We start from the raw sequence: 72,089 nt of genomic DNA, 5'->3' as shown, positions 1-72,089 counted from the left end.
AGGTGCAGAGTCCCAAAGACTTGAGTGCATGTTGTCTTAGTCTGTTTTCTCTCAGAAGCTGAAAACTGCAACAAGGATTCCAGGGCAGCAAGTTTATTTGGAAGTTGATCCTAAGAAGCCCTGGTAGGGGACTGGGGATGTGAGAAAGTGAAGGAAAGGAAAGAAATAAAGTTTGAGTTGTTGACCACCGGCCACCCTCTGGAGTGTCATGGGCAAGTGTAGACCTTGTTTCTGTGTTCCCCATGAAGGGAGGGCCAAGGGTCACTCCTGTCAACCATTGGTTGAGGGCTGCTCCTGGAGGGTGTGGCCTGCCTTGTGTCTGTGGCCTAGCCCTCACTCAGGCAGTGCAGGCTCAGAACACCCTTAGGCCAAGCATCTCCCATGCCTGCCTATGTGTTCGTTAGGAGTGCCTGGAGTGGGGACCTTGGGCAGGCAGTGACAGGGGCTGCCACACAGGCCTCCTGGCTCCGTTTGGGAAAATTAATGATATGCACAGAATTTTTTTATAATTCCAGGCAGAGACTATCAAAATTTCAAAATAAATTGCCATGTTAAAAAATTTCCTGTGCAATTCAGGGACATAGAGTCAGGTTTCGGTTTTTGTCCCCAAGCACTTTAATTCTCTGGGAAAGAAAACCACGAGACTCTTCCCTGAGACACTAGCCACCATGGAAACAGAATACCTGTTTCCAAAATTAGGCCAGAAACTGTGGAGCCCTCCCCGCCCCAGCACCACGCACATCACCGCCTCCACAGTCATAACCCCCCAACAACCAGTGCGCTTGTGCACACAGGCAGACATGCACACACATGCACAATGCATACATGCACACACACATGCACACACATGCACAATGCATGCATGCACACACACATGCGCAATGCATGCATGAATGCACACATACACATGGCCATTGAGCTTGTTGAGCTAATTTCTTTTCTCCTTCTCCAGTCCCAGGCTCTGTGGCTACATCTGATTTCTCCAGCCCCTGCCATACCCATCCCCAGGCAACTGGTCTCTGCACAACCCCAGTTGGCTCCTCTTTTCTGTCGCTGATGGCGACACGAACTTGGTCTGTGAGATCGGGGTTGAGGGGGTGAAGAGCTCAGATGCTGGTGTTAGACTGAACTCGGTTTTAGTCAGGCTTCTACAGGTCACAGCTGTGTGACCTTCAGTCAAGTTGCATGGCCTTTTAAACCTCAAATTTCTCATCAGCTAAGGGGACAGGATAATTGTTCCCTCTTCATGAAATTGTTGCAAGGATTAAATGTCTGGGACTTCTTAAGTGTTCACTAAATATTAGCCCCTAAAATAAAGAGCCCAATTGCACAGAGCTGTTGTAAGGATTAAATAATACAATGCCTGTAAAGTGACCAATGCATTTCCCGAGTCACAGTAGTCACTCAGAAATAGTAGATGTCATTAATAATCATTACTTTCTGAGAGCAATCGTGAGGTAGGTATTTGTACCCAAGTTATGCTAAATTCAATGCAGGATGATTTTGATCCTAAAAGCTTACCCAGGTCCTCCAAGTCAATACTCACCTCTGCTCTGAGGCCCAGAGCATGTGGGCAGCATTTGATGGCCCCGTTTTTGGAGGTCAGGGTAACCATCACCCTCTCCACTACCAGCATTCTACTTACAGATAGCAATTCCTCATTCATAATAAGTATGTTTTTGCTTTAAGAACATACACAATAGCATGTCTTGCTGACTCAAGTAAACATTTCACTGTCTTTGTAGACCATGAAATTACTCAAATTTTAATCTACTGGTTCTACTAAGAGAAAAAACTTCGAATTTAATAGGTTCCACAAAAGTAAGTAATTCATGAGTACGTTTTAAAACTCTCTGAAGCCAGAAGAAAAAGTGAAATGGTGTGTTAGGAAAACCATCCAAGTCCCAGATGGAGGATCCGGGATGTGAGGACTCCCAGCCATCCCCGGTGGATTGGGTCTGCAATTGGACTGCCTTATGAAGAAAGGTCCCCTCTGGTGAGTCTCTGGCTCCTGCTCCCCTGATTTATATATGTCAAATTCCCCATGTTCTTAGGCAAAATACCAGCTGGAACAAAATACGCACCTGCAAATATATATCCTCTAATCTCTTTCCCAGCATCAAGTCAGAAACCTTGTGTAATCACATCGGAAAATCCAGAAGGAAGTGACACTATTGTATTCCTTGTGTGTCCCATTATAGTGCCTAGCACCCTGCTGGGACGGGACAGAAATATGATCATAGCTGCTGAATTTCTGGATATATCTGATATCAGAGAGACATGAAATGCTTAACTTCGAATGAAGACTCCAAAGGGAATCTTAAGTTTGTGTTTAAGGTGTAATTGACAAGTATGAAGTTGACTTACCAACTGACAGCTTGATGAGTTTGTAGCTCTCTGTGCAGCATCACCCAGATCAACGTTTAGGATATACCCATCACCCCACAAACTTCTTTCAGCCCCCTTTCCTCTCAATGCCTCCTCTCCATCCTCCCAGAACCACTATTTTGCCATGTAGCACCGACGGTCTTGAACGTTGGGGTTATATCGTATGAATGCTTTTGTTTCTGGCTCCTGTTGTTTGACATAATGTTTTTGAGATTCACTCACGTTGCTGCAAGTTTCAGTCGTTCCTTCTTCTTTACAGCTGAGTCATATTCCTTTGTGTGGATATGTGTGGATATGGCATAATTTGTCTATCCATTCACCAGTCGATGGACATTTGGTCTGGTTTTAATTTTTAGCTATTATAAATAAAGCATACATGAATATTCTTGCACATGTCTTTTTTGAGGACATACACACTCATTTCTCTTGGGTAAATGTCTAGGAGTACTATTGCTGGATCAGAGAGTAAGAGCATAGTCAACTTTGTTAGAAACTGCCACAGAGTTTTCCAAAATGCCGATCCCATTTTACACCCCACCAGCAGTGCACGAGAATTCCAGTTGCTCCACATTCTCTCAAATTCAAGCACAGGTTTTTAAAGGTCAACTGATTGTTTGTTTCCTGTGTCTACTCCCTGTGCCTGCAGAAAATGCTTGCCATTTCTCAATGGCCTCCTATATGCTTATTAAGCAAACATTTACTTTAAATGTCACAACCCTGCAAAGCAGGTATTTTTATTTTCTTTTTAGAGATCAAGAAAGTTAAGTAATGCTCTCTTCTCACCGTTAATAACCCTCCTCAGTAGGATTCAGTGTCTGTGCTCTTAGCTTTGGGTGATGGCCAAGGTGAGAGGCAGGAGGAGCCTCAGAGAACCTTTCTATCTTCCATCTAAACTTGCTGTTGCAGGACAGGGGCTGAGGCATGAAGACCTGTGCACTTGTATGAGGCTACCAATTTAAAGCCCATTTATCAAACAAGATTTGGTCTCATTTCTCTCTGCAGTCAGATATAAATATAAGCCCTGTAATAAAAGGGCTTGTCTCAAAGACCTGCAAGAAAAATGTCATCATTTACATTGCTTATTTTTTCTAATGTACGTGAACACAAATTTCAGTTTCTAACATCACACTGAAATTGGTTTTGCCACTGTGGATGATAACATAAAAACAGTGAGATGACATTTGGGTAAAAATGCCTTGAAAACTCACATGGTGGTGGTTCTGGAACAGCAGTCTGCAAGGTTGTTGAAAAGAATCAGGTGAGGGGTGTGAGCGGGTATCTTGGGAAGGCCACACATCTTCTAAACCAATGGTGCTAATCCAGGTGGGTTAGTAGAGACTGCTCCCTAAAATGGAGCCTGCAGCAGGGATGGCCTGAGCAGACACCGTCACAATTCTGAAACAAATAGAGTGTTTAGTTTTAGTCAATACAATACATGATGCGATTTATTTTTAAGTCATGGGGGAAGACCTGACTCTTCTTCATCAAGTGCTAGACACACTACTAGGCACTTACACATACTCTGATTTAATCTCCACTCTGGCTCCATGAGGGAGGGATTTTTATTTTCCTTTTCAGATGGGGAAGTCAAGGTTTAGAGAGGTTAACTAATTTTCTCATGGCCACACAGCAGTGGCAGATCTGCAGTTTCACTCAGCTCTGTCTAACTCCAAAGCCAAAACCCAATCTATTATACTACACTATCTCCAAAACAGAAGTTTTTGTTATACGTTTTGATAAATTAAGGTTATTGGAGTTAAAAAAATCGTAAGTGTTTAAAGAGCCAATGTTTCTCCTACATGTATAACGTGACCCAAATTTATATTGAACACAAATTATATCAAACACTGTTTGGAGAATGTTCATTATTTGTGTGAGGTCTTCTTGTCTACAGAAGAACATGACTCTATAGACACAAGAACCTGAAAAACAATCCTAGTAAATCAGAAAGTAAAGCAAACAGCTGTTCACTAAGGGTCCACATGAAAACTAAAACTTTAATACCTAGGATCTAACTAATCAAGACCATCAATTAACCAGATTCCTCTTCATACCATCGATGGCAAATAATAAAAAGGAAATGGAAAGATCTATTTCTAAATCTTAATCCTAGAGTCTATGGGGGTTTTATTCATACCTAGCCCAGCTTCTACATCTACTAAATCTACGTGAATAATCTGATAATCGACAGTCAGAAATGATGGTTGAGAATTACAGCTGAACTTCCAACATCAAAGGAAGATTCCACTGCATTCGCCCCTCTGTGCTTATGAAGATAGGAGAATGGAGCAGTACATTTTGAAAATATTTTCAATCACAAGGATTGAAGTGGAAAGGATCTGTTACTTAACTCTCAGTTACCTAGAACATGGAATTAATCAAAATATTCCATTGCCCACACATTTCTCTCAATCAAGGCTTTACGGCACTCACAGATTTGCTTTTTTTTTTTTTAATTGATGCATCATTCTGATGACACTGACAAATACAGAAGAAAATGCCAAGAGGAGGCTGGTGAACCCAGCGGACCTGGGCACATAACCCAGTCGCTCTGCAGGACAGGGCACTGAAGAGGTGGGGAGGAAGCCAGCCGCAGCACTAATTAGCCTCCCAGAATATTTACCTGGCATTGGCACTAATTATTTTTAAGCTGGGGAAATATGCGTCTTCACATTTAATTGTGGTGAGCCATAAAAATGCTTCTCCTTCTCCCAGAGGAGAGTGGGCAGGCCTGGTTGACCACTCATACTACTGGTGGCTTATCCCCCCGGGGAGCCCAGAGCCTGATAGCTTGTTCCTCTCAGATTGGTTTTGTGGATTTTGCTGCTGCAGTTTGTTTCATAATCTAAACTTCTAAAAGTGCTCACTTCTCATTTATAAAGTAAAGGAGGGATTATGATTCAAATCCTGTTGAGAAAAAGAGGAGAGAAGAAAATGGGACGTGAGTGACCCTCACCATCAAAATCAGACATGATCACATAAATCCAGGCTTGGGGCACATGCTTTGGGTAGAGAGCCCCTGACCAGGCAGAATGTCCTTGGAATAATTCAAATGTATAGCTTCCCATTGCAGACGTCACCCAGGGACTTAGGCATCTGGGGAAATTCCATCCTGTCTCTCAAGCCGCATTGTACAATTTAGTAGCGTCCTGAAATGGTAAATTACTAAATCTCTTGTGATAAATTCATCAAAGCCATAAATATTCCTGAGGGCCTACTATACTCCAGACCAGGCACTGCGCTTCAATGACAAGTAGCACAGTCCTCAACCCTGGGCGACTCTTCTACAGTGCAGAGATACCCGCTGGGCTGAGCCTACCAGTCCGGGAGAGGTGCCTTGCAGAGGCCTTGTGCCCAAGACATGACATCAGGGCAGGTCAGCACTGCACAAAGTCAGCTCACAGGCTTCTCATCAGGGCTATCTCCAAGGAAGTGACAGGCAAAGACTAGGGCACAATTACTTTACAATTGTGGATAAAATCAGGCACTGATTATCATGGAGGGAACTGGTATTCTTGGTACACTTTGTACAGTCATTTTGAAATATGTGACAATCTGGTAGCATTTAGCAGAATTACGTATGCCCATACTTATGACCCAATGACTTCGCTTATGCCTACATATACCAGAGCAATTCTTGCAAAATTTTGTAAGGGGTGTATCTGTTGGATTTCATTCTGGCATTGTGTAGGAAAGGAGAGAGGATGACAACCTTGTGCCCATCATTAGGGCCATGGCCAGGTGACAGGTGGCAGATGACCCAGCATGGGACATAATGAAGCCATGAGAAGCAACACACCAAATGTGACAGCAGCTACATGGAGAGACCCATGTGGAGCAAAAACCATAATAAAATGACTTAAGGAATACAACAAGAATTACAGTACAAATCCAATTATCTAAATTAAAAACATGTACTCATAAAAATATTTTACAGGGCCACATGCATCTTTAAGGATAAATGTATTCTGGGATCAAGATGAGGAGAAAAATAATTAAGAACCTTGCATTGGTCAGTCTTGATGATTCCAAGGAGAATTATAATGATCAAGCAGTGAGGTTTATTCAACCTTCTATGCTTAAGCTCCAAAAAGAAGGGTGGCATGTAAAGGTACAGAAATAAAAGGATGTGGCAAAATTTCCAGAATGTTTCTATGAGCATGTAAACACTTTTGTGGTGCTGTTCTTTCAGGGCAATTACAGAGACCCTACCCTTGTCTACAGAGCACTGTGGGGATTCTCCTTGGATAAAGCAAAGTAGGCTAGATCATGGTGTATTTAAAAAAAGAACCAACAACAGTCAAACCTCCATGGTTTAAAGCAACCCATACCATAGGTCTGTCACAGGTCTTTACTTTGCATGAAATACTCCAGGACCTTGGCTCCAGAACAGCCACACGGGATGTTATTGGTGTCTGTGGCAGAAGAAGGGAAACCTCAGGTGAATTGCACACTGGTTCTCCAAGCTTCCACCTAGAAGGGACACCTACGACTCTCCCTGACATCCCACTGGGCATCACAAGTCACATGGCTAAGCCTACTTGGAGGATGCCTGGAAAGATGGCAGCCAGAAATATCTGGTGGAAAGCACTAATGAATATCATACTATCCTTCAAACGAGACTCTTCCCAGATTTCTCCCAGTTTTCTTGTTCTAGTGGTGTGACTATGACCAAGTTACTTAGCCTCTTAGTGCTTCAATATTATTTTCTGTGGAATGGGAACTCTATTAGCTCCCCCATGAACTTGCTGCAAGGACAGGTGATATAGCATAATGAACATGCCTAGAAATGGGCCTGGCATCCAATGATCCCTCAGTAAATTGTGGCTTCCGTTGTTATTATTATTACCATTAGTCTCACTTCCTCTTATTCCTCCCACAGATCCATCCTACACACTATCTTTACTTTAATCTTCCTTAAGCATAGCTCTGATCACGTTGCTACTGCAGTCAAAAGCATGCATGGGTTCACTGTTACATGCTTTGCCTAGGCTCCTGCCTATGTGTTTCATGTATGTTTCATGTGCCACACTCAACCTGCCAGCTGAACCTTGCTTCCAAGTTCACTCATCCACATTTAAAATGTGGCCAAAATCAGGTCTCAATCTAACTTTCCAACCTCAGCTGCCAAGCCTTTTTTGTATCCAAACTAAATTGTATGCAAAGTGAACTACCCCAATCCTCATTAGTCCTTGCCTTTTTCTCCTTTCACTAATTCATTCAATCAATGAACACTTACTCTACTCTACAACAGAGGTTGTTCTAGGTATTGAAGATAGAGATATGAACAGGCAGACAATGCTCAGTCCTCATGGAGCTGAGGACTCCATGAGGAATGTGCAATAAAATAGCTAAGATTGTTTTTAGTCAGTGATGTGTGCTATAGAGGACACTTCATAAGGCAAAAGAACAAGGGTGCCCAGACAGAGTTTGCTAGGGTGGCCAGGGAAGGCAGAATGATGACCTGAATGAAGAGGAGACAGCCATATCAAGACCCGGGAGAAGAGGATTCCATAAAGATGGTCAAAAATTTCATGTCAAAGAACTGAAGGAAAGGCTAGAATAAACTAAGCATCATAGACAAGTAGAAAGGGATAAGAGGAGAAGCAGCAAAGGAGAAAGTGGGGGCAGGCCATTGAGAAGAATGGTGGACAATTAGAAGCCCTTTGCGGGTCCTGTGCTCTGCTGTAGTGTGCAAGCTCATGCCTTCAACATTCACATAACCAGACCTCATCAACCTTCCAGGTCCACTTCGAATACAGTGTCGCTATGAGACCTTCCTTGGTCTTTGTTTCTCCTCTCCACCATCTCTTGTTAAAAGCAGTATTTTTTTCTACTGCTAAACTCAACGGGTAATTTATTTAGCCCAGAAGTTTGCATCCTTTTACCTGGAGAAACACTTCCCCAGTGGATCATTGATTTCAATTCTATAAAACAAAATGTGTGTTATTAAAAGATATCCAAGTATTAGGCATTTCTTTAATAGTAGGCATAAAAGCAGTAATGATATCTAAATACAACTTTAAAGTCATATAGGAAAATCTTCAGAAAAACAGACAAAAATATTTCTAGAACAAACCATTCACTGTTTTTGGTACAAACAGCTGGGACAATAAAAGTGTTTGGTCTGGATAATTCTTTTAAAAAATGTTTCAGCCAGACCCCTTGCCATAATCTTTATAACCCTTTATCCTTTTGCGTATTTCTAGAGTAGTCAGCTGAGTAATAAAGTCTAGCTAAGGAAATAACAGCTGTGTGTGTTTTAGTTGTTGTTTCTAATGACTTTCCATTATGGCTGCCTGAGTTAGGGTTCTTCTTCAAAACACAAATAAAATAAAATCAAACATAGAGAACCCAGTAAAAGTAAATAATTTTAGGCATTTCTAGGCCTGCATATAAAATCATACTTTTTATAGAGCTAGTTAGCTTTCAAATCTTAATTAATGGCCATAGAACACATCAGAATGTGTTGTTCAGTTTTTCTGGTCTCACTGTGCCAGGGGCTTGAGTCGCTTACTCACGCACAGTTGTTATTATTTATTAATATTAATTGAACATCAGCAATGCACTTAGACGCCACTGGGAAACCAGAATTCGCTGTCATCACTCTCCAGCGAAGTCAGACTCTGAATGTGGCAGGATTCAAACCAAAGGAGGCTGCCTATTTGCAGAAAGCAAGGATGGCATCGTGGGAGGGGGTTCAGATGGCACCATGTGCCAGGCTGGCTCTGATATTTGTGGGTCTCATGACATCTCCAGATAAGCAATTTGGTTACCCTTGGTTTCAGCGGGGAGATGTGAGACAGTGAGTTGAACAGTAGGGTCAGGGGTATGTGAACAACTGGGACATGTTCTCCCAGGTCTCAGGCTACAGAAGAAATGTTCTCCAGCCTTGCTGGAAAATCAGTCTTGAATTTATATATCTAGTTGTACTGTATCTTAAGAGTGGATATGCTGGGAATGAATGAGTAAATGAGAGAATGCAAAGGGGAAAGAAGAAAGGAATGAGGGCCAGCCCTTTGGCAGCCCATGGAATGAGTGGTTGGGAGCAGAAAGAGGAGTTCACAAAATCAAGGTTACAGGGTTAGAATGTCTGGGAGAGGAAGTTTTGCTTTTTAGGAAAATCACTTTTATTGAATTATAATTTTCAGTGAAATTCATAGATCTTAAGGGGATGGCTCAAAGCGTTTTGACAGATGCATACACTCAAATGCAACCCACTTTCTTACCAATATATAGAACACTTCCATCACTCCAGAAAGTTCTCTTGTGCTCCTAAGTAGTCAGTCCCTGCACCCCACTCCTACACCACCTCAGAGGACACCATTGTTCTGATTTCTATCAGCACAGCTTAGTTTGGCGTGTTTTGGCCGCGTCATGAATGGAATCACATAGCAGATCCTCTCTGATGTCTGCCTCCTTACACTCAGCGTGCTGTTGAGGATCATCTTTGTCATTACATGTACTATTCCTTTTCATTCTGAGTAGTGTTCCATTGTACTGCTGTACTGCACTTGTAAAACTCATCCTCCTTTTAATCATCATTTGTTTCCATTCATGTTTTTTCCACCCAGTTTTGGCTACTGTTAATAAAGCAGTCACAAGCATTCTTGTACAAGTCTTTATTTGATATATACTTTAACTTTTTTGGTGGCAATACCAAGAAGCAGAATTGCTGGGAATAATATTGTTATATGTTTAGTGTTATGAGAACCTGCCAGAGAGTTGTCAAAAGTGGTTGCACCATTTTTACATTCCTGCCAGCAATATATGAGTTACAATTGTTCTGCCTCTCGCCAACTTTGGTATTGTCAGTCTTTTAAATTTTCCTTTCCCTAATGGCTGACGGCAATATTGAATACTTTTTCATGTATTTATTTGCTGTTTCTCAGCCTGTTAAAGGCCATGTTTCTTTGGCCATGTTTATTGCTGTTTTTGCTCTTGACTATTAGGTTGTAAGGGTTCTATATGTATTTTAGACGCAGAATCAACCTGATACCTCTCAAATGATGAATGGATAAAGAAAATGTGATATATAAACACACACACTCATATATATATATACACACACACACACATATATATATATTCATGGAATACTATTAAGCCATAAAAAGAATGAAATAATGTCATTTGCAGCAACTTGGATGGAGCTGGAGGCCATTATTCTAAGTGAAGTAACTCAGGAATGGAAAACACAATACTGCATGTTCTCACTTGTAAGTGAGAGCTAAGCTATGCGTATGAAAAGACGTACAGATTGGTATAATGGACATTTGAAACTCAGAAAAGGGAAGAGTTGGCAGGGGATGAGGAATGGAAAACTACATACTGAGTGCAAGATATGCTGTCCTGGTGAAGGTGCACTACAACCCCAGGCTTCACTGCTAGACAATTCAGCCATGTAACCAAAAACCACTTGTACCTCTAAAGCTATTGAAATAAAAATTTTTTAAGAGTTATGTATTCCAAATATGAGTTCTTTGTCAGATATATTTATTGGAAATATTTTCTGACAGTTTCTGACTTGCCATTTCATGTTCATCATTATGTTTTCTTGTTCAGAAGAAGCTTACAATTTCGATGAAGTCCAATTTGTTAATCTTTTTCTGTGATAGTAATGTGTTTTGTTTCCTGTCTAAGAAATCTTTGCTTATTTTAAGGTGACAAAGATTCTCTTCTGTGTTTCCTCCTAGAAATTTATAGATTTAGACTTTACGTCCTGGTCTGATTACCTTTTTGGTATAGAAGTTAAAATTGTGAAGGAGGGTTAATGTTTACTTTTTACTGTGTTGACTTCCAGTTGTTCTGGAACTACTCGTGAAAAGATTTTCCCCATTTGGATTTATCTGGAGCCTAGCAAGACCAGCATTTGACCAGGAAGAAGTCACTGGTGACCTCAAAGGAAAAACAAAACAAAACAAAACAAAACCACAGGGAGTCTGGAGAGATGCTCAAAAAAGGAAGAACCTATAAAACAAGATGAGCAAGCACTTCGAGAGAAAGAGCTAGAAGCTTTAGAGTTTAATGTATAGGAAGCAGATAAAATGGAAGGAATAGTTATAGATCACACAGCTAAGGAATTTGGCTAGGAAGAGAAGGGTAACAATAGGACACTAATTGGAAGAATCATGTCTAGGTCAGGAGATCAGAAGGATATTTATTATCAGTTAATGGGTTAGGGAAACAATAATGCTAAATTGGGAATTTATAGAGCTTGGGTTGGAAAATAGCTCAGATTATTCTCTTTTTTAGAGACCTTGCCACTTGCATAGTATCTTCTCTGCTGTTGCAGTGAACCCAGAGGGACTTATTGGGAAATATATATTTATTGTATACATGTTTATCAATATACAAGACTTTTTGGCAAAAGCGTACTGTGTGGAAGTTCGCTGTCAGATTTCAACAGCTAGGTTGTCAGATAGCAGGAGAGCAGAGCACCTAGGAGTGCTGTGGCTGCACCGTTGTGAAGGGGTTTCCCTTGGGCTAAAGGAAGGGTGGAAGGAGTCAGTGACCCCCACCATTCCTCATGCTGGACAGAGCAGTGGACTTCCAGAAGATATCAACAGAACTCCTAGCTCCCTGCTTTTCCACATGACAGTTTTTCTTAAACATTCACGTGGATGAGCAGAATAGCGCAGCTATATTCCTTCAAACCTTCACTTTAACCATGTGCCATTGACTCTAGCTGCTCCCCGGACCCCACATGGGATACTTTAAAGGCCTATTGCAATTTGTTACCCAAAACAGCTACTAGCAGAAAGGCAATGAAATGATTTGCTGATTATTGACTGTATCTCAGGCAAGGTTGCTATGTACAGTTGTACAGACTGTGCACTGCACAACCCTTCATCACCATGAAGGGTACTCTTCTCATTCTAGCCTGATACAGTGCAATGTGGTAGTCTTTGTATCAAGTGTTATTCTGTGTTCTTTGCAAAAGGAAGCCCAGAGTCCTTGCAACCAGCCTATGAGAGGGTCATTATGATGTCCCTTCTATAGAGGAGATAAAGCCACTTGCCCAAGGTTGCTCAGTTGTTAAGTAGCAGAACCATAATTTTTAGGTCCTTTGGCTCCAAAACACAACGTGTCAGTGGCCTTAAAAGGTTGGACTGACAAGAATCATCTTTAGAAGCCAAACAAGTAGACAATCTGGGAGGGAACCAGCGGCCTTCAGGAGGAAGACTGAATGAAGAAAGCCATTGGATTAGGAGACAGAGGGGAAGGAGTTGTAGAAACTGCCAGGGTGGCTAGAGGGAGTTGGAGAGAAATCCTGGATTGGCAGTGGCTGGAAGAGCAGATGGTCCAGCAACCCAAGCACACCCATCCATATGGGACAGAAAAGAGCCAACTGCAAATACCAGGGCTGCCCAGCCTGACTGGCTTGGGGAAACTCCAGATGGGGGGATCCACTGAATTAGAGCATTAAAGATGGGGGCTCTCAGGAGTCATCCAATTGCTCAAAAACTTGAGCAGAAATACTCAGTGCTTGCTAGGAGCCTATTGTGTCCTCTCAGGAAGGCAACCTGGCTCAGTGGAAAAAAGATTTACAACTTAGGGATCAAATCTTGATTCTCATATTTAGTAGGTGAGAGATTTTAGGAAAGTTATTGAATCGGTTTCTTACCTGTAAAGTGGGATTATAGTATCACCTTACAATATTGTATTGAAGATTAAATGAGAAATGTACATTAGGTACATAGTCATCATTGAATTACATCCGTCACCCTGTGGCTTGGGGTCCAGTACTGCTGACTTCTGTCACCCTTTGGGTCCAGCACCAGGAAGGTGTTGGAGCTTGGGTGCTGCATTAGCTACTCCACAGCAGGTTATTTCTGCCTCTTTGTAAAAGTTTCTTTATCTGTTCCCACTTGATCCCTCTTTTTATGACACCGTGCACCCCAGAACAGCATCCTAAAGTGGCATCCACGACAAGCAGAACTGTGTAATCTGAACTTCCGGTCAGAGAGATTGCAACTCTAAACTCCAAGAAGGGTAGATTTGAATCTTGTTCATTTGTGCATTCTCAGAACTTAGAGCCCAGGAGCCCTTCTGTAAATGTCAGCCGGGTGACCGGCCAGTTAATGTACCCACTCCTGGCCACTGCGCCTCAGACCTGGCATGTAGTGAGGGCTGGTGAGTTTTGGTGGATGAGCACGAGAAAGTCTTGCTGGCCAGAGTGCTGGCCAGCACGGGCGGTGGGAAACCTGGATTTAGCTGTGGGGCTTCAAGACCAGATTCTCATTGCAAGCCATCCCTGGTCCGGGCTTTAATGCATGCACCGAAACCACAAACTGGATAAGCAGACACCTGGCTGTAGCAGGTTGCCGGTTTTCAGATAGCAGCCGTGCCCAGTGGGCACCTGAAGCACACGGCCCCATTGCACATGAGCTGTTTTGTCAGCACAGAAATAAACCTTCCCTTTCCCTGGGCGTTGAAAGAATGGAGCTTCTGAAAAGCGATGGAAAAACAAATCAACCAGTGCTGCCCTGTGGAAAATCCTCTCTCTCCTCCATCCTCGTAAAACAAAATGAGATTGGCTCCGCTATTCCATCTGAATTTGTCACTGGTCAGTGCCAAGGTGACTAGTTAAACACTTGAGGAAAGAGGTCAGATTTACAAGGTTATGCTGTAAAACTTTGGGATTGATATCTTCTAATCAGAAATGAGGTTGGAAATGAATGCTATCAAATTTCCAGTAAATGTAATGCTAAAATATTCAGCCATTTGGATATTGCCATGTTATCAATCCAATTAACCTCACTTCATGCTATCGACTGCATTCAGTGATACCGACGTGCTACAAAGCAATATGAAATATGCTACTGACAATTATGATCCAAGATAACAGAGAAAATACAGCTCTTGCGTTTCAGGGTTTTGAAAAGAAGTAAAATTCAACTCGTATGTTATGAAGGCAGTAATAACCTATAATTTGGTTGCAAACAAATATGATTTTCATTTTCTTAGCCACATAAATTTGTCAAAATCATCAGCATGTGGGACTCCACATTCCGATTAATGGTGATAATGGGAAATTAATCTTAATATTCCACAGTTGAAATGACCCTGTTAGTAATGAAATAAAATTGATAAACTGAAATGTTTTCTTCAAGAAGGTTATTTTTTGAGTAACACCCACTGAATTTTATAGTTTTTTTTTTTATTGCTTTATAAATAGAGAAACAGATGTTTCTCTTATAGCAACTCTACTTCTTTAAAATTCCATTTTCGGCTCAAGGTAAGAAGTGTAAAAAGTATAAGTTGTAGCTATCATCAGTCCTACCTTTTCTGTGTTTGCAAATGTCCTGAAGTTGATTTTATAAATATTTTATTACCAGAAAAAGACATATGGGAAGGAAATTGCCAAAATATTCTGGTAACTATTAGTTCTCCGGTTCTATTTAAACTTGATTTATCTATCTATCTATTCATCTATTTATCTTTATACATAACAAATATTTCTCATAACCCATGGCATTGGTAACTCATCTACAAATGTGACTGTGGCTGAAATTATTATTAATGTATCCACTCTCAAGTTTCCACAAGTAAGGCTCATTAAAATTTTGGTGAGAAGGGAAAGAATCCAGAAGAAATTTGATTTGGTATTTCTGTTTCAATTAAATTTAAACATCAGCTCATCTGCAACCCTCAACCAAAAACAAGGTGGAACTTTCAAAAATGTTTCCTAAATTCTATGGAATTTAAAGTTCTGCTTTGAAAGGAAGAGGAAACAGTTCCCATTGAAATGTTTTCCAACATTGCTGGAAAATAAAAAAACCTATTATATTTGTGTTACTTATTTCAGGCGTAGGGAGGAAATGACAAAGTTCAACAACCTTTTCTCTATAAGATATTATCCTGGACCCTTTAAACCTGACTATTACTACTTATGGAAAATGAGATATTTTCCTGACATGGTTTATAATTTAAGTATATGTGAGAGTCAAAATGATTTGAGAGCCTGAGATAAATTACTGCAGCTCTGGCTTAGTAATAAAAGGAATTTATTGAATTAGATGGTGACTTGCGCCAGTGAGTCCAGCTTTGAACAACAGAAATGCCAGGGTGCATTGACGATGAGAGAATGAGCCTGGAGAAGGAAAAGACTTTTCTCCATGAACAGCTGGTGATGAAGACACAGAGGCGGCACAGGGGAGGAAGTGAGAGAGCCGCACACCAAGGCTGCACACTACTGTGGCCACTGACGTCTCTGCTCACGCACTCATAACAATAAATGCTGTCCACGCCAGGGCACTGCACGGTTAGCGTTTTCTCCAAGTACCCTCTCCACACATGCGATCCATTTCCTAGTTAGCTGGGGGACCCTAGAGGCTTAGCTGGGGGATGCTAGAGGCCAAGAACCTTAATTGTGAATGCCTGGCACACTGCAGGTGCCCCAAAATGTTCTAGGATAAATATGTACTGGGCACTTTGCTAGGCATCATGGGGAATACAATAAAAGGAGAGGTTCCTGGCCAATAGGTGCTTACCATTGAGTTAGAGAAAGAAGATGCAAATAAAGAAAATCAATAACACATGGCGGTAAAGACATCAATTAGAACAGGAATTAAGAAGAATGTAAACGGGGAGGAAGAGAAGAGAAGGAGGAGAAAGCAGAAGCTAACTAATGAACGAGAATCAGGTGGATGATATAAACTAACTTGTTACATGCCATAGATATATTTAGGATAAGATTTTTATTTATTTATTTATTTTTAGAGACAAGGTCTTTCTCTGTCACCCAGGCTGGAATGTAGTGGCATGATCATAGCTCACTGTAGCCTTGAACTCCTGGACTCAAGCCACCCTCCTGCCTCAGTCTTCCCAGTAGTTGGGACAACAGACATGCAATACCATGCCCAGCTAACTTTTTGATTTTTTTGTAGAGATAGTGGATCTCACTATATTTCCCAGGCTGGTCTCAAACTCCTGGCCTCTAGCCATCCTCCCACCTTGGCCTCCCAAAGCTCTAGGAGAGGTGTGAGCCTCCGTGCCCAGCCATGTGCCATATAAATGACAACATTCGTGTGTGGGAATTGCTGATTAGAATAATAGATCATGGATTCCTTAGGGTAGGGACTAAGGAATTTCCCCCCATGTGTCCGTTCAGCTGTAGCTCAGTACCTGACAAAGCAGCAGCCTGTAAAAACGTGCCGAGTCACTGTAAAATGAATGAATGAATGAGGGAGGGAGGAAGCAAGGGTTGATTATGGCTTGCACAACGGGGGTTAGATCTGAAAGGAGGGAGTAGAAACGAAGTGGCCACCACGGAACGAGGATTTCTAAGCAGTGGGAGCTTTACCGTGTAGGCAGAAACAATGTCCCTCTGGCTATGGAACAGTGGCAGAATGGTGCTAGAGGGGAAGAGAGGTTGGGAGAACCTCAGAACAGACTGTGGGGACTACGAGCCCCTCCGCCACCTGGCTGAATCCCATTCCTCCTTCAGGCCTTGCTTTGGTCTGATGTCCCAGCCGCTGAGCCTCTGCTGACTCCCAGCCTGAGTTTGGAGTTCCCTCAGCAGCCCTGGCTGCCTCCATCCGGGACCTATTCCACAGCAATGACACGGCTGAGGCAAGGGCATTCCCACCCTGTGGGTTAGACGCTGGGCCTCCATGGAGAAGGACGGAGGTGCTATTCATCTCTGCGTCTCAGCAGCCACTAGGAGCAAATGGGCATGGCTCTACTGCAATGTTTTCAAGAGGGAAGGGGTATGATCAGAGCGGCACTGCAGAGGCTTTACTGAAGGAAGGACAGGGACAGGGCTTGTCTGGTGTGATTAGGGACTAGGACGGTGTACATGGAACAATTCGTGGTAAGACCAGAGTTGAAGTGAGAAGTGGGATTGACGCAGAGAGCAGGGGCCCGCCCTATCCAAGAGGCAGCAGAACGCGGGGACTGAGAGCAAATGAGAACACGTCAGTGGGTAAGGCCCATGGGGACACCCTGCCCGCAGCCATGATGGGGATGGAAAAGACCAAAAATAACACTGTGAGATCCAGCTTGGGAGTCTCCGAGGTGCTGTAACAGGCGGGCGATGGCCAGGACCCTGGGTGAACCAGGGAGCTCCGGAAGAAGCTGGGAGGAGCAGGGCTTAAAGGCTCGAGGCATCAGGAGGGATCTGAGTGGAGCCTGGCAGAACACAAGGAACACTGCCAGATGCTCAGGGTGCCCAGGGACAGGGACCCCAGACTCGGGTGGACAGGACTGCAAGAGCCTGGAGCGGGAGTGCAGGATACTCCAGCCCTGCTCAGGGACACAGTCCTGGCTATCCCCAGCTTCAGACGTCTTCTCACCCTGAAATGATAGCCGTCTTCTCAGTCATTAGAGAATGAAATTCTTATAATGGTATCTGCGTCTTAACAGGGAATGAGAAATAGCCATAATTTCCGAACACTTGTTTTTCATAAGGGAAAGCGTTTCTGAGCAGATGTATCCTTGATGGGTTTTGAGTTTCTGCTGGGGAATGGAACAGAGAAAACCCAGTGGGTTTATTTTTAGTTCTTGTAGGGATGAATGACCATCTCCTGTGGTTTAACGATTATTTGAGTATCCCTTTTGGCAGTAACCTGCAAAATCAATCTGTGGCTGGCACAGCTTAGCCTGTTCAAAAGTGATCGTTGCAACTTACATTTTGAGAGAGGGGAGGCAATGGTCTGGTGCTGGGGAAGGGAGGCTTGCCTAGAAGTCCAAGGTGGAAAGGTCTCAGCCCTGCTGGCCCATGGGTGTCATCTGGGCTCTGAGAGGGGCAAGCATCCTCCCTGCATCTCCATTTATCCACCTGTGAAATGGGGCACTGCCTACCCCATGCTCCCCTCACAAAGAAATTACAACGATGCATAGATCCTAAAGGAAAGTTCTTCAGGATCTTCCTTTAGGGGGACAACATTGGGTCCATGAGGAGACAAAGGCTCAAAAATGTAAAGTGACTCGCCACACTTCACATGGCCAGTTACTCACAAGCCAGGAACAGAAGTCCCCTTTGACCTCTCAGAGCTCTTTCCACCATGCTGAGAGTCTCGTTTAAAAGAAGGGCATAGAACTGTGTAGACAATCATAGAAAAATGTCCAAGATAGCTGGGCAGAAAGGCAAGTTGTAAAACATTATGTATATATACACATATATACGTGTATATGTGTGTGCATATATACTATGTATGTATAAAAACTCAAGGAAGTCTACATGAAATGTGACTATTTCTGGAGTGTGTGATTATACAGAACGTTTCATTTCATTTCTTTTATTTTTTACCATTTGCATTGTTACAAGCTTGCATTGATTTCATAATCAGAAATTTTGAGGCAAATATAAACAGGTAAATGAAGAAGCTTCCCTGCCCATGCATGCCCATTATGCTCCATCAATCAAGAGCTACTGCTGTCTGTCTCTGGAAAAAGTCGGGTGCAGCAGGGCTGTAAGACCTCAAATGGCCTCTACTCCTGACAATTTCCTTTTAATGTTTCCACCTCTTGTCCTGGGGCTCTAATGCCAACTGGCTATCACAGCCATGCTGATGTCAGTTCATGCAAGATGCCCATGCACAAATTTAGTGTGTTAAAATTTTAAAGCCTACTAAAATGTTCCCTGACAGAAAAACGCCTCCTCACCAGGAATAAGCAAGTATTTAGAAAAACACATTTCTTTGCCTTAAAATGGTTGGAGAACAAGCTTTGGCGGGGGCTGGAGGGGGCTCTTTTTTATTGGTATTATTATTTCAGGAGATTTAAAAAATGAGATTTGCAACATTTTTGTTTCTCTAAACAGGAGTGAGGAACGAAGGCAATGGCACAGACACGGTAGGAGGCCCCATGGGACCAAGCGCTAAAGGGCACTGGAGGGCACGGGGCTGCCCAGCCTGTTTTTATGCATCGCCTGGTCTATCGTGAGTTGGGGTACAGTTATGACGAACAGGATGAAATTAGCACAGCTCTGTTCTCCAATTACTGCTGACCAAAATGAATTCTGGTCTGCGATAACTAGGCTGTAACTTTTAAGATACTTCAGAGAATGATGAAAATGCACATCCATATACTTCGGGCATCTGGAGGATGTGATGTGAGGGCGTGACAGGAAACAGACTTGCTAAAATCCATGCCCATTTTACGCGATTAAAATCTTTTAATCTAACTAGCTGTTAACTTTGGTGTGTGATATTAAGAATTCTGGGCCTTTCTCATACGCTTCTGTTTAATGTGCCTCCCAAAGGAACGCTGCATCTTACAATTTCCATGTTGTCCTTAGACTCCTTGATGTTGATCATCGCGTGACATCTTTCTTTGGGAATCTTGAGAACCTTTTTAAAGTATTAGTAAGAGCTGTTGATCATCACAAAAACCCCTGACAGAAAAGGACCACTTCATCCAGGCTTACTGTGAATTATTTACAGAAAATAACACTATAAAAATAAATGGACATCCATTTCTGTCACCATATCTGGTCTCCCCATGCCAAGCAAAGCAAACAAAATTGTCAAAGCATTGGACTCTCTAGCATAGAGCAACCAGCAAATGTGATGTCCTAGTCCAGACTGGAAGGGCTACTTGATGTAGAGGCGATTTGCAGCATGTCAGATGGAAACGAAAGGGGATGACATCGGGTCCAAGAGGAGACAAAGACTCAAAAATGTAGAGTGACTCGCCACACGGCACACAACCAGTCATTCACGAGCCAGGAACAGAACCCCACTTTGACCTCTCAGAGCTCTTTTTCCACTATGCTGAGCCACTGGCTTACCGGGGCTCGACTTGCACACACATTTTTAAAGGGCCTTTCTGAGACACAGTGATTTAACCTAAATGAAGGATGCCAACCATGGGAATTTCAGACATGGCAAAATTGTACCAGGAGATATTCGGAGCCATCAGAACTTTCGGCACTCTTCCAAATCACTGCCCGGGGCTGATTATTTTCCTAGTGTTGCCTTCCCCTTGGAAAACCATTACTTGCTTTTCAGTTCCATTAGACTTGGAAAGATGCCATATATGTGGGCTTTCAGAGTCCTACAATGCACACTCAGTTTTCCTTGATTAATTGATAAGTTCTAATACTGTTTATGTTGCCTTTCTTCTGTTTCAAGTGCAAATTTTTCCATCACTAAAAATGTTCGTTTAAAGCTGTAGTGTGTTGGAGATGGCTCCTACCAGCTCACAAGGGCCGAATCGAATCTGTACATCTCATCCCAACCCTGGTTTGGTGACTTTACACAGGTGTCTTGAAATCAGCCATTGGGAACATATTTACATCACAGAACTTGGCAAACAGTAAAAGTAGAGATTTTTTCCCTCCAGAGAGCCTATTTATCAGCACACCATCGGTTCCAAGTATGCATTTTTTTTTAACTATAGTAGGAAACTTAATTCATTTGGTAAACTATTACTAATAGTGCTTAACGCATGGTGAGTACATACACAATAGATCTTTGTAAAGGAAGGATTGAATGAATGAGTGAATGAATGGGCCGCTTCCAGATATATACAATGCTCCATCTTAGTTTCTGAGACTGAACTGGGCATTGAAACTATGCTAATTTTGGATTCTCCATCCCTTTTCAGTTTTATCTTATGTTCGTATGGATCTCTTAAACACCAATTCAGAGTGTGGGAGTTTTTCTACAGATCTCTTTCTAGTGTTCCTTTTTCAGGCAAGAGAAAAACATATCTACAAAAATGAAGAAATACAGTTTTCATTGTCATAAAAGAGTAATTTTGACTTTTATGGTACAATATGAAGGAAAACATTTTTATACAGGTTATTTTTATTTTTAAAAGCAGAAGCAAATTTCAACTACAAGAGCTACACTATCTGACGTCGTCTCATTAATATTCTGCCTCTCTGATTACTAGCTCCAGAAATTATGAAGAGTTGCTTTTAAAATTGATGTTCAAATTCAATATGATTGTGCTTTGCATCTTGTTCCAGTAAAGTCTCTTGTCGGTTTGCTTGTCGGTAGCCAAGAAAAGCAGCAATTTCTGCCTTGGAAAATCCTGTGAATATTTATGTAGTAGCTCTAAGCTGCAGGGAATTTAAGAAGCCTAGAAAAATTTTGCAAAGTTTTTAAAGCAGGGAGTCACTGTCATACCATCGATAGAAATCCATAAATGTCAAACTTGAAATTATGTCAGTAGTTACCATTATTTTATTGGACCGGGACCCACACAACTATTTGAGTGTTTATGAAGTAATGTGAGTTGGCAGTTTCTACTTACTCAAAGTATTCTGTTCAAGATTATCTGTACCAGTTTGGTATGTCTGCTAAACTCCTCTTAATAAAGGTTCAGGCTTTCGGTCTTTGCTTTTCATAAACACCTGTCAAAATCAGGCCCCCAAAATTATAGACCAGATATGATCACTCATGTAACTTAACCTCACAATTCTGTTCTTGGTTGAATCTTACAAAGAAAATATTGAGTGAAGAGAGCTAGAAGCAAAAATTTATTTATTGTATTATTCCATTTATATAAAGTGAAAAAGCAGGCAAAACTAACCTATGGTGTTAGGCATCTAGATTGTGGTTGCCCTTTGCGGGGACCATAGCAGGAAGTGATGGGACACTTTCTGAGGTTCTGACAGTGCTCTGTTTCTTAATCTGTGTTCTGGTTACACGATGGGTGTGTCACTTTGTAAAATACATAAAACAGTTCACTTACAATTTGGGCAGGTTCTTGTACGTAACTTATATTTCAATAGAGAATTTACTTTGAAAACACTGGGCTGCTCTCCGATTCTCTTCGAGATTCTAAAGTGTTTCAAAAATATCCAAGAGGATGTTACTCACATGAGGTTGATGACAAAAAGGGAAATGAAATCCCCGCATAGAGAAAGACTTGGTCTTACCGTATGAATTCCACCATTTCAATGGACAAAAGGAAGAGTGTTCATTTCAGGTGGCTCAGCCATTTGTTTCCAGGAACACTTTCACATTCCTTCTTGCAACTGGCTGTTTATATATAAGAACCAAGCCTTGCCTTGCGGTTACTTAAAATGTGAAGAAAGACTTTAAGGGGTCACATAGATATCTCTGTGACAGCTTCAGAGAATCTGGTTCTGTTGTTTTTTTCACCCCATCCTAAAATCTGCTAGGGAACGCTGAGCTAATTAGAAGTGGCCAGCCAGCAGTTAGTCAATAAATAGCTTGGCTCAGCAGATAGGTAATGCAATGCCAGATCAATAGGAGCTCTGAAAATTATTTCTTCATTTCCTTCTATGGTGAGTAAGTTATCCATGAAGGACAGAATGTCAGCCTTCAGTCAAAGAGGATGGAGCTTTTCATTATTCTGACATGAGAAGTTGAGAGGGGGCAGAGGTAAATAGTTCCACGTTCCTTATTGATGTGATGTCAGATTTTCATTTCGAAATGCACTAGGCTCTAAGAAGCTTTTGCAAGAAAGGTCCACTCTTCTCAACCAAAAGTGCTGTCTCATTTCCTGGAGATATCCATTAGAAATGGGAACCCCTCTGTCACTTAGAATGATGACTTGCTGTGATTTCAGTGTTTAGATGATAGGTGGTTACCTGTCACAGTCTTACAAAATGAAGAAAAATTAAAAGAATATTGAAAGATCAGCAGAAACCTTTTGGAGGAAGAATGTTAAAAATTTTTCTTCAGGTGACCTTCTAATAATTCATATGGAATGCCACTTGGCTTCCAATTTTGTGGCTATATCAGAGTGAAAATGGAGCTCATTTTCAATACTGTGTGATCTAAAAGAAGCCTTAAAGTGCCAGTGTTCACCGTGACCCGGTTGCAAGGTTATGGCTTTGAGCCTTAGGAAAGCAATGACTCAGATACTAAATGGGGACTAATATATTCCCTAAAACTAATAACCCCTCTAGCCAGTTAAGCAGTCCAGATGGTAAGAGGATGGCTGCCTTGATTTTTGGGAAGTGAGGAAAATGTAGAGTAAAATTACAAAGTATCAGAGAGAGTTCTTTCATTTCTGTGCACTTCAAACTGATAACTGAATCCTATTTTTACTCCCACACACAATTTGAGAGCTCCTTTTCTGAATCTCGGATGTAGAAAGACATCCATACTTCAGGGGCAGTTTACGCTCTACTTATTTCCTTGGAACCTCCTACCTCCTGGCAGTTCAGTAATATTTCCCTAAGGCCGAGCAATCTGGAACCCTAGAGTGGGTTTTTCTTTCTTTTTAAGAAAAAGAAAAAGATGACAGAATTCCTTCATCTCTGAAGACAAAATGAAATTTAGTTGCAATGTCATCAATTCACGGGAAATAATAGGACAGATCTGTCATTTCATCCCAATTTCCTGTGCATGCTTGTTTATATTTTTTCCCGCAGAATTTTTTGTTCTCCTGTTCTCTCTATACAATCGTAATGAAATATTGATTGGCCCACTAAGAATTAAGTCTCAGCATTTCCCACTTGTTTGTTTTTCCAAATTACTTAAGACAGTGTTAAGGAATATTTCACCATGGGGAGTGGTCTTTTGTGTTAACTGATGAGTTTTCAGATGCGTGCAGTCATGTAAACAACAGACTCCACACTCTTATCAGAGTCGAAGATCCCCTTGGCAGCAAGCCCGCCAGGGAGAAGGCCAACTCTTCACACTTACCAGTTGGCTTTCATCTTTCATGGTTTTGATGGTTTTCTTCCTCCGACCTCCTTCTGTACCTCCTGCCTCTCCCAAGCTCAGCCACCATGGCATTGCTTTACACAAGCTTTTTCTCTGATCAGACCACATTTTCTCCCACTGCCCCAAGCTAGTTCTTTTTTCAGCCCCGTTCTCAGCTTAAACACCACTTCCTTTTGAAGCCTTTCTTGACCTCACCATGTGAAATTGGTGTCGACGCGTCCTGTTACCTTGTTAAACTGTCCCTTAGCTTTTCTTTCCCGGTGCTGGCGATTCTACGTCACCTTTTTATTTAATTGAGTTATTCAACTTCCCTGACTGGAGTTTGAGAGCCAGGAGGTTTCAGGCTATCCCTCTCTTGCTCGGCGCCCCATCCTCCGGACCTGCCACGGTGCCTGCTGCGTGGTACACACTTAGTAAAATTCGCAGACTCTTACTTTTCCTCTGCCATGTTAAGGCTGTACTTCCTGTACAAACCAAAACCTTCAGAAGCCGACACCAGAAACAGTTATAGGCTGCCTGATGATTGCTTGACAGACTTCAACTGCCCTTCAACTAACTGTATGAGTAAATTCAACTTTAATAATCTCTTGAGGTGACTATACTAAACCAAAGTGCAAAAACTTCCTTCAAATTTTATCTTTCACGTAGGACTAATTCTGCTGTAAATATGTTTTTAAATATATGTTATTATTTGTGTATTTCAACTTTTATTTAAATTCAGGTGGTACATGTGCAGCTTTGTTACCCAAGTGTATTGCATGATGTGGCGGTTTGGGGTACGACTGATCTTATCACCCAGGTACTGAGCACAGTACCCAATACCCTTCCCTCCACCTCCTCTTTCTAGTAGTGTCCAGTGTCTATTATTGCCATTGTTATAATACTCTATTTTTAATTAAAGTTGGGTTTTAAATTCATAAATTAATAATTTCTGCTAAAGTAAAACTAATGAGTTTATATAATTTATGTCCCTCCTGTTACCAGGCTTGGCCAGATGGGAGTAAGACAATCATGTGTTTCTCCTACACAATTTCCACCTTTTTTCCCTTATCTCCTCCCTTTTCCACTTCCCTTAGGTGCTCACACCTGTTTCGTTATTCTTCCTCTCTGGATATCAGAACTAGTCCTTTTTATAAAAACTAGATCCCTTATTCACTCCAAAGAATACGTAACTTGTTTCAAAATCATTACCCCCTCTAAGGATGTTTATCACATTAGAATAGAAGTGACATAATAGATTACACAGTCCAATCTCCTCAATTTCATCCTCATTTGCATTTTAACATATGAATGCAATGATATCACTCCCCTGTGCAACATCTTCCCCTTCCAGAATCCTCCGCCCAGCAGAGCAGAGTCTTGGGACCTGGCTCCCCACCTGGCTTCATCCTCTGAGCCCATTTCAGGCTGAGCTCACACACGTCTCTGCTGAAATCTCCCTTCCTCCTGCACATTCCCACCTTTGCTGCCTTCCCAGCTCACTCTTATGCTTCCATTGCTGTCTCTGTCCTGGGACAGTGGGCAGACTCTCACCGCCCTACCTGTGTCCCCAGCCCAGCCTCGGGCCTGCCGTGGGGTCCCATCCAAATCAGCAATGTGAATGAAGGAGACTAAAGTCAGGGAGCTCAGAGAGTGGAAGATCAGGGATGAGCCAGCAGAAGAATGTTTATTTGGGGACTGAGGTGTTGTAACTCCCAAAACTGTGCCTCCCAAGCAGCCTTGAACTCTGCCTATGCTTCTGATCCATACACCACTTGAAAACAGTTCTTTTTTAAAAAAAAGCAAAATTACTTTTTTATCGTATTTATTTATTTTGAGACAGGGTCTCTCTATGTTGCCCAAGCTGGAGTGCAGTGGCGCGACCTCGGCTCACTGCAAGCTCCGCCTCCCAGGTTCACGTCATTCTCCTGCTTCAGCCTCCTGAGTAGCTGGGACTACAGGCGCCTGTCACCACGCCTGGCTAATTTTTTGTATTTTTAGTAGAGATGGTTTCACCGTTAGCCAGGATGGTCTTGATCTCCTGACATCGTAATCTGCCCGCCTCAGCCTCCCAAAATGCTGGGATTACAGACCTGAGCCACTGCACCGGCCTTTTTTTTTTTTTTTTTTTTTTTAACTGAGAGAGCAATAGCCTCACACAACTTTAGCCTCTACTCATAAAACTTCAACATCCTCTTGGAAAAGCTGTACACAACTGCACCTGCACCTGCACCTGCACCTCTCTGCTAGGAGTTATAGAGAGATCAATTCTAGACGCCAGGAGGCTAGCACAGGTCTAGCCTCAATCTTAATGAATCAGGGTTCAAACTGTAAGTTCCTTGGGGCAAGAATGTGGCCTTTTTGTCTGGTTATTGTTATTATTCAGATCAGCCTCATCCATTGTAAAGCAGCGTGGACATTTACGATTGTTTATGAATAATGAACGTGACTGTAACTTTGCCGGAACCAGCAACCAGATGAGTCCAGCTTGGCTAGAGCTCCAACCATGAGTGCACGTGTCTCCCAGTGTGTGTGAGCATGCGTGGTAATGGTGTTAGTGTATGTGACAGCATTATGTGAGGGTGTGAGCATTTATGTATGTAGGAGAGGGCAAGTGTGGTGTGAATGCATATGAGCATGTGAGTGAGTGTGCCAAAGGGTGTGTGTGAAAACATGTGTGTGAGCGTGTATGAGCATGTGTGAGAACATGTTTGCACGTGGGAGAGGGCATATGTTTGTGAGCCATGTATGAATGTGTATGTGAGCATGTGTGGTTGAGTGTGTGTGTATGGGTGAGCATATGTGTTTGGGACAGAGGGCATGTGTGTGTGAGTATGTGAACACATGGAGGGGAGGATGTGTGTGTGTGTGTGAGTGTATGAGTAAGCTTGTGTATGTCAGTGTGTGTGTGGGTATGCGTGAGAGCATGTGTGTGAACATGTGTGCATGTGTGTATATGTGTGTGTAGCCCTTGCCAGCAGCTCTAGGGGCAGAGCATGTGTTTACAGCTGTGAGTGGTTCCTCTTGTCTCCTCCAGGCGCCCCCAGAGCAGGCCACCAGGTTGCTTAACCATCTAGGCTGTCTCGTAGAGGGCGCAGTCCACATCGTCACTGTTTCTCTGTAATTCTATCTTTTCAGGTAGGGTAGTTTTGCCCCGATGATGCCCATGCTCACTCCCCTGCCCAGCTCCTCCTCAGAGGATTCAGCAAGCTAGTAGCCGTGAGTCCATGAGGTATTACTTCTGAGGCAGCCCTCATCAGCCCCTCTTCCTCCATGGCCTCTGATGGTATAAAAGAAATGAGGAAATGCATGAACATCAAATTTGTGGAAACGTATTAAACCTTACTCTGTGCCAGGCAGTGTGGCCAGCCTATACCTCTATTATCACATTTAATTCCATAAGGGCACTATGGGAAAAGAACTGTTGTTTTGCCCCTTTAAAGAGAAAGAAATTAAGGTTTAGAGAGGCAGATAGCTTCCCAAAGTTACAAGACAAGCTGGGGCTGGCCCGGAATCCAGCCGTTTTTGACCCGGACCCCTGTTTTTAGCCTCTCCTTGATGGTTTGGATTAAAGGGCAGGGGTGGAACAGGAAGAAAGTTGAAAGGAAACTCACAGAGCATCCAACTATCTCCCTTCACTGAAAAGGACATGAGAGCCCACCGTTGCATGTTCTGACTTGTAAGATTCAGCTTTCAGAGACATGACTTCTGCAAAGATGCACATTTCTGAGGGCAGAGCAAGGAGAAAGATGCGAGTGTCCCAACCCCAGTCCAGAGCTTACGACAGTTGAAATCCCATGGGCTCACTCTGATTCTGTAGACTGACTGATGAAGACCCAAGGAAGGTCTTCAGAAGGTACCTTTTTGAGGCTACAGCTTTCGTTTTCTCTGGTGGTCATTGGCACAGCATGACTCTGTGTCATGGTTCAACACCTCTCCCTGTGGGTGAAGAATAGGCCTTAGAATAACAAGTAACACATTGACTGGAATGCCTTGCTTTGATGTTATAAATCTGAGCAGAAAGCTCCCTACTACATTGCAAATTCCATTTGACTTAATACTTGCTTTCTTGTCTTGCACTTGCAGATGTTGTTTTCTTTCCAAACAGAACTCTAGGCTTGTGTGTGCATTGTGGGAGCACAGAACAGATTAAATTTGTGGAAAAGGTAATAGTGATAGTGGTAGCAATAGTAGTAAAAGGAGTTGGTTTTGTTTTTGATTCTTAGCTTATCAAGGAGGCAGAATGACAAGGAGGATCAGTTTCTGATCACCCTGGGGGAGAAGAGTTCTATGGCAGAGGCAGCCTAATTCCCCTCTATGTCTTATTACAGCTTCAAGCTCTTGAAACTTCAGGAGAAAAAAAACCATGTAAGAATCTCCATCCTAATGGCTAAGACTTCTTTCTTCACTTTGGTTTCCAGTGGACCCTACTTGACTGCTAGAGCAATGGCTTTTAAGTCAAGTCTGAAGGAAGCAACCGATCCTCCAGAAAGATGCTGGGACTGGTGTGGAGAAAAGGGAGCACTTATATACTGTGGGTGGGGATGTAAATGATACAGCCTCTACAGAAAACAGGATGGAGGTTTCCCAAAGACCTAAAAATAAAACTACCGTTCAATCCAGCAATCCCACTACTGGGTATTTAACCTGCACTTGTGTGTTTATCACAGCATAATTTACAATAACAAAGATGCAGAATCCACCCAAGTGTCCATCAGCGTGTGATTAGAGAAAATGAACGTGGTACGTGTACACCATGGAATACTACTCAGTCATCAAAAAAAGTGAAATCATGTCTTTTGCAGCAACATGGATGGAACGGGTAGCCATTGTCTTAAATGAAACAACTCAGAAACAGAAAGCCAAATACCATATGTTCTCAGTTATAAGTGGAAACTCAGTAATGTGTACACATGGAAATGGAAGAATAGTGAGCTGGAGACTCAGAAGGGTGGGGGGTGAGGGGTGATAAATTATGTAATAGGTACAATGTACATTACTTGGAACAGTTACACTAAAAGCCCAGACTTTAGCACTATGCAATATATCCATGTTACAAAACAGCATTTGTACCCTTTAAATTTATGCAAATAAAACAAACAAAATAGACTTCTCTTTTCTACCAATATCCCCCATATTTAGAGCAAGTAAATTCACTGGGCACCAGATAGGAGGGAATGTGTTTATTCTTTATGGCATACCTGTGTGTATTTATGTTCTATATTATAAACATATATTAAGTTATACTATCACATTTTAAAAACCAAAGTGGAAATCTATTGAGGATGATTCTTTTTTCCCCGGGATCTCTGCCTACCTTCACTCCCAGCTTGTCTGAGGGCTTCCAGAGGGGCTGTGGGCAGCCGTCAACAGAATCAACTTCAGGCTGGGGTTTCTATGCATCAATTATAATTACTTGTCAAATTCCTATTGTGTGCCATGCAATGGCTAGGAACGTTGGGCATGATACATTTGATACTTATTTAAATAATACATATATAGACTTGTTCCTTGTCTTCTGCAATTTCTGCCCAAATGAAATAATCCTTTTCAAATATTTTAGCTGTTTCTTCTGGCATCTCCCCCATTTTTCTAAATAGTCTCCTTATACTGTGATTTGTTGACTTTTCAGCTTTATTCATTCACTTTCACTTAGTGATTTTTTTTACAGTGGACAATAAGGGTTTAGCTCTTCCTCCTCCACTCCCCCCACTCCACTCACTCCTCCCTTCACCTATCTTCTCCTAGTAGTTATAGTAGTTATATCACCATTTCTAGTTAACAGAATAGGCAAAGTTTATATAATTTATATGCATATAATATCATCTATACCTGAGCCACATAGCATATAATCATTTTACTTCTTTCTTTTGAAATGTTTTTTCCCCTCTGGAGTTAATACTAACATGACTTGGTTTATTTTTTTATAGACTTATCACTAATTCATTTCTAATACAACAGTAAGTCCGCGACCAATATATTACAATACAGAAGACAATATTATCAGTTTCCCTTTTTAAAAACATTTGAAGACATTCCTACCCATTATAGGAGGAAGCCCAACATTCTCCTATAATCCAGATTGGCCATTCCTACCCTGATACACAGCTACCAGCTTAAGACATCTTTTACCACCATCCTTCATCTTTCCTTCTGTATTAGAACCACTACGACTGATCCTTGAACAACATGGGTTTGAACCGCATGAGTCCACTTACACATGAATTTTCTTCCACTCCTGCCACCCTTGAGGCAGGAAGACCAGCCCCTTTTCTTCCTACTCCTCAGCTACTCAACATGAAGATGACAAAGATGAAGACTTTATGATCATTCACTTCCACTTAATAAATAGTCAATATATTTTCTCTTCTTTGTGATGTTCTTAATTACATTTCTTTTCTCTAGCTTACTTTACTGTAAGCATACAGCATATAGCACATATAGCACATATAACATTCGAAATGTATGTTGATCTACGTTTATATTATTGGCAAGGCTTCCCGTTAACTCTAGGCTATTAGTAGTTAGGTTTTGAGGGAGTCAAAAGTTATATGTGAATTTTTAGCTGTATGAGGGATTCATGCCCCTAACTCTTGCAGTCTTCAAGGGTTAACTGTATTTTCGTCTTCATTTTTGTTTGCTTTCCCTACCATCTGTCTTTTGCTATTGTGGAAAGACATCCAGTGGCTAACTCAGAACAGGTTCAAGGGAGTAATTTTTTGAGACCTTGAATGTCTGAAAATATTTTCATTCTACTCCTACACTTGAGTGATAGTTTGAATACGGAATTCTGGATTGAATATGCCTTTCTCCTAGGCAATTTTGCTGGAGGACCCCTGAATCACTGTCTGTGGAATTCTTTTTCTTTAGCTGAGTTTCCCTGAGAGGAGTCCTGTAATCACTTTCTAGTGGTAAGAACCTGGCCATTGAGGGACTGGGGGAGAAGGACTAGGGGAGAGCCACACTACAATATATAGACTTCCATTTATTCCTTCTAGTTTTAGCATGGTGCTGTATTCCCAAGCTTGGTTCTTCCTGGTGTTCCAAGCCTAGAACACCGTTGGTCAGGCTCTCTAGAGAAGAAACCTCCAGATTTCAGTTAGAGTATTGGAGGGCAGCAGCCTGGTGGCACAGACCAAGGAGGAAATCTTTGGTGATCTTTACCGATGTCCAATAAATCCTCTTTAAACAAAATTAAAGCCTCATCCATACCTTTGTCTTCAGAAATTCCAAGTACCTGCAATTTCTGAGCATTTCTGCAGGCCAGTGTAATGGGTCAATTTGTGAGAATTTCTGCAGGCCAGTGAAATGGGTCAGCTTGCTCATTATTGGTTTCTCCTCTTGCAGTCTATTTCAACCACCTACCTTCATTCCATGAGCTTTCCAACTTTCAAAGATGTTTAACCATTCTTCCCTGTTGTCATCTTTGTCCTTTTGAATTTATCACTTCTCCCATTAAAAAAAAAAAAAAAAACATGTTCACTATATTTATAATAACATTTTAGGAAGAAGTGGACTAAATGTATGTTTCAATATGCCATATTTAGCTGAACTTCAATCATCCTCACTTGACTTAAAAGTATTAAAAACTTACATCAGAACATACCGCTCAGTATGTGGCATGGCTAGAATTTCAATCCTCTGGGAAGGAAAGAAAAGAAAGATAAAAAGGAAATGAGGACTGAGACTGTGCAGGGTGCCTGGTCAGAAAGTGATGAACATGGAATGATGGGTTTGGTCATGGAAGGCATTTCCAGGAAACATGAAATGGAGTTAGGGGAGCAGCAGAACGTAACATCCTTGAACAATGATTTCACGTGACTTCTCCCTTCTTCTGTTCATCTGTTTCTCTTTCCTTCTTTTCTTTCTCATTCACTCTCTTCCATCCATAAGCAGGTTTGTTGCAACTTCCATGTTTTAAGCTCAGGGCTAGTCCTGAGAATACAATGGTACGTAAGGCAGGTGTGCTCCCTGTCCTAACTTAATAGCATGAAACAGCCCTTCAGTGCAGAATGCTCAGGACATAGAGGAGGGACATGGATAATTAACCTAATTTTAGAGCACCAAAGCAGCGGGCTCTTCCAGCCACTTCCAGAGCTGCTTGTTCTTTGACCCACTTCTCCTTAATGTCAACGTCATCTTTATCATCACAATCATGATTATTAATACTATAACTACTTATAGAAATTCTATTTACCTGGTCCCATGGTAGACCTTGTATATAGCTTATTTAATTTAATCCTCACAACAATCCAGCAAGATATATTGTATCAGCTTGAAAAAATTAACTCACCCAAAGTCACCAGTGGTTAGCAAAGCTTCCTGGCTGCCACCTCCCTTTGACTTTTTAGATGTTCCCTTTCTGTGCCTCCCTGCTAATGAATGTAGGTCATTGTCATTGTGCTTAGCCATCAAACATTTAAAAATCTTTGTGTGCTCACAGAAACTATTCCTCACTGATCTCCGTATCCCTGATGCCTAACACAGTATCTGGCACAGGATTAAAACTCATTAAATAAATAATTTTTTTATGTAAGGCAAAGTCAGGATTTGAACCCAGATTTTTAAATTACAAAGCTCATGCCTTTCCATTGTGCAGCATTGTTCTCCAGTTAAGACTTTTTCTCACTGATATTCCCTTTCCCCTTGTACACAAGGTTCACCTTTGGCTTGCTCTGCCCCATACATGTTGGCCCCTGCTGACACCTGTCTTCCTCTCTCTGTGAAGAGTTGTGATTAAACCAACAAGCACAGACACATCTTTTTCAAAAGCAAATAAATGCCTTTTGGAAAAAATCTCTCACTGCCTTCAAGTGCAGTCACAGCACAAATTTAAGCATCAAAACAAACTTTTTGTTATAAATATTTACTCCATTGTGGACAGAGACTTAGGAGTCCATCTGTTCTATGGGATTTTCATTTTAGTAGAATTTCTTGAAACCAGATCAGCAAATCATTGTTACTATTGGCCACACACAGAAATATCTTGCTTAAACAGAACTCTATGTTCAAATGGCATCTGTTATGAGCCTTGAGCTGGTCTACACAGAGCTACAGAAGGCAGCAAAGATAAGCGGTGGTGGGAATCTGAGTCATTGACCGTCAATCAAGGGACTGCACCTCCTGGAATACTCCCCACCGGTTCACAAGCTCCGGAAACTCGGGTGAAAACAGCAGATGGAACTGGTGTTGATATTAAGACACTGCCGTTTCCTTCCAATTCTTTGCCAATTTCTTTTTCTTTGCCAAATTTGTAAACGCTCACTTTTAGAGGCAGAATTGCAGAAAAACAAACCTGGTTATATTCTTTCTCGCTTTGCATTTGGAAACTGTGGCCTTGGACAGCTGAAATGGCTGCATCCTAAATCTCTATTTCCTCACCTGTAAAATAAGCCTAACAGTATTGTTTGAAGACTAAATGAGAGAGCTCAGTGAAACACTAGCACCCTTCAAGGCCGATTGTGGTTGGACAATGATTCTTCATTTCCCTAGGAAGAAGATGAAAGAATCACACACTGAGGTGCCCATAAGCCACCCCCAAGAACTCTGATTCAGTGTATGTCCTGGCCAACTGTACATCTTCAGTGAAATCGAAGTGGAGAACCACTGCCATAAGTGAGGTATGGAACCAGTTTTCTCAATTGAGACAAACGTTTTTGGCTTCCAATCTGGAATTAAAAATGAAATATCAAGTTCAGGATGTAGTAAGCCATTTCACTGTCTATTTATAAAGCATGTTATAATGATTATGTTTATTCTTTCTGTATCCTCGAGGACAGGTTTGCCTTTATGAGCCATGCTTTCTCCTTGAGAACACAAAGATAAAAAGATTCATTCGGCATGTCAATGGCAGCAACAGGATTGAAATCCAGACTATTTATCATCCACAATAGCTCAGTGCTACGGTCCTTGCTCAAGCAGGATACCTAATGACAATCTGAATAATTGACTGCACTAAAATCTTTGTCAAATCAGGTTCATAAATTAGGTTTTAATAGAATATTATAAGTTGGCTGAGCTAAAAGGCAAATATCAATCTTATGATTTGTATTTAAGAATACGCTGAAAATGTCATTCAATCACTTACGGAAATGATAGAGAACTAGTCCTCCAACATAGATTTTTTAGCAGGAATAGAGTCAAACTCAGAGTTATGCACAAGGGAAAGAAAACAGACAGTTTGTATTAAATAGAGGTTTCTAGGTACAACACAGAGAAATACTAATGAGAGATCTTTGGAAATTCCCAGAGTTTTTATTTAATAAGAAAGTTTAAGTGTGCTTCTAGGAATGGGTCGAGAAGTTCTTCTCCCAACCTGCTCACTTTAGGCTGAATTCATGACAGTTTTGTATTTCATGTCTTGTTTTCACAACTGCTTTATGAAATAAAAAAAAAAACACCGAAATTAGAAAAAACAACAACAGACCAGTTATCTAGAAACCATCATATGCTGGAAATTTTGTTTAAATGTAATTTGCTCCCTGTTCTTCTGTTAAATAGATGGAAAGCATGGGGACAGTGGACAATATTGTACAAAAATCGTTTGCTAAAGGTTATAAAGAGGCTAACAGAATTCAGATGGTGAAACTATTCCTATAACACAATTAACTTTCAAAGTTGTCTTTGTACCATTCTTTCCAATGTAAAGGGATAAAGAATATAGTGCTCTCCACGCTAGGTGCTCCAGCTATCATTTCCGCAATAAAATATCATGAACTGTGCCATAATATAAGGCATTTAATTAGACTCATTTAACGTATTGTAACTCACCAATGATTTTTGCATTCAGCACGTTTCAAACAGCTGAGTTTTAAAAATGTAGAGATTTGTTCACCACTAAATATCAATGGGCTTCTGCAGCTGCACAGCCCCTGAGATCTGGTTTGCATGTGTGGCTTAATGAGTCCTTGGGAACAAGATAGAATCAAGGAAATAGCAGCAAAGAAAAACACCCAACTGGAGAGGAAGTTAACCCAGCCATGGAGGTGGCCCTGGTCCACAGACCCTAGGCTGAAAGGCCTCAGAAGAAGTCTGAAGGAAAGCAGGCCGCGAGCCAAATGGAAAGTGACCCTGGGCCTTGGATGAATGTCATGTGCCCTCTGAACTCTTTGGTCTTGAGTTCTTGGAGAATCTCTATAGGTTGAGGAACCCAATGGGTATTTTCTACCGAATAATACCTGACCAGTTACAAGGACATTACATAGTAAGGCCACAAGAAGGCTCAAAGTGCCCAACTCTAATTCTCTTATCTGTCTGCTGCCATGACAACCCCTCACCTCTTATCTGACATCGAATTCCCAATGTTAAGGTTACTCCGCTAGCATCAATGTGACAGGGAAGCCCACTGTCAACAGATGGAAATGTTACCTGCGAGGAAAAGGAGGCTGGAAGGGACATAATTTCCCTCTGTTTTTTCTTAAATGTATTTCCCTCCTTACCACAAAAAACAAATTCTCGACAATTTAGAAACCATTAACTAAAAAGAAGATATAAAAACTTACACTAAATCCACAAACTGGATATAAGCACTGTTAACATCGGGAAGTACATCCTCCCAGTCCTTATTCTATATCAGAACACCCTTCTACCTACACCTTATCTATATCTATCATGGGTTCCGGCACTACCTCAAATCTTATGCATGTTCTAAGCCTTTTTGATAAATACTATGTTATTATAACATCAAAAATATTGTTCTAAAAAACAAATTATTTTGTATTTGCATCAGAAGAACGTAAGAGTGACCATTTCCTAACACATTTGTTTATTGGGACTATTATATTTAGCTTGCCAATTTGAAAGGTGGAAGTCATTTCATAGCTGTTTAAATTCACAGTACTTTCACATCTCCTTGAATTTTTAGCTCCCCCGGTCATCCCTTGGGGGACTGGTCCTCAGGGGAGACTCGCTGAACAACCACCTTCTCTTTCTCCCTTGTCTTCTATAGCAGAGCTAGGGCAGGCTGACGTTTTCAAAAAGGATGTTACTGCAGGATGAAGTGGAAACAAGAGGAAATAATTATAGAAAATTAAAACAGCATAAAAATATTCGTATGTCTGAGATTGAGCTGAGGAATACTTAAGATCAGAAAAGAGCGTTCCAAAATTTTGCACCCCATCTTGCCTGGATTTTTTTTCTTCCCACACTCCCAGGCTCCATGTGTTTCCTGCCCTATAGAAACAGACCACTCGAACACCTTCCTTTCACAGACAAATAACTGCTTAAAGCTAAGCCATGCCTCTGGTCTAAATTTCCCAAACTCCTAGAATTCTGTCCTCTCAATGATGTTTCTATATTTTCTGTGTCTAAACTTTGAATACTCATTCTGATCTGGGATTTAAAATGTAGGCCTTCATAGCTGCATTCATTAGTAAAACCTTTATATTACACTTGGCTACATATTTAACAAATTGCCTCTGTTTAAGAAGAATAGAATTATATGTAATTTTAAAGAAGTTCTGGACATGTTGAAGAAAGTCCCATAAATTCCATGTCTTGAAGGAAAAGGCCATGAGCCAGTATTTGAATGTATTTCTTGCATAAAAAGAGACAATACCCTTGTAAGGCACAGTCTCTATGGTCAAAGTAAACCACCGATCTTATAAAGAGTTTGCGAAGGGTGGCATCCAAGGAACGGTGGACTTTCATTAATGGAAATGTGTAGGAATTGATTGACCTGGTTGACGCTTGTGGAAGAAAGCCTGCTGGAGTGAGGCTCTTGCTGATTGGTTGACTTTCGGATATGTGTGGCTACCACTGATTGGCTGACTTTCGTACGTATTAATATATTCACGTAAATAAGCTGTCCTTGATCAACTGGGATGAGCTTGAAATTGGTTCTGGTGAGCTCTTGTTCATGGCTTGGGATTACTGCCAAGGAAGGATCTTTTTACTTCTTGAATTTGATGAACTGGAATATTTCATTCTCACTTGATTGCTTTATTTTTGAGAGACATATTTTTTCACAAATGATATGCATTTCAGTAAAAGTGGGCAAACTTGAGATGTAACTGGATGACATGAGTCTTTAAGGTCTGGTGTTTGAGCTCCAACTACTAAAGCATTTTGAGATAATCTTCATATTAATTTATCAGAATGGCATCATAGAGTAATGAAATTAGATACTCCTTGGAAACTATCTGTTAAGCTTCATTTTGTGACAGGTGGAGAAACTGAAGCCTGAGAGGTGTTTACACAATCCTAAAAGATGAATCTTAACCTGGTTTCCTATGCACCTCTCAACATCAAGCTTTTCTGACATAGTTTGATGAGAATCTGGTCAATAAATAGGAGGAAAGACTATCGACAAATTATTCATTCTGAGTAGTTATGTTATTTGATAAAATATAAACTTTGTTAAATGGAAAATACACTGTTAATATATATTATATATTTATTTCTTGATTTTGTCTACACAAACTATTTTCTGTTTTCTCTTTATTCTCTAAGAGTTGAAAAGGAAAGTGTAGAAGAGAGGAAAAACAGAACGTGGAAGTGTTCTGATAAGAGGGAAGAAGATCGGGCCAAGGAAAGAAGGACGTTGTGAAGACGCAAGCAGCCAATTTGTGCTCCATGAAAAGTAAAATGTTGATATTATACATAAAGTCATTTGTTTCTTTTTCACGAGAAGGTAGAGAAATTAAAGGTGAAGGCAATGGGGTTTGACATAGGAATAACAGAAAACAAAGTTGATGGTTCACTTCTTCATCTGAGGAGGCTCACCTTGTGGTCCTGCAGCCAGCAATAAAGAAAACAATGGAAGAGCCTAGTGATGATTTACCAGTAAAAACATAGCTCCTGAGCTGGGTGTGGTGACTTACACCTGTAATCTCAGTACTTTGGGAGGCTATGGGAGGAGAATTGCTTGAGGCCAGGAGTTTGAGACCACCCTGTGCAGCATAATGAGACCCTGTATCTACAAATAATAAAAATAAAAAAAGTAGCCAAGAGTGGTGGCACACACCCGTAGTCCCAGCTACTCTGGGAGGCTGAGGTGGGAGGATCATTGGAGCCCAGGAGGTGTGGGTGAGAGTGAGTCATGATCATGCCACTACCCTTTAGTCTGGATAACAGAACAAGACCCCCATCTCAAAAAATAGATAAATAAAAATAAAAATACAGCTCCTATCTGTTCATTACTCTCTGTTTCCCCCACACTCTTTCTCCTGGTCCATGTCCTTAGTCTCCACATTGGTCTTTGTTTTGTTCACTCTTGCTGTCTTCCACAGAGCAGCCAGTTATCTTTTAAAAATACAGATCTGTTTCACTCACTCTCCCTCAAAGGCCTCCCATTGCTCTTAGCATAAAATTCAAAATCTTTTAAATGTCTGATCAGTAATGTGGACACATACTTTGCTATCTCAACAGAGGTACACTGAGAGAGAAATGGGGCATTACTGCTGGGACTCTTTGGGGCACACTGGGCCGTGTGGTCCTCCCAGGGCCTTCTGTGACCTTGCCCCGTCTACCTTTCCACTTTCCTTTGCTTCTCCCCCGACCAGCACTACTCGCCATGCTCTGACAACATTGGCCTTCTTTCTGTTCATCAAATATCCAATTCTCTCTCACTACAGAGCATCTGCACATACTGCTTTTCCTGCTTGGAACACTCGTGCTCCTCTCAGGCCAGCTTCAGGATTTGCTTCTGATCCACAGTGCCAACTTCCTGACATCCCCATCTAACTTCAGTGTCCTATTACAATCTCTCATGGAGCCCTTTATTTTTTTCTCCATAGTGGTTTCACAATTAGTAATTTTGTATTTATTTGTAGGGCTGTTTGCTTAATGTCCATCTCCTCCTCTAGGTTGTGTGCTCCCCAAGGCAGATACTGTACCTTTGTGTTCAAACTTTACCCTGGTATCCTAGCAGTATGGAATGCACATGGCAAGCACTCAAGACACAAGAAATATTTGTTGAATGATGGATTGAATAAATATATACCTGGGTGGGTAAGAAGAGACAATACTTATCAAAATGCGTAGGATGAGTGCAATACAAATATTATAGACTTCTGCTGGACCTATTCATAGGCTTCAGAATTTCCCGAACAATATGTATCTGTTAGCTTAGGCTCAGCATACTACAGTAACCAACATCCTCAGACTCTCAGCAGCTGACACAATAATGGTTTATTTCTTGCTCATGTTACATGCCTATTGCAAGTCAGTTGCATGTCTTCCTCATCCAAGACCCAGGCTGTTGTAAGTGTCCCCATTCCAACATTGCTTGTCTCTTCACTGAGAGAATGAGAGCATGGCCAAGGATGAGAGGGTTCTTGCTCTGCTCAGAAGGAGCATACCTCATTTCTGCTTCCATTTCATTGGTCAAAGCAAGTAACATGATATCAATAGGACCGAGATGTGTGATCCTCTCACAGGGAAACGTCCACATAAAGGTGCCTATGGGAAAGGGATCAATACTTTGAAATATCGTAATACATAGGTGTCTTATGCTTTTGGTAGATGAACTAAAGGGAGTTTTCTTGCTTACATATTTTGGTAAGGTCTGGGAGTTAAACAGAAAATATGATGACTCTAATTTTATTCTTGGGAAAACCAGGGCTCTATGAGCTGAGGCAGTACCCTGAGACTAAAAAGCACCGTGTCCAAGAGAGTGAGTCTCCGGATTAGTCTGCAGCTGCCTGCTCATCTGTGGGCCTTAATTCCCTTTTCACCCATGCCCAGCCCTTGGAGTCATCTTCTGATGTTTCATGATTTTCCCCGATATCTTTTATACTTGCACGAGTTTTCTTATTATTACAGTTAGGCTTTATCTACACAAGAGAGAGATAAATGCAAATAAGAAGAAAATCCAGCCTTCTGTTTCTAGTGGAGAAGTTCTGTATTTAATGCCTTCTACAGACCATTAACATGCCATTTTTAAAAGAAAATGGGTGTTCTACTGGATGGGTTGGTCATTCACTCTCCTCATTCCTGCCTTCATCAAGTTCTCCAAAATCATGACTCTAATAAGAAATCAACTCAGTTTTTTTGGGGGGGAGTAAACTTCATCCTTCCCTCGTTTTAAAATGAAATGGACAGAAACCCTGAAGAACTGAAAGGTAGGTGAGATCACAGCACTTATACAATAATTGTGTCTGGAGCTTTGAGACATAATCGGAACTTCTCTTTGGAAATGGGATGATATTTAAAGAATAGAAGTATGTCCAAGAATGGAAGGGAGTGTGGCTGAGACAAAGCTGGGGGCATGGGACAAGCCGAAGAGCCTCTTTTAAAATGCCTGTAGCAGCAAATGCACAAGAGACTTATTTTTCATTTTGCAAATGAGGCTCTGATCTTCAATTGAACCCAAGTACCTGCAACCCCAATTGACTTACCTCTACTGTGCCAAAAACATAAAATTAGAATTAAACCTAGATGAATGTAAAATAGACTGAAAAGGCAGGCATTGTGTAATGACAATTCAGCAAGCAGTGAAACTTTACAGTCATGATCACCAAGGGGAACATCAGAGTCATGGAATCCTGTCAATCTTTTTTTCTTTTTAAGATGGAGTCTCGTTCTGTCACCCAAGCTGGAGAGCAGTGGTGTGATCTCAGCTCACTGCAACCTCCGCCTCCCAGGTTCAAGTGATTCTTCTGCTTCCACCTCCTGAATAGCAAGGATCACAGGTGTGCACCACCACACCCTGCTAATTTTTGTATTTTTAGTAGAGACGGGGTGTCACCATGTTGGCCAGGATGGTCTCCAACTCCTGTCCTCAAGTGATCCGCCCGCCTCAGCCTCCCAAAGTGTTGGGATTATAGGTGTGAGCCACTGTGCTGGGCCCCTCTCAATCTTTTGGATAAACCTGTGCCGTGCCACGCACTACCTATGAAAATCTCAGCTATTTCTGAAGACTTAGAGAAGAAGGGTAAAATAGCTTCTATTTTATTAGACTTTTCATTTTCAGCTTTATCTCAATGTTATGTTTACTATCAGAGAAATAAGTTGCATTTTCAAGAAATACCCACAGGTGAGTGGTTATTTCTGTTTGGGACCAGTCACACCCACCAGGGAACTGTGGTGCCAGACAGGACAGAATTTCCGCATTGCCATCCGGTTCTTATCATTAGCAAATGACTAAAGAAACAGGAGATCAAAGCGAATATTCATCCAGTGCTAAATGCTTTGAAGAAGACTCTTCCCTTGCTGAACCCCTTGGTATGAATTATCTAAGTGATGAATAAATACAAAATGTCTATGCGGGAGCAAGAGTTAAAGAAATTGAACAAAGGAGGTGCAGATGGATGTCATGATGACTCACGTGCTTAAGTAGTCAGCTTCTCTGTGATGTCCTCTGAGGCTTCTTAGAACTCACAATGACTGTTTCATATTCGTACAGCACCCTGGAGTCTCAGATATCACATGATCTCTACCTGCCACTTGCCTAATTCTGTTGACAGAAACTACTGTCAATATGACTGTTGAAATTTAAAGATGAAATTGGCTATTTAAACTCAAGATATTTAATTATATGTTATTACTTTATTTGTATCAAAACATAATATTATAGTTACTTGTAGTAAGTACAGGATAGAAATCTTTTATCCCAACTGTTCTTTTACCCTCCAACTGCTGAATCTAGCTAGCTATCTTTACTCTTTACTTAGGCTGCTCTTGCGTCCACTGTTTAGTAAATTACACCAACTTTGTATCCAGAGAAGTTTAAACCTCCCACCCTTTCCCTGCTTCCCACACTCATTCACCACCATTGTGTCCAGGAAAGACACAGTAACATTCTCCCATTTTCTTTATACCTCTTTGCATATGTAGTTCTTACTTCACCTTGCACTTTAGAATTCTGGGTATATAATATGTCTGTTGGCCTCCAAAGAGGTACTATGCTGTAATAGTTTATAGTAAGGGTTGGAAATCTTTTTCTGTAAATGCCCAAATTGTAAAGATTTTAGACATTTCAGGCCCTAGTGGTAATTTCTCAATTCTGCAATTGTATTGTAAAATCAGCCATAGACAATATGGAATCAAATAGGAAAGGTTGTGTTCCAATACAACTTTATTTACATACACGGCAGTTGGCCAGATTTGACCTACAGGTTGTAATTTGCTGACTCTTGGTGCAGAGCAAGAACTTTGGACCCACACTGCCTAATTTCTTGGCTTTGTGCCCTTGGGCAAGTCACTAACCTCTCTGCCCATTAGTTTTCCCATCACCATGGCAAGAGTAACACCTGCTTCATGGGATTGTTTTGAAGGTTAAATTATCTGACACATGTAAAGTTGGTAAAGATTTCTCTCTGGAATAGTATGAAATCAACATAAATACTTGCTATTGTTACAAGCAACTTGAGGGGAAAATAATACATATCATTTACTTTTCTCTTCCTTTGTGTTCCCACAATCTGCTCACTCTCCATAGCACACGGTAGAGTACAAGTTGTAGAGATACTCAATAAATATGTGTTGCATTGAATTATTCTGGCTTGCTTTGACCTTATTATTTTTTTTTTCAAAGAATAACTACTTAATTTCTTTTCTTTCCCTTCCATCTGATGAATAAGTCATGTATAGTTATTAGTTTCTTACTCTTAGAGAAAAATTATGTTCTAGGGAGTATCTATTCAGGGCAACTTGAGTCTATGTCTCCCAGCTTAAATTTTTTAAAAATATATATTTTGAGCTCCTGCAACGAATATGCTTTTTCCCTTCTTTATGGTTTAGACCTAAACTTTTTTCTTTTCTTTTTTTTTTTTTTTTTTAACTAATCCTTTTCCTTCATGTGTAGACCTAAACTTTTAAAGGGGGTTTTCCTAAAGAGATAAAATATTTTGTCATTTCTGGATATTTTCATGGGGACAGATCTAGGACAGCTCTCTGATTATCCTCCCTTGCTAGTATTCATACTATTGTATGATCCCTTCTCTGTGAGTGTAGGTGGAACTTGTAAGTTGCTTGTAAACAGTAAATTATGACAAAGATGATATGATGTCACTGTCATTATTATGTCACATAAGATTATGTCTTCCATCTTGCTAGTAGACCCTCTCCATTAACTATCTTTCTTGTTGAGTGTAAGCTGCTGTATGAAGGGATCCACAAGACAAATAATTAAGGATGACCTCTAGTCAACAGCCAGCAAGGAACTGAATCCCTCAGACCCACAGCTCACAAGAAACAGAAGGGAAGCAGATTCTTCCTCAGTCAAGTTTCAGGTGAGACTCTAGCCCTGCCCAACACCTTGGTTATAGCCTCACGACAGACCCTGGAGCAGATGACACAGCTAAGCTGTATCCAGATTTCTGACTCACAGAAACTGTGAAATAATCAATGTGTATTGTTTTAAGCTGCTAAAGTCGTGGCAATACTGTTATGCAAAAATAGATAACTAACACAATATGAAATTATTGGATTATAACAGCAATTATTCAAAATAATTATAATAGTTTCTTATCAATGATTTGGTTTGTCAATCATCAAATGTATCTGAGAATTGATTTTTAATGTCATCATGCTTGTCAACTTGGTTCACCGCCAATACAATGGTAATTAATAATCTACAATAACACTTGCATAATCCAGTCATCTGGGAAATTCAGTTCCCCAAAAGAAGTCTAAATCTGGAAAACAGTGTCAGAGAATAAACAAAGTCAAATTTTTGTGAAATAAAAAGCACAACTAAGAAAAACTGAAGATTACAATATTGCAACTGCTCTATTGTAATTGTGATTGGGTAGCTCATGACACAGAAGCGAGAAGTCAGATGTGGTTCTAAGAGGAGAAATGGTAGCTGGACTTGATGGGAGTATACACCATTGCTCCTATTCCATCTAAACATGGCCTCATACATAACTATGGTCAGTGTTTGGGCAGGGGACATTGGCACAGCAATGATCCTCTGAATTAGTATCCTGTGACCTAACAGGTTTAATACATCCTGACATTTTAAGCACTAACTTCCCAGTGTGCAGTACATTGAGCACTGTGGAAAATAGACCCTAGATAACTAAGTAACAATAAGTCGTATTTTCTCTTTCCTGTTAATGAAAGTGGACGTGTGAAATCATGAGTTGGGTGGACAAAATCACTTTCTCCTATGCTTGAGAGATGTAAACGGACTTTTCAGATCCAGAGACAGATCTATCAAAGTCATATTTCCAACACCTGCCACTGGTTTCCCTTGCTTTTATAACCCAACAGATAATGGGGCCATGCTTAAAAGGAATGGGGGTGATGGTATAGATTCAGGATCTAGGGGTTATTCATTATAATATCTGTGTTAACCTGAGTGTTGGGAATGGGTCACCAGGGGAGTTTCTGATATAGCCTGAGAATGATGAAGATGCTGGAAAACCTGCCCCATCACACATCAATGAAGCATGAATAGCTGTGCCCATCTCTCAGACAACTGGCTGATGTCATGGTATGCAGCGGGAACTGAACGGAACAGGCAGGGAGGAGAGTGACTTTGCTTCTCATCAAAGGTCACAGAACGAAGCCTTCAGCTCAGCTTTCCATGAAGTCATTTTTATGGATTTGGGGTTCTGTGGAAGTGATTAATAGCTTTAAATCTCCACTTGGCTTTGTCTTTGTAAGAAGAAAATACCTAATTGTGTCTCAGATTCACATTAACTTGGTCCATATCTAATTGGAATTTTTTTTGTTATTCCACAGAATCATTGACTGTAATAATCCAGAGATTCACTGCATCTAGGCTATTAAAACCCACTCTGTCTAACTCAGACAGCATGACAATTATAGTTGATTAATACTATGGTGCCATTCTGAATCAGCTTCGAATCTTGTCCTAGTCAAATTCATTGCTTGCTACATGGCTCTCCTGGTTAATTCTGAATTCAACAAAGAGCTCCAAGGCTTGTATCACTGGGCTGATGTTGAGCAGAGGCTGGTGGCTGCCAGAACTGTCATACTCACGACTGTCTCCATGAGCCAGACTGGAAAGGTACACAGAGCTGAGAGCTCAGGTATACCCTGATCCCACTATCAGATCTAACTGGACTCCCACCATTACCAACCTATTGCAGAAAGAAATCACGAGTGACCAGTCAGCTCAAGGCTTCTCTGCTGATGCCATCCAATGAGTTACCTGACAGCCATCTTTTTATGAAAGAATAGAGGTCAGCGTGACTGCACTTTCAGATGATTAGAAGTGAATCCGCAGGAGATTTATGGTAGACAGTTAATGGGAGGTGTTGATTGTGTGTGTATGTGAGAACACAGGTTGTAAATTCTGACTTTTCTTGCCTGCAGTTGGCTGTAACTTTTTTTTTTTCCTTTAACAGTATAATTACATTAAACCGCTTCCTGGAACCATGGGACTGTGATGTGCCTTCATCTAACACGTCTGCTTTATTGCTCTCACAACCAGTCCCAGGAAAGAGCTGGGGTTTTGGTATAGCCCCCAACAAGCCACTCTCCTCTCTGCTCAAGCCAGTTACTTCTCTGACTCTGGGGTACCTGAGTCACCCCGAAGGCAAATGTCTTTAAGCCCTAGGAAGCTTTCTGCTTCTTGATCAGTGGAAAATGACCTTAAGCTACCTGAAAGCTCCCTGTCTCCTCAAATCTCATCTCCCCATTCCCCCACCATCCCCTCTCCAGCTCATCTCACACCTGGAAGTCTGCATGAAAGAAGTTTCCACCCCACTAATAACCTGAAGAAACAAGTGCAGTTCAAAGGAGACCCATTAACTGAGTTCCACAGCCTAGTCAACAGCAGCTCAACAGTAAGAATGAGCAAAGCATGCAAGTTCTTTAGGGAACTTTACCCAAACCTGCTGGGCAGCTCAATTATCCCTATCTCATTTCCGCTGGGAATTCCAAGGAGCTGGTCCTCAAAACACACCAGGAGGTATGTTATCATTAGAAGAGGGTTCTATTCACTGTTTGAATTAGAAACGTAAATGAAAACACCTGCCCCCTAAATTGTGTTCAAACAAAACACATTTGCTTTCCCATCGTAATATAATAACTTTTTTAGCCCTTTCCTTTCTGCAGAGCTCTGAGATCAAAAGAAATTCCATCCTGCTACCCTTGATGCTGGGACCTTTTCCTCCTTGGCCATTTCCTAGCTTATTTCCAAGTGGATTGGAAGGTGTCCAAAGGCCTAAGTTCCAGTCTCAGGTTTATAGACTGAGTTCCAGTCACAGGTTTATATACTGTGAAGTCTCACAGTAAGTAACGTGTGTGGATCCCTGGAAACTCCCTGACCGTTATCTTAAGGGGAAAGGCACTGAGGAGGGATGAAACCTAGAGACTCTTTCCTTTATCCTCCCAATCTCTTATGCTGTAAGAAGGACGTGTTGGGTAAAGCTAGAAGAATATCTTGGGTACGGCGTCTGGTAGTGTTTCCTGTCTATGGCATGATACTTTTGAAAGACACTTTCCTGTCCTGCAGAACATCTTTAGTCCTCACAAGTTCTCCTGCTGCAGGGGACTTGTCTGACCTCTGCAGGCTGGGACCAGTTCCCCTTATGTCCCATAGAGCCTTTCCAGCCTCCCCCTCCCACCCCCGCCGACTGCACCAGCATCATTGTGTCACCATGCTCTGCTCCCGGGCCTGTCACCCCGCCATGGACTCTGAGCTCCTGGAAGCAGTTCAGTTTTGTATCCTAGCACCTGGCATAGAGCCTGGCATGCAGTGGATACTCAACAAATATCTTTGAATGAATTAATGAGTGGATGACAGTAAAGAATACCGAAAGTAAAACGTTCTTCCAGTGAAAGTAGATGTTGAGAATAAAGGTGCTCCTCTGAATCACCCCTGACATGCAAAGACCCTCCGTTTCCTAAGAAGGAAAGTGGATGAATTCCACTCATGGCTGCTCCAGAGCCAAACACGAGCAGCCCTTATGTGCACTTAGCCTTGGTCAGAGGCAGAAAGCCACTGAACCTGATGCTGATGCCCGTCCTGGCTCCTGCCCTAAAGTAAGCCCATCTTCACTTCCCATCTGGCAGATGGGGTTTCCAGTTTCCTGTGATCCCTGCCTCAATTTTTTGCTCATCCCCTACTCTTCCGCCTCTGGCATAGTAGATTTTTATTGTACTTGTCTGTTTACAAATCTGTCCTCCTCTTGATTCTGCACCCTTTCAGGTAGAGACTGTGTTTTGTCTTGTACCTCCACGCCTGACATATAGCAGATTTTTAATAATTTTCTGTTGTTCATATCCTAGATAGGTTCTGGTATGATTTCAGGATTTCAGATTGGGAATATTACATGTGTGGCACGTTTCTACGCAATGCTACAGTTCCTGGGCACATATGGAATTCTATTTCCTTCTTAGCTCAAATTATCCTTTGAAAGATGTTAAACTGCCTCAATTTCCCCAAATTTACCTCTCGCCAGAAGGTTGAGAGGAGAAGGGCCAAAGAAACACATCGTCTGCTGCCGATTTCTCTGTGGCTATGCAGATACACATTAACTGCTCAGACTCAACTGGAAGAGCTTTGCGCTGTTGGGGAGCATATGAGAGTGCACATTCTGCAACGCTTTTGGAAGAGAAAATAGTGGTCATTTCTCTAGGGTTTCTGAATACCGATAAATTTTATTGGGGCAATTTCATTTCTTTTTGGGGGTCCTGGATCTTTCAAGGTCAGGGCCTCCATACTTCTCATAGGCACATCCTGGATGAATGCTGTGGCACTGCAGAGAAGATGCTTGCGCACACAGGTTACCTCCATGTATCAAAAACTTATGACAATGATGACGAATTCCCTAGCTAGTTCCAGCAGTGACCAATTCAGAGTGCCATCATATGTCATTTATTCACCCAAAATGTACCAAACCCCCTGATAGTCATGATGCAAGCTGTTAAACACCAAGAAGATAAAATCATTAAAATTCCCAGTAATTAGTAGGTGCTCACTATGTACCAAGCCCTGCACTAAATGCTTTGTGTGATACTAACCTTTTGGGGGCAGGAAATAGAGGAGGAAACAGAGATTTCCAGCAGTTAAGTAACTCAGCCCAGGTTATACAGGTGGGGAGAAGTCTATGTTTCTGAATTAGAGGGCTTGGCCACTTGCTTAACCCTCTGCTGCCTGTCCCAGGAGTGAGACATTGTCCTCACCCACTGGAAACTCTTTCTCAGCTTTTCCTGAGTCACAGTTATACCCTGGCTGTCTCCTCCTCCCAGTAAGATTAGATTGAGAGAAGAAAATGATTCTCTTGAGACCAGAGAATTAAAAACAAGAGCTCAAGAGAAGCTCAGTCATTAAAGTATTAAGTTTCACATTGATCCATGGCTATTCTAATACAGCTATTCAGGACTCTTGGTAAACCCTGGTCTCAGCACCGCCCTTCTCTTGTTCGGAGGTCTCACCATACCCAGTGGAAATGTCATCCAGTTTGCCACCAGTTTCCATTTGAAAAATAGTCTAAGAGAGATTTTAAAAATCCCTGACACTGAGAGATTTGTTAGTGTGTCTTAACTTTCAAGGCTAGCAATGGGGGATTCTCAGGATTATTTTTTTCACTTTCACAAATGGAAATGTATGCCTTGAGAATTGATTTGTCACTGTCTGGTTTTAAATTTCTGACTGGAAAATAGTGATCATCGTGTTACTCTCTTGATTTCAGCCACGTCAGGAAGCAGTAAGTGGCATGGCCATCTCAAGGAAGAACCGCCAGTCTCTAGGGAGTTTAGGTCTTAGATGTGAAGCCTCAAGTAATTTGCAGAGATTGTCTTGCCTGCATAACACACCCTGTTGTTGCCTTTATAAAGCCAAACTGACAGGGGTTTGTGAATCAGAACGATGACTTTGCATTTCGGCTTAGGGAAGGTAAGAAATAAACAATCTTAATGGCTTTGGGATAAAATACAAGATGGGTACTTTTAAAACGTGGAGTTTCAGGTTTTTCTGTTATAAAATTGTGCAGGTGTGCAAAGTATTTTTACTTCTCTTACAAAAGGTAGGACAATATTACTCTGCAGTTTAAATGCAGTGGTAAAGAAAGGAACCATAAATGGAGATAAAGGTGTAAAATAACACCCAAGTCACGCTTAGCATAGTTCTTAAACAATTAACCACCTTTATAAGCACCTAACTGAACACAATAAGAATAACAATGATAACAAATAACATTTTCTGTGGAAGTCAAATGACATCAGTATGCCAGAAACCATTTAAAACATAAGGGTCTTCATCTTGGAAGTCGATATGCAATTCTCGAGTTCGGTTTAGGTGTAAGAAAGATTAGGCTTTTGCAACACTCTTTAACCTAGATTCAGGGCTTCATGACACCCAATCCAGAATATAGATTTGTTCCTACTCATACCTAGAGGGAGAATCATGGAACAAGTATCAAGAAAGAAATGTTGGTGTCATGTATTAGCAGTCAAATAGCAGTATTTAGACCTGTGTGTGTTTGTTTTTTAAGTCTCATTTGCTTTACACTCTCAGAAAATTGATTTAAAATGGCTAACATTTTTATTTGGCTTTATATTTTTAAAGATTTAACCAACAAGTAAAATGCAGTTCAGAGCATTCCAAAGCTACACAGCTGGTTACTAGCTGAGCCAGGACTGCTCTCTCCCTTCCCAGCCTATATGGATTTTTGCAAATTAAGGCAACTCTTTTATTTCAAATATTATTTTCTTCAAAGATTGTTGCCATCCTTTCCATTGTTTTGAACAACATCACCACCTAACCTTTTCTGGAAGTCTTAAAACTGCAGTATGGTTAAACATGCAAACATTTTGTCATTTGACTTTTTAAAAAATCACTGGTAAATTACCAAGTATCCTTTCTGCTTGGCTTTGTCCCACATGTGGAGAGAAGCCGCTCCCTCCTGTTTTCTCTGGTAAGATCTAGGCAGCCTGGGATGTGCCCAGCAAGTCTGACTGCTCTCTGCAAGTGGAAAGAGAAAGCTCCGCATTGATTGGGCAGTCACTGGCAGCCCCTTGCCGGCTCCTCATCCATCTGCAATTCTCACAGCAATCCCACAGATAGATAATATTTTTAATGGCTAAGGAAATTGAGGTTCAGAGAGAGATTAAGTTACCTGCTCAACCGTGTAGCTAGGAAATGTCAGATCTTGAATATGAACACAGGTCGGCCAGTCAGACACCAAAGTAGGTATACTTTGCACTGCACACTGCCCCTCCTTCAGAATATAGGGTTATATGTTAAAGCGAGGCATAGATCTTTCAGGAGATTACAGTCCAAGAGGGATAAATGATGACAATAATAATGTATCTGTATAGATTTTTCCATCTCTGTGCAAGACAGTGAGCCCAGCATAGTGTCTTAGCATGCTGTAGGGGCTCAGTAAACCTTCAGTAATTACAAAAAGGAAGGAAGAAGGAAATGCCATAGGAAAGTGAACAGGGCAAATCTTACAGTCTTGCCAGGGAGACAGACGTGCCCCTAATTAACTCTATTCAAATTAGAGCAACGGTTCTCAACCTTTGTTTTATGTCAGAGTCCCTGAAGGGGGAGGAAGAGGGCAGTGGCAAAAGCTTTCTAAAAATGCCCATGCCAAGTGCCCATCCCAGGCCCATTAAAGCAGAATCTCTGGGTAGGTCTACGTGGGTGTTTCAAAAAGGACACCTTCTCCAGTGGTGCTAATGTTCTCCCAAGCCTGGAAACCACCAATGTGTACAGCACTGAGTCTGTTAAGGACAGAGAGTGGAGGTGTCAGTGCAGCTGTGAGCACAGCGGGTCTTTCTGAAGGGATGTGGTGTATAGCAGGCTCTGTAAAGACGAGTCCATTTCAACACGGTGACCATGACAAGTGATGGACTTTGACGGGGAAACCACAGAGGAGCTGGGGGTCACCTAGAGTCATTGGTTGGAAACACGACCTGAGATCCGAAGGCTAGGCTTGGGACCTCCAGAAGCCACTGTGATCCTGGGATGGCGGAGATAGCAGGAACAGAATGCAGAGTCAGTCCGACCCGGCAGCTTGAAATGCTGATGGTAGCTCCTGTAGGCAGCTAGAACTGGTCACTGGGAGTCTAACATAGACTCAGCACCTTTTTACATGGAGGTGAAAAGAAAGCTGTACTCTGTTTGGGAGGTCTGGCTCCATCCTTCTGGAACTCAAAGAATATCTCTGTAAAATAATGGGGTTATCCCAAAAGAGCAGTTTTTAAATTATGCTCTTGGAGTAATGGGCAGTGGTTCTGAAATTTTATGAATATGAGACTCAGTGGAGGATCTTGGTAAAATGAAGATTCCCAGGCTCCCACCTGAGAGTTTCATTCAGTGGGTTGCAGGCGGGGGCATGGAACGCAGAAGCTATGTCTGCTAACAAGCCTGTGGGAGAGTCTGACACCAACCTACTTTGAGAAGCCCCGTTCAGGGTGTCACTGGGTGCCTTAGGGACTCTGTGTGGGTGTGGGAAGAGGCAACAGGCAAGGTGTGGGCCCTGATCCCCATTTCAAGCACAGAAGCATTGTCTTTGGTTGATATATTGGACTCTACAAGACCTGCTTTGCAGAAAGGATCTCACTGAGAATAGCAAAAGGAAGTTGAGAACCATTACAGTAAGTGATCTCAATGAGCCTATGTGCAGGACATTACCAAGGAACAGGGAGCAGAGGGAGAGTGCAGAGAAGAAAAGATTAAATTGGGGACAATGCTTTTATTTAATGAGTGGGCAGAGGGAAACACCGTCAAGGGAAAACACATAAAAATTATAAAAGCTTCAGTTTTCAGATACTTTTGGAACCCATATATCATAGAGATAAACCAGAGAAACAGCAAACATCTGGCAAGGCAGCATTTTGCCTTAAGTAAAGAAATCCAGTGGGTAGCTGGTGGGAGATGAGAAATTGTCCCCCAGGATGGGGAAATAGCTTCAGAGCAGCCATAGCTAGAGAAGTTCTTCTCAAACGTACATCCGGCAAGGACTATAAAACCCTCCCCAGTGAGTCACAGAGGTGTTCCCAGGATGCATTTTGAAGGAGGCATTTGCAGAGAACATCCATGGAGTATTTTGCATTGGGACAGAATTGAACTGCAATTTCAGGGGCTGTGGGTTCCAGCATACACTTGTGAAATAGCAAACAGGGGATGAAATTAAGAGGACAATAGAAATAGTATTAACATGGATTTTGAACCATTTCATAAGAGTCAGCTGATCACTCTCTTCATAACGTATTATGATGATACAGAGAAACGGCCAGGCTGACCTGCACCCATGCAACTTGTGCACCCTTACAGTTCCACGAGCCTGCATGTCTCTGCATAATGTAATTGCCTGTCTCCTTAGATAGATTGTAAGCTCCCTTCAAGAAAACTGTGCTGCCTTCAGTGTGGTATCCCAGTACTTAGCAAAGTGCCTACCAGATAATGGGCATATAATAAATATTGCTTGATTTTAATGGGCATGGACCCAATAGAATGCAAAAAAGAACTCACTACATATGACTTAACGGAAAAAAGATTTGAATGGAACCCACACTAGGATATTCTCTGATCACCCATGGCTAAGACCGTTCATACCAGAAACACACTGGTACTTAAAATACTATGTTTACACATTATTTCTATCTTATCATTCTGATTAAGTAATGCATGATTCAGTAAGACCCATTTCTTCACTCTTCACTGGGAGTTCAAGTCCAAGTGCAAGTTCTTTATTATCTATTTTAAGGCCTTTATTATCTATTTCAAGTCCCCAGTTCAGGGATCCCTTCAGTTCTTGTACGTAAGAATTCCTGAACCAGGTTGACCAACTAAATTTTGGGATTTCTCTCTAGGTGCCCAGTTGGATTTGTAGAGAAGAACAACCACACCCTCTGCAGTACAGCACCTGGAGAGGAACTGCTGCCATGACCATACAGGACACCCTCTGGATACAATGCCAGACTTGATGTGGGACTTACTAACCTGTGGACCCCAGGCACCACCACCTAGACCTGCTCAGCACCTGAAAGTAAGTCCTACCCTTCTGATGGAAACTCTAGGGTGGCAGTATGAATTCTCTGCCTCAGAGGATGATAGGGAAGGTGACATCCTCCAGGAAGCACAAAGCAGTACTGGGACGAGAGGACAGAGAGGATCTACAAGGATGAGGGTCAGGTATGGGCAGAATGCCTCACCTCCCAAATCCTCTTCTAAGTCATTCTTCTTGCACCCCTGTGTGAAAACCCTTCTTCCTTTGAGAGGCTATCAATCTGGCTCTATCACAGTGTCAGTCAAGATTCCCTTGGATGTAAACAACAGAAACTGGCTGGCTGATGTAGGCTGAAAATGAATGTATTCAAAAATGCTGGAGAGCCACAGAATCATGGGGATGGCGCAATGGGATGGGGTGAGAGGCATCACTGAAGAACCAGCTTCCCAGGCTATGCAACCAGAAACAATGCCCCAAACCAATCTGCAGACCCTGTCTGCTGAAAGCCCACAGCCCACTCAGCACCAGGCACTCCTGGAGGCTGCCGTCCATGCCAGTGCCTCTGCAGGTGGTAATTGGGCATGTGGATTTGGCAGCTGTCCCTTTCCAGAGTGGCTCCTGCACAATGGGTACAAGGTTGAGCTTCCTGCTGCAATTTGAGGGAGGCACGTCTGATTGGCAGAGCCTAGTCACATATCTGTATGCACCTGCCAGGGAGTCTGAGAAAACGATCCCAATTTCATAATGAAAGGAAGTCTCCACCTCCTAAGATGGAGGATTTTCCAGACAGATTCTGTCCTACCAGTCAGTTGCTACAATCACCCGCTATCTTTCCTTGTTACTTCTGTCTGCCAGTCTCCAGGTCACTCCATGTCCTATTTGTTAGGAGCTCCACCACAGACTTTTCCTGTACCTTGTTCTGCTAGCATCACCAAGGACTTCTGTATCCTCATAGTCCATCATACAACCTCACCTCACAGTTCCTTGAGAGTCTCAAATCTAGAGACTTCTACCTCTATGTTATTCTTGTCACATATGCCCAGACTTACACCAAGGAACCTACCATTGCCAAGAACTGCTCTAATTTAGAACTCTTCACCTCTAATTCCCCATTCTCACAGCCTCATCACCACAACACCTGCTCTTCTGGAGACAGGCTGCTAGTGCTGCTGTTCTCCTGTTGGTCTCCCTGAGCCCTCTCTTTCCTTCTAACACAACATGGAGCTGAGCATGGCTTATGAGTGTGAATAAGTCCTTGGTTCATCTCTGTCCCAATACTGCTCTGTGCTTTCTGGAGGACGTCTTCTTTTGCATCTGTCCAACAAACCTACAATAAAGTATCCATTCTATAAATCATCTAGTACCAGGCTGCTAGCCCTACTAGAGAAGGTTCCTCAACCTGCTGGTTGGCAACACTAAAGGTTCTTGCTCTCCTGCCTTGGCTGGACCTTTAGTGCAGAGAAACAATTTCCTTCTGTTTTGTCAGCTAGCATTTTAATATTTTTCCACCTTCCTCAAGCATCCCTCACCCTCTTCCGTGTTCTCACCCTTAGCAAACTGCATGCCTCCTATCTTATCAGGAAAATGAAAGCAATAGAGCATAAAGAATTTCAACTACACATCTATTTTTATTGCAACCCAAATTTCATTCCTTTCTTTCATTTTCAGACAAAAGGCTGTTTTCTTTTCAGCTCTAGGTCAACCTCTCTTCCCAAACTTTGTTCTCCACTGCCTTCTCCAACAGTTTACTTCATCTGCTTTGTATTTTCAGCTTTTCTATCTCCTGTTCACTCTTCATGTAGACATATCTTCAAGTCATCTTCTCCAGGTGATACAAATCTTAAGAGCATCTTTGTACCCATCAGGAACAAGTACACAGTGAGTGATATGCATTTGTTGAGTTGGATCTTTGATATTTCCACACATATTTTCAACATACCTGAAATTTATATTCTAAAACTTATATCCGTATCTATATTCTAAAAATGTGTATCTTAAGACTCATCTTTGGTTAAGGGCTCATTAACAGGAAAAAGCTTTTAGCAAATTTATTAATTAGGGTCAATCTACTGTTGATTATTTATTTAGCTTATTAGCTTAGTTTAATTCTATCATTATTACTTGTAAGTAAAAGAGAATGAGCTTGAATTTCAAAGGTATATATCAACTGCATGTTAAATAATAATAGTTACTATTAAATTCTACCCATGGCTTTTATTCCTAGAACAGTCCCACGCTAACTAAACTTTTTTCATGAAGTTGTCATGATGTAAAAATTGCTAAGGTTAACTCCTGGTAAGAATCCCTTTCCACATGCACCATCAGTGCACGTGATGGTGAGTGTGTTAAGGAGGAGGGGAGAATGAAAGGCAGAGCTTACAGTGTCTACTTGGACAGTACAAAAGTTTGTCAGAATTTTTTTTAAAAAAGCTACTTCAAAGAGGTGAGTTTTCAATTGCAATTCAAAATGAGGGTGGCCAGGCACAGTGGCTCAAGTCTGTAATCCCAGTGGTTTGGGAGGCCAAGGCAGGAGAAGCACTTGAAGCCAAGAGTTCAAGACCAGCTTGAACAACATAGCAAGCCCCTGTCTCTACAAAAAATTTAAAAATTAGCCTGGCATAGTGGTGCATGCCTGTGCACCACTCAGAAGGCTAAGGTGGGAGGATCGATTGAGCGAGGAGTTTGAGGCTGCAGTGAGCCATGATCACGCCACTGCACTCCAACCTAATGACAGAGTGAGACCCTGTCACTTACTTATGCATTTATTTATTTATTATAAATAATAAAATGAGGGTGACACTCAGAGCCACAAGACCAAACCCCAGTGAAGAAGAGAAGGTGAGCATTAGAGTCTAAGAATAGTTAGTATATGCCATGCTTTCTAGGAGGGCCCCAGAGCCCTTTACAAGCTACGCTGGGGTTGAAGAGAGATGAAGTTACAACAAACTGTATCTGCTTCAAGGTCCTTTCTTACAGCTCTACACCTATGATCTTCCAGAAAAAGAAAGCCCGCTTTCTTTGATGCAGGGATTGTGTTGTGAAAACTCTAGTGCTATGGCTGCCAGTTATTTCCCCTTTCATCCACAATAGTAATTTCTCCTCCAGCTGATGAGCTCAAAGTGTTATGGTTCCAAGCAGAAATGCTACTTGCAAACAAAAAAATCAGAGAGAGTGTTTTTAAATCCAAATCCTTTTATCTTCTGGTTTGCATGTGGGCAAAGCCTATTTTTTAATGTCACAAGTGGCTTATTATTCCAACGCTGGAATAGAAGGAGAAGGCTGAAGTTTGGGTAAGATATAAAAACAGATTATCTTTCATCAGCACCCAATAGTTGGAGACCAATTTTGAGTAGATAATAAACAGACTTCTTTGCTAAGGATGTGCTCTTGACAAGAAGTGTGTCTTGAACTGAAGGTTGAAGTAATTGCCTTAGGCCTCCAGGAAGAATGCAAATCTGCAGGTCTTCCACAGGTTTCTGAAATCTTACGTCTGTATTTCTGGGGTCATCATCCATGTTTCCAAATGCTAACACATATGCAGGAAATGCAGGGTCGTAATGGTGGATGTCCCTACAACGGGCTTTTTTTTGTGCTCTTGAGATTTCTGATCATGTTTTTATGTGATTCTTCAGTCCCTGCACCTACATTCCATACCTTGGAAAGCTGAATGGCTGTTCTTGGTCTCAGCTGGTCCTTCTCAATTTCAGTAACGATCTCAGGACATTCATTTATATAAAAAAATCTGATTAACAGAGTGATGCTCATAGGCAGACCCAATTTTCTTACCTTTTAATAAATTTATTAGCGGATAAAAGTGGGCCTCAAATAATAGTTCAGAGAGATGTTTACCCTCAGTGCAACAAGTGTGCTCTTCATAAATGACTGCAAATAAAGCTCATATCCAATTAAGAGGTTGACTTGGCTTAAAATATACCTCCTAGGCTGGGCCTGGTGGCTTCTGCCTGAAATCAGCAGTTTGGGACACTGAAGTAGGAGAATCACTTGAGGGAAGAAGTTTGAGACCAGCCTGGGCCACATAGTAAGACCCCATCTCTCCAAAATATATAAAATAAAAGTTCAAAAAACAGACCTCATTGCTTAGGAATCGAATGCGTCGAATCCCAGCAGAGCTCTTATTGGACACATTCCAGTGTCCTGGCCCAACCAGTCAATGGTAGAATGTACTTTCCCTGTAATGGCTGAGACCTAGCAGTTCAGGATGGAAAGAAGTTGGGATGGATAAGTGGAAAACATGAAGAGAGTCTAGAAGCAAGTTATGGGCAGTGGCAGGGGGTTGGGGCTTCAGTTCCTAAGAGAACAGGTGGGGAGAACAGGTAAGAAGACAGGTAGGAAAAAACCTCCACATGTTTCAGAAAATATGATGAATACTATTGCTGGATAAACAAAAGCTTAGTCATATTTAACAAAAGGGGGGGGAAATATAAACACCTGGTCTTACGAACTACAGAGGAAGGAGCATAGTGAGGAGCACGTCCTCCACCATGGCACCCAGCACAGAAGACACACACTTGTCCAGTCAGTGATCAAACTGAGGGCACCTCCCACATCACATACCTTTAATCTGCCAATTTCTCACCCACCCTATGGCCACAGCCCCGGTTCAAGCCATCCACACCCTCACCTGTATTACTGAAACACAGCCTCCCAATTCGAGCCCCTCTAATTCGAGCCCCCCCTCCAATCCATTCTCCTCATGGCAGCCTGAGTGAGCTTTGAAAAGAGCAAACCTTACCAGTCAGTGTCCTGCTTCAGACCTTTCAATGCCTCCCCACTGCCCTGAACTACAAATGCAAATGCAGCTCCTTGACCATGCCTCTGGGTCCTGGGAATCCCTCTCTGCTCTCCCTTGGTATCTTCTCAAGTCAGAAGAAACTCTCACAAGCTAGCAAGCTTTGTGCTTTCATTTTTGCTCATAGGACTTTGCACACAGATCTCATGACTTGGCATGGACCATCTTTTCCACTCATGACATTGGCATGCCTAGTTTCTACTCCAGCTTTGGAAATAGCCTTCCTTTCCCCCACAGGAAGCCTTATCTGACTTCTCCTTTCTGCAGTGGGTACTCCTGCTCTGTGCCCTTAGATCATTCTATAAACTCCCAGCCTTAGGACTATCATATCCTATTGTCATGCTCTGTCAACAATTTCTTCCATCCAGCCTTAGGGCCTTGCCACTCAAAGTGTGGTCCAGAGACCAGCAGCACTGCCATCACCTGTTAGAACTGCAGCATCTCAGGCTCAAGCCCAGAACTACTGAATCAGAATCTGCTTCTAACAGAATCCCTGGGTGATTCACACGCACACATTAAAGTGTGAGGAGCACAGCCCTCACTATAAACTCTATGAAGATAGGAACTTTTCTTTCTTGATCACTGTGGTCTTCCCAGGGCTGGCTAGATGATGGCCACACAGTATGTCTTTCTCTATTGAAGAGATCAAGAACATGGGTCCCATGGAGAGGTATGAAGCTCAATTTTGCATGCATATGTTTCTCCTTTCATAAATATTCATGACTCCTCCTATAGCTCATTGAATATGCATAGTTGGCCACCTCATTCAGCATAAATCCCCATCTTATTCTTCCCACCCTCAAAGTGCGTATTTCTGGCTTCTGACAGGAGGCTGTGCAACCCTGGAGGCTGCAACCTTTTGTGAAAAATAAGCTCTCCTTTCCAAATGTACAAACCTCATCATTCTTCAGTTGACAACACTGAGGTTGCTACCTCCCCTGTGGCTGGCAGCAAGATGAGCCCCAGATGTGTTTCCAAGTGAGTCTGATTGAGACGGGAGCCAACGTGGGATGTGGAGGCTGGAGATGGGAGCAGGCATGTAGCGGACTCACTGGCAGGGGCAGGCAGTGGGCTGGGTCCTGGGTTCTATCTGTTCCCATGAGCTGAGCAACACTGGACAAATTCCTTCACCTCTCTAGGCCTTATTTATTGATCTATACATTGGGCAGATAAAAATATCTATCTTTCCTTTCTCATTGGAGTCTTAGTAGGATTAACTGAGACAGTGCATGCAGAAATGCTTTGTAAAAAGTAATTAATTCTATATATGAGAGAGAGAAGAACCCTTATTTGATCCTGCCTTTGATCTGCTCGGAGCCATGCACCCACCCTGCAGTGAGTGGGCCGGGCTCAGGTGTTGGGCACGTGGGGACCCCCTGTGAGAGGGCAACCTTCCAGGTCACTGCCAAGGCCCACACTTCCCAGGAGCTCTGCACCAGGTGCAGGAGCACAGGGGGCCCCACCCTGACCTGCCTCGCTCAGTGTTGAATGCATTCCAACCATTCAATAGGGATAATGAGCAGCAAGAAATCCATCAGTCCCCTATCAGCCCTGTAATCCTGACCCTATTTAACAAATCTGATGATACTTAGCATATCAGCATGTTTGCTTTCTTTCCAGCAAACAGTCAAACATGATTAAATTCTTTCCTCATTTCCATATTAATAGGACACCCGTGTGAAGAATTTAGGAAAGCACATTTCTGGAAATCTCATTTTTGATTTAAAATTTTTCAGTGTTGCAATGAACAGAGACACACTGGCATGCAAAAATGTCCTCTCCTGCCAGGGTGCTCAGAGGAAGTGTAGCTTCCTTTCCAGCAGCTTCCAGTGGTCAACAGCTGCATCACAAAATGCTCTCTTCCCCATCAGTTTCCTAAGTCTGCAACTTGAGGGCATTTCTTGCTGTTCTCTCCTTACTGGGAAGAGAGGAGAGGGCTTCCTAGGGAGCTGGGTAAGGTCTTTTCTCATGCCTAAAGATGACAATGACATCCTTCTGTCCCCTTCCAGATCTCAGTCCCTTCCTATTCTAGTTGGATGTCCCATTTCTTCTCACTTTTCTGTAGGTTTGGGGCTGGAACAGTGTGTGGCTGAGGAACGGAGAGAAATGGTGAAAACAGTTCCCACTCTTCCCCAAATCCATCTTGCAGGCTGACAGCCCATCATGCTCTCTTCTTCATGGAGGTTTGGGGTTGGGGGTACAGCCCCATCCTCTCCTGCACAGGCACTTTCCTACTGAAGAGACACCGGGAACAAGCTCAGGCTCCGGAGGCAGCATCACGGCTTCCTTAGGGATATACGGTGTCATTTGGAGCAAGCAGCTCCCCAACACTGCTTCTTTACCTGTACAAATTGAAGCAATGTTAGTATCCGTCTCATAAGGTTGTTAGGAGGCATCTGAAGTAAATGATGCATGTAGAACACTTAGCTTAGTGCACAGAATATAGCAAATGCCCAGTAGAAGTTGGCTATTGTTATTTTGTTTTTATTGCTCTAAATAATGCATCACTATTCTCTGTTCCTTCCAGCATTCACAGCCATGGAGAGAGAACCGTTCACTGCCACCACCTACACTTCAGGCCCTTTCAGCAGCAGGGTCACAAAGGAAGAGGGAAATCGACTTGGGAAAGAGGTAGGCTTGGGCCGCCCCTGCTCTGCCACTGGGCTTCCATTCATTGCCGCCATAGAAAGAGCGCTGCTCTGTGATGAGATGTGCGGGTTAGCCCCACCTCTCTCTCTCATCACTTAGTGGAACGCTCAGTTTCTTTAAGTTCTAAAACTTGGGGATTTCTCTGACTTGCTTCCACTTTCTTGTATTCCTGGATTGGGTGCAGCAAAGATGATTTATCTGTAGAGGACTTACCAGAGCCCTGTGAGGCAGATTTTACAGGGGAAGAAAATGAGATCCACACCGAGGTTAAGTGACTTACTTAGGACTAGAACACAGGTCTTCCGGGTACAGACAAATTGTTTTTCCACATGGCCACACTGACTCTCAGAAGACCAAGGAAGCCTGCTAGCTGAGAGACGCTAGGCTCCTACCGTGGCAGATTCGCGGTCGACTTCTGTCCAGCAGGGCACTCCCTTTTCTCTCTAGACACTTTCCTGCCCAGACTTCGGAGTGCAGCCCCAGGCTAGCTTTTTAGTCGCTGCATTCCTGTCTCCAAGTGCCTGACCCTGTGCCTGGAGTTACCGAGCTTCCTTCCGTTTCCGAATCCTGCCATCTGCACACCCTCAAGATACTAGCATTCTGGGTGTGCTTCAGGTGACATGTGACTCTTGCTCTGTGAACCTTTCAAAATAATTTGAGGGTTTTCATACAAAACACAAAGCAACAAAAATGATCCTTTTTGTTTTGAGACTTAGGGTAAAGAGGATGGGGGGGGGGAAGGGAGGAGTGGTCCCTTCCTTTGCCTTTCCTCTGATTTCATCCCCTTTGAGTTCTAGATCAGTTATCTTGTATGCACCTGTGTTTTGGAAAAGCTCTCAAACTTGTTTCTTCTCTGCTCTGACACCACCACAACACTAATCATCCATACAGAAGACTTATGTGACCCAATGCTAGGGCCATTTCCCACACATCAAGCAGCGGACACCAGCAGTGTGTCCTCCAATTCCATTCCGACACTTTCTACCCAGAGAAAGCGTCAGATCCCACAGATTGAGGGCTCCGTCCCCAAGACTGCTCCCTGCCAGACACCAGTCACAAATCTTGGGGTTCCCGTGGACTCCCTCTTTGGGTTTGACTAATTTGGGAAACACTTGCTTTTGCTATTTATTATGAAGAATATTGCAAAGGATACAGATGAAGAGATGTGTAGGGGGAGGTTTGGGGGAAGGGCACAGAGCTTTCATGCCCTCCCCGGATGCCACCCTCCAGGAACCTCCACGTGTTCCACTATTCAGAAGTGCTCCAAACCCAGTCCTCTTGGGTTTTTATGGAAGCTTCATGACACCAGCATTCCTTCCCCCCAGGTATAGGGCTGGGTCCTCTCTGGGGAGGGTCTTTTAACCCACAATCAGAAAGGCTGGGAAGATTAGAGTCCTGCCTTGGTGCAGTTGAAAGGAAGGTAGGAAGAGGTCAGAGAGATTCTGTTTCCTGAGGCCCCACACACCCAACAGTATAAGACAATTCTGTAACGGGGCTATGGGGGTTATGAGTCAGGAACTGCGGATGAAAACATATGTATATATATCATAACAGCACAACCTGCCTGAGCCTGGCTGTCCTGGGGAGGCCACGTGTGGTCTTACTTCCCAGTAGATTACAGAGAGCTGCTCTGTTCTGGCCTCCCAGTTTCATCCTCACCACGGGCTTCTAGATCCCTGTGTCTTTGAATGTTTGCCTGGGAAACACCATATGTGTGAACTAAGTTTATAAAGCAGCATGTTTAAGAATAAATTTCAAGATGCTATTTTTCAGCAGCCTATGAATCACTTAAACTCATTTGCAAAATAAACCGTTTGCCAGGGGAAATTCATTTTTGATGACCGTAGAGAGAATGGAAGTCGTAATGCACGGGGCTTCTCCCTCCTGGTCGTCATGAGCTATTTTCCCAGGAGGGATAAGCACGAACAGTCACATAACTTTTAAAGGCAAGTTCTTGAGAAATAAAAATATATATCACATGTTCTACTGTCAACTCAGGCTATAGTTTTCAGAGCTGCATGGCATTTTGTCAAACAACTTGGGGCTTTATTTTGGTCTTTCACCAGAAGTAGGAAGATGAATATTATAATAAAGATTTTATAGAGTTGCTATATGCCTTGATTTACCAAGGAGCCATTTATTTCACCACCTGGCAATAGAAAAGTATCTGAAAGATACTTCCCCGAAGGAATGTTAAGCAAGAGATGGGTTCTCAGACGAAATGTGGCTGGTGTCTCTGATGGGTGGAGGAGACACGTACAACAGTATTCAAGACTTGCCATCCACATTGCTGGGTTTCAAATGCGTTGTTTTCATGTTATCACTTTGTGCTGGCTTTTTTGTGTCTGTGATGCTTGGCTGAATTGTGCCTCTTCAGCTTTCTCTACTCAGTGTGTTGTTTTTTACTTCCTTATCTGGAGAAGGGGAGCTGGGGCCTGCTAATGATGAAAGATACGTGCAGAAAGCAATCAGCACCATCCATCAGGAGCAAAACCAGTATGTAGGTCATTGCCATGGATCAGAGCCCCTTGCATCAATCTCATTTTCTTCAGAGAGCGTCCAGGGCTGTGCCAGGGAAACGTCTATTGAGAGGTGGCATGTCACAGGGATGTGCACCGGGAATCGCTGACCATTTCCAGAGGGAGTGCAGCAGGATCAAGGAATTGCAGGAATGCTCCTGTTTACTTGTCATGATAATTGTACAAATAGCGCTGGCTTCCCTTTTCTAGTATATTTTCTTTTAGCAATTCCAGGCAAGGCTACGTTTCTAAAATCAATCTTGATTAGGCCTTCAGGGATCAGACCAATCACACAGACTTTACCGAGTGATTGGTACATAAACCTTGCATGGTGGTTGAGTGTTGAAAGAATGCCGTGAAATGGGGCTTCTGTGCGGGCACAGGAGCAAGTCCCAGGTCTGTGCTGATAGAATTCCGTTGCTTCTGGCTTTCCTGCTGACCACGGAGTAAGAAAATCTTGGCTCGTGCTAATCTGGTTCCATACAGCCTAGTGAGTTGACAGCAACTTGAGTTTTTGCTTGGACTTAACAACAGCATGCATACATGCCTGCCTGGTGTGCAGTGTGAACCTATTTTTCTTAATGTAAACATTGGGACAGCAGGAGCCAAGTCCTATGTCTGATGTGCAAGGAACAGTCAAACATTATTTAATTGCCTTTTAATTTATTTTTTTTTAACTCTCTGAGCTTTCAGCCTTCCTGCACGGCAGGCCCTAAGTGTAGTGGACTCAGGCAAGAGAGGACAGGGTCTGGGGAACTTCCCAGGTTGCAATTTCCTGTGAGTTTGGAGGCTGGGGGTTGGGAATTGGGTTAGGCCCCAGTCAGTCACTGCTGAACATTGTTGAATGCATCATCCTTGTCTACACAACAGCGCTTCAGGACTCTGTATGTGTGAGCATGTATGTGCTGTCCCATCCCTGAGCACAGGGGCTGTCCTTCATTCATCTGTGCTTGTCCTCAATGAGTCTGGGAAACAACATAGTGCTTGTCCTCAATGAGTCTGGGAAACAATACCATCTTATTAGGAAGAAGCCCAGAATTACAACCCTGAATTAACTTTATGCCAAAATACACCCCCAAACCCTGAACATACACACACCCAATTAGCAACTAAAGGGATACTGTAACAAGAAAAGCTTTATGAGTTGAAGGCCAGCATGAGCCCTAATAACAGTATGTACCTCTTAATATGATGTAATATGAGGTTCATGACATATTCTTTCTTTTTTTTTTTTGAGACGGAGTTTCACTCTGTCACTGAGGCTGGAGTGCAGTGGCACCATTTCAGCTCACCGCAAACTCTGTCTCCTGGGTTCAAGCAATTCTCCTGGCTCAGCCTCCCAACTAGCTGGGATTACAGGCACCCACCACCACGCCCGGCTAGTTTTTATATTTTTAGTAGGGACAGGGTTTCACCACGTTAGCCAGGCTGGTCTCGAACTCCTGGCCTCGGGTGATCCACTCGCCTCGGCCTCCCAAAGTGCTGGGATTACAAGTGTGAGCCACGGCACCCAGGCTCTTTCTAAAAAAGTTACATTTATTGGCCGGGCGCGGTGGCTCAAGCCTGTAATCCCAGCACTTTGGGAGGCCGAGACGGGCGGATCACGAGGTCGGGAGATCGAGACCATCCTGGCTAATATGGTGAAACCCCGTCTCCACTAAAAAAAAATACAAAAAATTAGCCGGGCGAGGTGGCGGGCGCCTGTAGTCCCAGCTACTCGGGAGGCTGAGGCAGGAGAATGGCGGGAACCCGGGAGGTGGAGCTTGCAGTGAGCTGAGATCCGGCCACTGCACTCCAGCCTGGGCGACAGAGCGAGACTCCGTCTAAAAAAAAAAAAAAAAAAAAAAAAAAAGTTACATTTATTAACATTTAGATCTAACTTCTACTTTACAGAAAGTTCAGAGACTACAGAAACAAGTTAAAGAACATGCAAAGGAAACAATCACACAAATCTAGACTCTGGGACACTCTGTAAGACAACTGGCCCCGTCTCTTAAATATGAAACAATATAAGAGACTTACATATTATTCCCAAAAACCAGGGAAGGTGATGGGGAAAATGTTCTTGATTGTGAAAAAGACTTAAGAGATATAACAATCAAATGTAGTGTGTGTTTCTCCATGTGAGAGGCTGGTTTGGCAAAAAAGAAAAACTGTAAAGGATTCTTGAGGCTAACTGGTCAAAGTGAAGTCTGTGCCTTAGATGACACTGGAGAGTTACACATGAACTCTCCAACATTGTTGGATCTAGGTAGTGGGTGTTCATTGTACCAGTCTTCATATTCTTCTGAATGCTCGAAAAATTTTATCAAAAAAATTTTATGGCCGGGTGCTGTAACTCACACCTGTAATCCTAGCACTTTGGGAGACTGAGGCAGGCAGATCACAAGGTCAGGAGATCAAGACCATCCTGGCGAACATGGTGAAACCCCGGCTCTATTAAAAATACAAAAATTAGCTGGACGTGGTGGCGTATGCCTGTGATCCTAGCTACTCAGGAGGCTGAGGTAGGAGAATCACTTGAGCGGAGTCAGAGGTCAGAGGTTGCAGTGAGCCGGGATTGCGCCACTGCACTCCAGCCTGGTGACAGAGAGAGACACCGTCTCAAAAAAAAAAAAAAAAAAAAAATTTAAAGAAAGTAAAATAGCAATTTGACAAGAAGGGGAAGGACGTTCTAATATGAGCTCCTGGACATGGAGGTGAAAATCAGTGTGGTGGGCTCTGGGACCTACAAGGCACTTGATGTTGCTAGACTGTTAGATTCACCTGAGCGAAGCTGACAGTGAGAGCAGAAAAGCAGGACCCACCATGCTGCCATGGAGCTTGGACTTGGGAACCACTGGAGGCTTTTTTTTAAAATAACAGCTTTACTGAGATACTACTTATATACCATAAAGTGCACACTTTTAAAGTGTGTGATTCACATGGACACATCGGGGGAACAACACACACTGGGGCCTGTCGGTCGGGGGTGGTGGGAGGGAGAATAGCTAATGGATGCTGGACTTAATACCTAGGTAATGGGTTGATCTGTGCAGCAAACCATCATGGCACATGTTTACCTATGTAACAAACCTGCATGTCCTGCACATATACCCCAGAAGTTAAAATGCAAGTTGGAAAAAAAAAAAAAGATAAAGTGTGTGATTCAGTGATTTGGGGTATATTCAAAGAGCTGTGCATCCATCACCACCATCTAATTCTAGATCATTTAAATCACACCAATTTGAAACCCTATACCCAACAGCAGTCACTTCCCACTCCCCTTACTGTCCCCAGCACCTGGCAACCACAAATTTGCTTTTCTGTCTCTATTTATTTGCCTATTCTGGACATTTCATATAGACAGAATCCTAGAATATATGACATTTTCTGTCTGACTTCTTTCACTTAGCATGTTTTCAAATGATTATTCATGTTGTAACATACGTCAAAACTACTCTCTTTTTTATGATCAAATAATATTTTATTGAATGGCTATACCACATTTTGTTTCTCAGTTGATGGACCTATGGATTAGTTCCATTTTTGGCCATTATGATTACTGCTGCTATAAACATTCATGTACAAGTGTTTGTGTGGACATTTGATTTGAATTTTCCTGATGATATAACTAGCAGTTTAACATTTTAAGAGCTGTCAAATTGTTTTTCAAGACAATTGAACCATTTACATTCCCACCAGCAATGTATGGGGGTTCAAATCTCTCCATACTCACCAAGACTTAAAATTGTCTTTTAAATCATAACCATGTTAATGGGAATTGATATCTCATTGTGGTTTTGATTTACATTTTTCTAGTGAATAATGACGTTTAGCATATTTTCATGTGTTTTTTGGCCATTTGTATATATTACTTGAAGAAATATCTATTCAAATCCTTTGCCCATTTTCAAATTATTTTACCTGTCATTTTATTGTTTAGTTATAGGGGTTTTTTAGATATTCTAGAAACACAACCCTTATTGGGTATATGATTTGCAAACTTTATTTTCTCCCACTCTGTGTGTTTTTTTCCACATTTTTATGTAGTCCTTGAAGCATAAAATTTTTAAATTTTCATGAAATTCAATTTATCTCTCTTTTATCCTTTTGTCACTCATACTTTTGGTGTTATATCTAAGAAGTCATTGTCTAATCTGAGGTCACAAGGATTTACTTTCATGGTTTTCCAGTCATTCCCAAAGAGTTTTATACTTTTAGCTCTTACATTTATGTCCCATCCATTTTGAGTTAACTTTTCTATATGGTGTGAGGTAGGGGCTCAACTTTATTCATTAGCCTGTAGATATCCTATTTTCCTAGCACCACTTGTTGAGAAGACTATTCTTTTTCCCATTGAATGGTGTTGCTGCAAATCTATTGCATCCTTGTTGAAAATCAATTGACCATAAATGTACAGGCTTATTTCTGGGCTGTCAGTTCTATCCCATTGATATGTCTGTGTAAGCCACTGCAACAAGGCTTACTGTAGTAGTGAGTTTTGAAACTGGGAAATGGTAGTTATCTAACTTTGTTCTTCATTTTCAAGGCTATGTTGGTTATTCTGGGCCCCTTGTATTTCTAAGCAGTAGGTTAAAAGAAAGAAAGAAAGAAAAGGTCCAGAAAGAACAAAAGCCAACTGGGATCTTCATAAAAATGCATTGTATCTGCAGATGAATTTAGGGAACATTACCATTTAACAATATTAAGTTTTGTAATCCATGAACATGAGTTGTCTTTCCATTTATTTACATCTTCTTTCCTTCAATTATATTTTAAAGTTTTCAGAGTATAGGTTTTGTACTTCTTTCTTTTAAATTTGTTCCTAAGTATTTATTATAATTGTTGATACTGTGAATTGAATTGTTTTCTTGTTTTTATTTTTGGATTGTTCATTTTTAGTGTATAGAAATATAGTTGATTTTGGTATATTGAGCTGTAAACTTACTGAACTTGCTTATTTGTTCTGATAGTACTCTAATGGATTTCTTAGAATTACCTTCATGCAAGATTATATCATCTCTGAATAGAGATGGTTTTATTGCTTCATTTCCTATCTATATACCTTTTTTCCTAATTGCTCTGGCTAGAACCTCCAGTACAATGTTAATAGAGGTAGCAAGAGCAAACGTCCTCATCATGTTTCTGATCTTAGGGAGAAAGCATCATTTCTTCATCTGATGTTAGCTACGGGTTTTTCACAGTCTTTATCATATTGAAGAGTTCCCTTTCATTGCTAGTTTGCTGAAGGGGTGTTGTTTTTTGTTTTTATCCTGAAGGGGTGTTGGATTTTGTCAAATGCTTTTTCTCCATCTGTTGAGATGATCATGTGCTTTTCCCCCTTTATTCTACTAATGAATCTATTACATTGATTGATTTTTGTCGAACCACTCTTGTGTTTTTGTGGTAAATCCCACTTGGCCGTGATGCATAATCCTTTTAATATGCTGCTGGATTCAGTTTGGTAATATTTTGAGGATTTTCGTGTTACATTCATCAGGAATATCGGTATATAGTTTTCTTATAATGTCTTAATCTGCCCTTGATATTAGGGTAATATTGGTCTCAAAGAATGAGTTGGGGAAGTGTTAGCTCCTCTTTTATTTTATAAAAGAGTTTGTAAAGGATTGGTGGTAATTTTGTCTTAATTGTTTTACCCATGGTAAATTCATCAACAAAGTCACCTGGGGCTTGGCTTTTCTTTACAGGAAGTTTTATGAGTGCTAATTTAATTTTTTTACTTGTCATAGGTATGTTCAGTTTTTATATCTCTTTGTGAGTTGGTTTCAGTAACTCGTGTCTAAGAAATTGTCCATTTTATGTAGGATATATAGTTTTTGGCATACAATTGTATTCTCTTATAATCCAGTAGTGATGTTTCCTCTCTCATTTCTAATTTTACTAATTGGAGGTTTTGTTTTTTATTTCTTGGCCACTCTGGCTAAACATTTGTTAATTTCATTGATCTTTCAAAGACACAACATTTGATTTCATTAATTTTTTTCTATTGCTTTTCTATTCTCTAGCTCATTTATTTCTGCTCGAGTCTTATCATTTCCTTCCTTCTGCATATTTTGGTTTCATTTGCTTTACTTTCTATAGTTTCTTAAGGTAGAAAGTTAAGTTATTGATTTGAGATCTTTTTTCTTTTTAACACAGGCACATATAAATTCTGAGCTATAGCTAAGCAGGGGAGGGAGTGCTATCAGCAGACATGTCAGACGTGCAGCCCTGCCTTATGCCTAGTTTCATAGTTGTTCACTCACAGAAATTCCTGTGGCAATCCAGGACAACATTTTTATGCTAGAATGAACCTCAGTGATTTTCTAATCTCCTTCCACTCCACTTTCCAGGAACGTGAGGCCCAGAGAGATTCAGTGACCTTCCACAAGGTCACACAATCAAGGGCAGTAGTAGTAGTATCTGTGTACATCAGTCTAAGCTTTGCCAACTTTCCTTAAATGGGAATGGCCAGACCATGTCTACTGTATCTTAATAATATAACTTCTTAATTACAAGGAAACCTCACAATGTCAGCCATAGAGAACAGGTGCCTCAAAGTAATTTCATAAGAATTTTCTGTCAATAGTCTAAAGTGGGACACACCCAGGGTTCTACTTGAGCCACAAAGGGGCTGTTCTCCCCTAAAGACCTTCAATCAGAATCTCATAGATATGAAACTTGATATTCCTAGATATGGGCTACCATGTGGATGATTAGGGTGTTGTGTGTTAGGCAGGAAAGCTTGCTTGTAGAGAGATCCACCTTGAAAAGGGTACTTTAATAGTCCCTGATGGGAATCAGAATTGGTCCTGGGGAAAAAGAAAAAGAATTGGTTCTGGCAATAACAAATGCTGGAGAAGATATAGAGAACAGGGAACTGTTGTACACTGTTGGTAGAAATGTAAATTAGTACAACCACTATGGAGAACAGTTTGGCGGTTCATCATAAAACTAAAAATAGAGCCACCATATGATCCAGTAATCTCCCTGATAGGCATACACTCAAAAGAAAGGAAATCAGGAGGCCAGGTGTGGTGGCTCACGCCTGTAATCCCAGCACTTTGGGAGGCCGAGGCGGGTGGATCACAAGGTCAGGAGATCGAGACCATCCTGGCTAACATGGTGAAACCCGTCTCTACTAAAAATACAAAAAATTAGCCGAGCGTGGTGTCAGGTGCCTGTAGTCCCAGCTACTCGGGAGGCTGAGGCAGGAGAATGGCATGAACTCGGGAGGCGGAGCTTGCAGTGAGCCGAAATGGCGCCACCGCACTCCAGCGTGGGAGACAGAGCAAGACTCCGTCTCAAAAGAGGAAAAAAAGTAAGAAAATGAAAGGAAATCAGGATATTGAAGAGATATCTCCACACCTGCGTTTATTGCAGTACTCTTTCTAATAGCCAACATTTGAAAGCAACCTAAGTGCTCATCAACAGAATAATGGATAAAGAAAATGTGGTACATGCACATAATGCAGCACTATTCAGCCATAAAAAGAATGAGATCCTGTCATTTGCAGCAACATGGATGGAACTAGGGGTCATTATTGTTAAGTGAAATAAGTCAGATACAGAAAGACAAGCATCGCGTATTCTCGCTTATTTGTGGAATCTAACAATCAAACTATTGAACTCATGGAGATAGAGAGTAGAAGGATGATTACTGAGGGCTGGGAGGGATAGTGGCAGAGTGAGAGGAAGTAGGGATGGCTAATGGGTACAAAGGATAATCAGAATGAATGAATAAGACCTAGTAATTGATAGTACAATGGGGTGACTATATATATATATATATGTATAGTCTATAATAATTTAATCATACATTTAAAAATAACTAAAATAATATAATTGGATTCTTTAAACACAAAGGATAAATGCTTGAAGGGATGGGTACCCTATTTACCATGATGTGACTATTATGCATGCCTTTATCAAACTATTTCTTGTACCTTGTAAATATATACATCTCCTTTAATTTTTGTGTAGACACAAAAATTAAAAATAATTTTTTTTTTAAACAAGAATTGGTCCTGGAGTTTCACACAGGGCTGAGCCCCAAGTAGGATTAAGTTGGCACAACCATATTGGTTAAGGGCTTTGGAGGCAGGGGTGTTCAGGTCACACAGTGAAGCCAGGTGTCAGGGCAGCAGTAAAATAAGGAGGCTAATAAAGTTCTTTGTTCTGAGATAATGCAAGGAGGCAGAATGGAGAGGCCAAGAGAGAAGCCTAGAAGCAAGGGCCAGGAGGAGTGGGGAGAATATAGATACTAGTGAGGGGTGGGAATTGGGGTGGGAGGCTCTGGAGGCCAACCCAGGAGGGCTGAACATGCTGTGGAAAATGACTTTTCCCTCCAGGAGCCAAAAGGAGGCTTAAGGACGTAATTTGGCCTTGGTGGAAGAGGAGAGGGCCAGCTAGAAGCAGGTCCAGAGTCAGGGTAAAGACTACGTTCATTCCCCCAGAAGCTCAATGCCTGCCCCAGCATGAGAGCTGGTCATTCTCCTCCACATGCTCCCCCGACATCAGGAACCCTGCTCCTCAGCAGCCTTCCACTCTGAGCTCTGGAAGAAACTCAGTCACAGAGTCCCCTTTCCTTTGTGCTCACCACTCAGAATTAGTAACTGCTTTCCCCACATGGCAACATGCACCCCAGAGAAATAGATCTGAAGCTTACCTTCCTCTTCCCTAGCCCAGAAGAAGGACTTTGGGATAAAGAAGGGCAAGGGAAGACCCATAACAGGAGCTGGAGAGGCTGGTGCTAGGGACCTGGGTCAGTCTATGTCACGAGGACCCGCCCCGCATGTGTTCATCCCCAGGAATGTGCTTCTTTCTCTCAGGCAGCTTTGTTGGCAGGGTCGTGGCTCATGTGTCAATGTCTCAGGTCCTGTTTGGTGGCAGTGAGGATGCAGACAGGAAGACATGTGATGGATTTTGAGCAGAAGGTCTGGAATTCTGGGTCACGGTAGAGAAGCCCCCAAAGTGGAGAACCTGAATTTCTCTTCAATCATAATTTTGTGTGGATTCAGCCTCTGCCTCACAAGTTTGCCCCCAGGCGACACTGATAAAAAACCAACTCTCCTGTGAGAGGTGGAAACACACTTCGGAGGTTCAGTTGAAGCTTAGCTTGCTTTTGCATCACATGGGAGAATGATTTCTCCAACAGCACCTGCTCCAATGTGCCCATAGAGAGCCCATTGATAGTACCACTGCTTATATAGAAATATCCTTCTTCAATTTTTCTTCAACCTACGTTGGAAGAACAGTTATGAATACACTGGAGTAACTACCAAGACATTAGCAGGAATTCATTTACCATATTATCTGTAAGTGTCCAACCATGAGTACTTTG

The 72,089-nt window shown here is 42.0% G+C and overlaps 1 long non-coding RNA gene across 1 annotated transcript; it reads left to right on the top strand.

Moving 5' to 3' along the window:
• The first annotated feature begins 42,962 nt into the window (after nucleotides 1–42,962).
• On the top strand, nucleotides 42,963–46,108 carry LOC126941185 (uncharacterized). Its single transcript, XR_007721125.1, has 3 exons — nucleotides 42,963–43,138; nucleotides 45,227–45,792; nucleotides 45,939–46,108. It is a non-coding gene; the product is annotated as an uncharacterized LOC126941185 (long non-coding RNA).
• The last annotated feature ends 25,981 nt before the right edge of the window (nucleotides 46,109–72,089 follow it).

The sequence above is a fragment of the Macaca thibetana genome, chromosome 18 (assembly GCF_024542745.1).
Source record: "Macaca thibetana thibetana isolate TM-01 chromosome 18, ASM2454274v1, whole genome shotgun sequence".
Classification (NCBI taxonomy): Eukaryota; Metazoa; Chordata; class Mammalia; order Primates; family Cercopithecidae; genus Macaca; species Macaca thibetana.
The sequence above is the reverse complement of the archived record's forward strand: the minus strand, read 5'-3'. Positions and strand labels throughout refer to the sequence as shown.